The sequence below is a fragment of the Erigeron canadensis genome, chromosome 3 (genome assembly GCF_010389155.1).
Source record: "Erigeron canadensis isolate Cc75 chromosome 3, C_canadensis_v1, whole genome shotgun sequence".
In the NCBI taxonomy this organism is placed as follows: domain Eukaryota; kingdom Viridiplantae; phylum Streptophyta; class Magnoliopsida; order Asterales; family Asteraceae; genus Erigeron; species Erigeron canadensis.
Genome location: NC_057763.1, coordinates 28,934,499 through 29,005,622, shown reverse-complemented (window position 1 = coordinate 29,005,622; position 71,124 = coordinate 28,934,499). Strand labels below are relative to the sequence as shown.

At 33.9% G+C, this 71,124-nt stretch overlaps 9 protein-coding genes across 9 annotated transcripts; 1 reads left to right on the top strand and 8 right to left on the bottom strand.

Annotated features, from left to right (window-relative positions):
• Positions 1–12,368: 12,368 nt before the first annotated feature.
• On the bottom strand, positions 12,369–14,474 carry LOC122591858. Its single transcript, XM_043764087.1, has 2 exons — positions 13,854–14,474; positions 12,369–12,476 (listed from the first exon to the last, which is right to left on the bottom strand). Exons 1-2 carry the CDS (start codon positions 14,472–14,474, stop codon positions 12,369–12,371), a joined length of 729 nt encoding a protein of 242 aa, XP_043620022.1.
• Positions 14,475–19,572: 5,098 nt separating this feature from the next.
• LOC122591857 (extensin-like) lies at positions 19,573–22,013 on the bottom strand. Its single transcript, XM_043764086.1, has 2 exons — positions 20,591–22,013; positions 19,573–20,371 (listed from the first exon to the last, which is right to left on the bottom strand). Exons 1-2 carry the CDS (start codon positions 22,011–22,013, stop codon positions 19,611–19,613), a joined length of 2,184 nt encoding a protein of 727 aa, XP_043620021.1. The 3' UTR covers positions 19,573–19,610.
• Positions 22,014–25,359: 3,346 nt separating this feature from the next.
• LOC122591856 lies at positions 25,360–26,884 on the bottom strand. Its single transcript, XM_043764085.1, has 2 exons — positions 26,332–26,884; positions 25,360–26,167 (listed from the first exon to the last, which is right to left on the bottom strand). Exons 1-2 carry the CDS (start codon positions 26,882–26,884, stop codon positions 25,404–25,406), a joined length of 1,317 nt encoding a protein of 438 aa, XP_043620020.1. The 3' UTR covers positions 25,360–25,403.
• Positions 26,885–29,123: 2,239 nt separating this feature from the next.
• Positions 29,124–35,118, top strand: LOC122592704 (sodium/proton antiporter 1). The gene is made up of 10 exons (XM_043764996.1): positions 29,124–29,490; positions 30,505–30,678; positions 30,764–30,892; positions 31,058–31,234; positions 31,332–31,438; positions 31,920–32,040; positions 32,139–32,200; positions 32,975–33,277; positions 33,593–33,887; positions 34,595–35,118. The coding sequence occupies exons 1-10, from the start codon at positions 29,245–29,247 to the stop codon at positions 34,712–34,714; spliced, it is 1,734 nt and encodes a 577-aa protein (XP_043620931.1). The 5' UTR covers positions 29,124–29,244; the 3' UTR covers positions 34,715–35,118.
• Positions 35,119–35,967: 849 nt separating this feature from the next.
• LOC122591855 (repetitive proline-rich cell wall protein 1-like) lies at positions 35,968–36,579 on the bottom strand. The gene has a single exon (XM_043764084.1). It carries the CDS (start codon positions 36,577–36,579, stop codon positions 35,968–35,970), a length of 612 nt encoding a protein of 203 aa, XP_043620019.1.
• A 1,316-nt stretch (positions 36,580–37,895) lies between these two features.
• Positions 37,896–41,175, bottom strand: LOC122592994 (D-3-phosphoglycerate dehydrogenase 3, chloroplastic-like). Its single transcript, XM_043765324.1, has 5 exons — positions 40,627–41,175; positions 39,816–40,192; positions 39,630–39,740; positions 39,456–39,551; positions 37,896–39,014 (listed from the first exon to the last, which is right to left on the bottom strand). The coding sequence occupies exons 1-5, from the start codon at positions 41,150–41,152 to the stop codon at positions 38,343–38,345; spliced, it is 1,782 nt and encodes a 593-aa protein (XP_043621259.1). The 5' UTR covers positions 41,153–41,175; the 3' UTR covers positions 37,896–38,342.
• A 713-nt stretch (positions 41,176–41,888) lies between these two features.
• Positions 41,889–45,149, bottom strand: LOC122594486 (receptor protein kinase-like protein At4g34220). Its single transcript, XM_043766933.1, has 3 exons — positions 44,059–45,149; positions 43,272–43,718; positions 41,889–42,772 (listed from the first exon to the last, which is right to left on the bottom strand). Exons 1-3 carry the CDS (start codon positions 45,137–45,139, stop codon positions 42,117–42,119), a joined length of 2,184 nt encoding a protein of 727 aa, XP_043622868.1. The 5' UTR covers positions 45,140–45,149; the 3' UTR covers positions 41,889–42,116.
• A 7,900-nt stretch (positions 45,150–53,049) lies between these two features.
• On the bottom strand, positions 53,050–58,675 carry LOC122593343 (reticulon-like protein B11). Its single transcript, XM_043765738.1, has 6 exons — positions 58,550–58,675; positions 58,167–58,347; positions 56,876–57,017; positions 56,705–56,774; positions 56,428–56,610; positions 53,050–53,420 (listed from the first exon to the last, which is right to left on the bottom strand). The coding sequence occupies exons 1-5, from the start codon at positions 58,599–58,601 to the stop codon at positions 56,450–56,452; spliced, it is 606 nt and encodes a 201-aa protein (XP_043621673.1). The 5' UTR covers positions 58,602–58,675; the 3' UTR covers positions 53,050–53,420; positions 56,428–56,449.
• A 4,411-nt stretch (positions 58,676–63,086) lies between these two features.
• LOC122591854 (protein NRT1/ PTR FAMILY 5.5-like) lies at positions 63,087–66,647 on the bottom strand. The gene is made up of 4 exons (XM_043764082.1): positions 66,593–66,647; positions 64,770–64,987; positions 64,140–64,663; positions 63,087–64,047 (listed from the first exon to the last, which is right to left on the bottom strand). The coding sequence occupies exons 1-4, from the start codon at positions 66,645–66,647 to the stop codon at positions 63,087–63,089; spliced, it is 1,758 nt and encodes a 585-aa protein (XP_043620017.1).
• Positions 66,648–71,124: the final 4,477 nt, after the last annotated feature.

Here is a 71,124-nt window from a genome sequence, read left to right as displayed (position 1 = left end):
TTATTACATTTTCTAATAAGTTAGTTAAGCCTTACAATAAAAATAATATAAAATATAATATTGATATACTATATAGTATTCATTTAAAATTTTAACTTTTATGTATACTAGCTAAGTACCCCGCGTATTACGCGGGCAAACCAAAGAAATAATTATTGAGGACAATTATATAATGTAAAATTTACTTAAAATTATATAATGAAAATATATTTAACATTCAACCCATTGATATATAACACAAAATTTAATAAAATTCAAGAAAAACTTCAAGATATTGTACAAAATGTGATTTTTTTTATAAACACATATACAGTCTATATTAGAATTAAAATGTGTAAGACCTTTCATATTCATTTATAATACTCTATGAACATTTAAGTTATAACCATTACCACACAAAAATCTTTAAAACTAAAGATATTTTCTAATATGGGAATTAAAAATTAAAGTTTAGTTATTTATAAATAAATCAATTAAATAAAAAAAGAAAGTATTATTATATAAATGTCTAATAGAGTAATAGTGCCACAAAATCTTTAAAAGTAATGATATTTCCTAATATAGAATTATCAAATTCTATTTATTTATATTGATGTCATAAATCAATTAAATAAAAAAAGAAATAATTAATATGTGAATGTCTAATGATGCCAAGTAGATTTTTTTCTAATAAATATGATGTCATCACAATTTCCTTTTATTTATATAATAGATTTTGTTATTTGATAGATATTATGCAATAAAGTATTAACTATTTTTGACATTGTGTTAAAGTATAAATTGATGATGGAAAACAAAAACGTAAGTTAATCTAGACGTGTTGATTTTATTAATTTGAAAAATCGAAAAATGTGAAGATCAATATCTATTAGGCCAGTTATCTTTTAGTTTATACTAGATTTTGACCTGCGCTAAATACACGGATTGTTTATAATATATTAAAGATAAAATTAAATATATGTAATAAAAAATTTGGATTAGAGTATATTTGTACCATGTCGCCAACCGAGCAATTCAATTAAGTGAAATAGTTGAGAAATAAGAAAAATATAATGATCGATTTAATTCACCATATATCATGCAGTTGCTCTAAAAAGGAACATTAAAAAGGGTCCCCAAACACCACTATAAATATTAAGATTTTAATTTAAATATTTGTTGAAAAGTAAAACTATAAAAGTATATAATAACGATGTCTCAAGATATTCTGGCAAACTTAAAAGGACAGGTGGAGCAAAAGGGCTTTTAAACGTGTCACACGAAATCAATTTCGGTGGGAAAATAATTGAACATTACACGGAGGTTTTTTGTTTGAAAAAAAAAAGTAAAGTAACTCTCAATGCCGTCTTCTACGGATTTTGGGTCTCAATACCGTCTTCGACGGTATATGGTGGAGGTTAATATGTAGACAGCCTTACCCCTACCAAAGGTAGAGAGGCTGCTTCTAGGTTCTACCATAAATAGAAAAGGATCTCCAGCCTTACTGAAGGCACGGAGGTTTTTTGTTTCTTTTTGTTTTTTAGTCCTAAGTACTTTTTTTGTTCATGTGGTTTTTCGAATAAACAATTTACATATTCGCCGTTAATTTTTGGCTAAAATCGTCCTTATGGTTTACATTTCGTCCTTGAATCTGTTAACCCCCCCCCCCCTCACCTGCCTTGCACGTGAGGGGCATATATGTCTTTTCACTCATTTGTCCTTATGGTTAAGTGCAAAATTCGTCCTTATGGTTTGTCGTTTTTGTATTTTTCATCATGTATTCAATAAACCTCCAAACAAAAATTTAATCAAAAACCAATACAAACTCAAATCAAAAACCTATATATACACATACATATGAGGATCTAATTTAATAATGGCCAGTACAACTAATTTAATTTATTTTATTTTTTTAAAAAATGTTATAAAACTTATTATAATTTAATGAAAATAGTCAAAATATAATTACAACTCACTAAAAAAACCCAAATAGGTACTTTATAACAAAATACAAGAAAGTTCACAAATTACAAAAAATAACATTAAATTATTATAAAAATAATTTTTAAAAAAATTCAAAAAATAAAAAATGTGAATATCGGAACGGTAATACCGAAAATATCAAAAACAGTTGTACCGAGGTACCCTCCGATACCGGTATTGCGGATAATACTGCCGGTATTTAAAACATTGTATGTACGTGTTTGCATTTGAAAGTGATTGAGCAGATATCAAATGTAGGTATATAGGTTTTTGTTTTGTTTGGATTAAATTGGTACCGGTAATTTTTGTTTGTTTCGTCTTTTTTTCAAAAAAATTTTTTCCTGAATTTGTTAACGACGAGGATGAAAAATGCAAAAACGATAAACCACATGGACGATTTTTGCACTTAACTCTATGAAAAGACGAAAATACCCCTCACGTGACTTGTATTTGAGGAGGGTGTTAACGGCAAAGTTATAACGGTAGGGACGAAATGCAATCCACATAGACGATTTTAGCCAAAAGTTAACGGCAATGATGTAAAATGTTTATTCGAAACCACAGGGATGAAAAAGTACTTTGGCCTTTTTTTATAGGAAAAATACATAAAAAGGTAACATTTTTACATGAAATTCCTAATATAGGTAACCTATTTAGTTTTCATATATTAAAAGGATCTCATTTTCAAAAATTTCTCAACAAAGGTAATATCGTTAATTTTTAACGTCAGGCATTCGTCAAATGTCAGTTGCGCTTGCCACGTCATTAATAAAGCTAACGTTGACCTTCATCAGTATATGTGAATCCATAATTCCATATCCATATATCATACTCGTAGTTCATAGTTATATATTTACCTGGAAACAACAGTATCAATCTGCGATAATACAAAATCAATATAATACACACTGAATCAATGATACGCATCAAACATTACATATCATATTTTAAAATCATCCTTTGATTTTCATTAATTTAATAGTATTGCCTCTAAACTTGAATCCCGATTTTCTAAACGATTTTCCAAACGACAAAGCTTCATATCACATTTCAAAATCATCCTAAATCTTCAACTGGACATCTTACCACCACCCCCCCTCATGACCAGCCATTGGTCAACATCCATCCCAAACGAAAATATCAAGATCTCGACACAAATTAATACATTATCAAAACTGCATCTACAAAACTGCATCCGGCGACTTCCCCGATATGGCAAGGTATCTAGAATGTAGCAAAATGATGGTGTGTGTCAAATAGAAAATAACAAATCGCAAATGGGTCTTGGTACGTTGGTTCTCTACCATTATCAGATGAAAATAAAAACATTAATAAGATGTGAGCTCTAATATCCAAAATAAAAATATTGGATGTTTGTGCCTTTCCCAGCCTATCGAATAGAATATTTGATAAATGATGAAAGATAGTCTCGACTCTTGTATTTAGCGCGTTTGGAGACAATTGATATTATGGTTTGTGTTTGATCTATTTGTGTGTATGGATCTTGGTTCATGTTTTTTATTTTATCAATCTACATATATATGTGTGTGTGGACATGGATATGGAATTCTCGATTGACATATATATAAAAACATGTATTCAGACCACGACAGTTTTTTTAACGACGTGGCAAGACAAGAAGGCATTTAACGGAAGTTAAAGTTAAAAACTAACGATATTACCTTTTTTGAGAAATTTTTATAAATGTAATCATTTTAATAGATGAAAACTAAATAGGTTACCTAAATTATGAATTTTGTATAAAAAAGTTACCTTATTATGGATTTTTCCCTAAAAAAACACTATACGGAGTATTTAACCAATCATTTAAATTTAAACTTGAAATAATTTGAGATCTTAAGTTTTTGTGTTGAAAACTGTGAGCAAAATCGGTCACTAAGAGCCGGGAATTTTATATAATAAACTAGTTTTCAGTCCCGTGCGATAGACAATAGTCTTAAAATAGGGTAGAGATCCAGAGAAAAAGTTCTTATAAGAGAAGGGAGAGAAGGTTCGTTTTTGTTTTTTTTTTAGCTTGTTTTTTTTTTATTTGTTTTGATTTTTTCACTTTTTTTATTCTTTTTTTTAAATTAACTCAGTCCATAAAAAAAATTTTAAAAAAAAATCTAACTCGAGTTAGTGACTTATACATGTAAGTGTACGGTATGGGTTTTACCTTTAAGGATATTAATAGAGGGTAGCTGGTGAGGGTGATTTACCCAACGGGTTTCGCCCTTAGCTATCATGGCTCCGTCATAAATTGAGAGTCTTTGCCTATAGCTTACAGGCTACGCCCTTTGAAAAAAAAAAATTTTTAAATGGAATTAGTTAATTAAATAGAGAATGAAAAAAGTGAAAAAAAAAATGTTCAAAAAAACAAGCTAAAAAAAATCAAAAACGAACTTTCTCTCCTTTCTCTCCTTAAGGTACCTTCTCATTTGATCTCTATTATCTTAAAATATATACTAGCACGTTACCCGCGCAATGCGGCGTTGGTCGTGATGGCGACGATGTGATGGTAGGGTCGACTTTTGGTGGTAGATTAAGCGTCGATTGGTGTAGATTTTTGATATAAAGGGTTAATGGAGATATTTTCAAAGATAAAATATTGATAGTGTAATTTAATCATTAATGTTAAAAAGTTAAGCGTAAGTGAAAATATTAAATATTTTAAGGGTGGTAGATGAAAATATTACATGGAAAAGTATCTTAGACATTTCTCCCCATGTAACTTTCAGCATGGGAGGTATTTTCTTTAACAAGTAGTATAGATGTATCAAAGGTAGATATCAAAATAATAAATAACAAAACAGGTGAAAAACAACAAAACATGAACAAAACAAATTTAAAAGAATAAACCTTTTTTTAGTAGAAGAAGAAGTTATAATTTACAATTGACAGCAAACTAAATTAAAACAAATGAAAAATAACAATAATATAGCAATTCAATATATCAAATAGTAAGCAAACACGAACAAAATAACAAAATTAAAATTAAAGTGATATAAAAAATTGTATACTTTTTTTTTGTTGAGAAGTTTATCGAACTTGATTTGTTTATTAAAGTTAAGAAGGAGAGGTATAATATGAATGAAAATGATTTATAAAAATTTAGGTTGTATATATAATAATTTATTATGAGAGTTTTAAGGAAATTATATATATACCTTTAAACTTTAAAAAGATTTGTTTTGATAGGAAAAAAGGAGAGAGGTCTATAGTTTTTAAGAGAAAGTTTTAGGCTTAGAAAAAGTTTTAAGGGGTGCCAAGTGTACCCTAACTTCCTCTTTTAGTTATATTATAAATAGATTTCTTCAAGAAAAAAATTAAAGTTAAATATATAAAAAATAATGTCCTTAAATCCAAATTTACTTAATAAATTGAAAAAGTAAATAAAAAGTAGATAATTTAACTACAATTTTTATCCATCTATAATAATCTTTGCGGGATATAGCCATTGTCGTACATATATAATAAAGATATATATTAATTTTAAATGGTTAATTTCATTGTAAATTTATCACTATCAAAATAAAATATAAAGTATTTATAGATTAGCTAATAATTTCTTTCTTCTATTAAGTGATATGTTTTCAACTTTAACAGTATTTTTCTGTTTTTTACCCATTAATATATACTAGATAGATATTTGCGCGATAGGGCGACGATGGCGGCAGTGGCGGTGATAATGTGCAGCGGTGGTGGTGGCGTGGTAGTTAATGTAAATTAATTGATGTAAGATGAGTTAATATGGTTATTTAAGGGTTGGAGGATCTATGTTATAAGTTATTTCATTAAGGGTATTATAGGTATATAGGTGAAGATATTTAAATTAGTGAATAATGAAGAGGGATAATATGGTCATTTCAAAGTCTTAATTACTTAAAAAAAAGACAATTTGTTTTATATAGTAGTATAGATATAGATAAGAGGGATTAATATGGTTATTTAAAGGTTGGAGTATCTATGTTGTAAGTTATTTCATTAAGGGTATTAGACTATCTCCAATGAGGATGTTTTTGGGAGCCCTTGGGTGCCCTTGGATATCCTTTGCGGTTAAAGCTTGTTCAAAACTAAAGATTTTTTTATGCATGCCTTACCCAAGGGCATGCCCTTAGGTGCCCTTACTTATATTTTTTTTTGTTTTTAGTGGAGTTAAAGGATATGTAAGTATATATAAGGATTTTTGTATGGTTGGAGATAAATTTATAGGATTTTAAGGATTTATAAGGATGTGTAAGGATGTGATGTGGCAGCTCAAGGACGCCTAAGGGCGTCCTACATTTGTAGGAGTGAATTATTAGGGGTTTTCGATAGTCCCGAGTTTCATTTCAAATATGCATGATTCGAGATCCACATACTGTCCAGTTAGATATAACTATGATGCCTTGAATGCAAACTACTAACTATTAAATTTTAACTCGCTCTTCAAAAGAATAAAAAATATCTATATATACAAGTGTATAATATGCGTGATGGTAAATGATTTTTTCCATAATATTTAGATTATAATATACATAAAGTTCTTTGATTTCATTAACTATATGTGTTGAAAAGTGATGGTGGCTGAGAGCGAGCTTCGATAGCTGTTGGTTTTAGATTGTCCAACGCACGAGTATATAAAAGCTATGATGCACCGAAAACAGGTAGGCGTAATCATTTCGGAAACTCCATGGGAACAGAAACTCGTAGGTAACTTGTACGAAACTCGTATGAAACGTTTCCTTGAAGTTTCCGTGTATACCGAAACGGTTTCCTTTAAGTTTCCGTATATAACGAAACGTTTCTGTGAAACTTCCATACCGTATCTAATTAATATTAAAGTTTCAATGAGCTTTTTCTATTCTAAAAACGACTGTCATCTTGCGACCATGCATACCCCCAAACACAAACCAACTACATTATACAATTGAGATCACCATCAGACTTTTTCAATTCCAAAATTGATTAATAAAAATTTAATCCGTGATCATTGGTCACAATCAAGCATATGTTATAAATTATACATATATAATTATACGTAATCTCTCAAGTTTCAACTCTCTCTATATAAAATCAGTATATTTTAATTTTTTTTATTGCCGTATCTTTGTCGTACTCGTATCATAATTTTGTTAGTTTTGCCGTTCCCCATTCCCATATCGTTCCTGTTCCCTTTTGCTGTATCCGTTTCGGTGCTACATAGTATAAAAGTGTGTTTAATATTATCGCTTACTATTTAGAAAAAACTAGGTATGTAAATTAATATAGAAATAATAATATCAACATAAATCAATATAGAAATAACTTGACAATCTACCGATAAACTAAAAGAGGATTGAGATATTCTTGAAACTACACGTGACGTAATCCTTGATTAACACGTGTCTTTTTAATTTATTTATTTTATTAAATTAGTTTTTTTAAACTGTATATAATTTCTGTTTTTTTATTAGACTTAGAATTAAACTCTTAATACAAAAAATATTATAATGTTATTTGATGGATCGTTTTCTCATTAATAAATTGTTTTTTTTTTTTCAATTTTTCAACTCCTATTACTTAAATATTATTTATAATAAGTTATTAATATGAAGACTTAAAAGTTTGAGTTTACGATCCGAAATCACAAGGCTATTTTCCATCATCCACTATGCTTATAAGTTCCGATTTTGATGTAAATCTAAATATTTAAGGTAAATCCAAAACTTTAACTAAACATATATTATATTTGTCATTACTGTTTGTAATAATTTAGTTTCGATCATCGGTTTACTTTAATTACAATTTATTTCATACTGACGAATCATGTATGAGACATATTAGAATTTCTTTATGATACAATATATATAACTATCGTACATCGTATAGATATTAGGTTTAGTAACAAAATCAACATAAAATAGCATTGCGGTTTTTGTAATTATTGCAACATTGCTATTTCGAATATCATTGCAAATTCTAAAATCGCGTTAAGATTTTCAAAATAAAAACTTCAACTCATTAAAAAACAAACACTACTTCAATGCAATTTCGAAAATTGCAACGTAATTTTTGAAACTGAATTATTACAATTTCGGTTTCATGTCACAATTTTGTTGGTTAGTTTTGCCCGACTATTTCTTTTTTATATGAACAATTAAGGAGGTATTAGATATTTATGTTTCTCTTAAGGTTGTGAAATTCTCACCAATGATAAAAGGTCTAAATATATATTATCGTAACCGAGTCTGTACTAGAAACCCCTTTGCATAATAGATTTTCAAACCATCTGACGAGAAATCCCTATCACCCAAAATTCACTCAGGGTCACCATAGGTGAAAATTATATACCCCTCAAAAAAAAAAAAATTTGGTCTATTATTCCTAGTTTTTCAATTTTTTTTGATAACTTTTCCCAAAACAAGATCATATATAATAACATCAAAAGCTGAATAACAAGTGACCTTCTAGGATTTGTGGGTAATTTACAACTTTCCAAAATAAAAAATAAAAGAAGTGGGATAACAAAGGGAAATTATAGAATAATACGTGCATTGACAGATTTATATCAAAATTTAGCAATCTATAACAGATGTAAATATTATATTGCATAATATATAACCGTATAAATTATGCATTGGGATGACTAAAACGTGTTGTAGATTTATCACTACTGATTACAAAAAAAATGGTTGAGTATTATAAAACAAGTATTAAAGTAAACCAAATAGGACACTATATTGACTTTTAGATCAAAATTGGTACACGAAGATTCACAAATAGGACACGATGATTTTCATGATTCACTATGATATTCAATGAACAAAAACATACGAGTATTATTTTATTTGTTATACTTAATAATTGTTTTATTTTAGCTAAACCTATAAAAAAGTTATTAAAACGTATACTGGAAAGGTTTATCATTTCTTTTATTAAGCCAAACACATCCTATGAGAGGAGATCGATGTAGAGGAAAAGGTGTTTGACAAATGGCAATATAGTGACAAAGAAATTATATTAAAATGAAGCGTTGGTCCAACGTTTTGTTTTTATGTTTCCAAGTCAAGTATATCGATATTAATCATTTTATAGGTTTTTCTGAATTTAAATCGGAAACAGCTATCCTCCAAAAGACCAAAACACTGTAAATTATTTTTTCTGTCTCAAATAATAAAAAGAAAATCATAAAGAGGCATGATATGCCCCCACATCAATAATTGTAAAATTATGTGATTTTATGTCTGTGATTTCAATAAATTCCTTTTGACTTGGTCATTGCTTCACCAAATTGTTACATTAAAATTGTTACCAACTATTTATGAACCTATGTTTGTTCAGAGTTCATTATTATAATTTTGTAAACAAGTGTATGTTATAACTTATAAGTATCGGTATTGGGTTCTTCTCATTACATATGTTAATTTAGGGTTGTTCAAAACTATCTGTATTCGAATCCGTTATCTGAATATCCGATCCGATTTTATCCGAAAAATTGGATATCCGAAATTTCGGATATCCTTCTAGATATCCGAAGTTCGGATATCCGATATTTTGGATTTGGATTTGCATTCGGATAGTGATTTTCGAAAATTTCGGATATCCGAAATATCCTAAAACCTTATTTTTCAGTAAAATTCAATATTTTATTATTTAATATCCAAAAATATCCGATCATATCTGAAAATATCCGATCATATCTGAAAATATCCGAAACTATCCGATAGATTTATAGTCAATATCCGAAAATATCCGAAAAATTTATATATTTTTTAAAATTCGGATATTTTGGATAGTTCAAAAATCCGATTTCGAATATCCAAAATTTCACATATATGTTAGGATATATATATTTGCACAATTGCACGCAATTAAAAGCATAGCTTGTTGCTCGTTTATTTATTTTTTAACAATGTAAGATGTTATTAAAGTACATGAATGTATTACTATTTGATTTTAGTTTTTATCAATGAGGAAAATAAAATTTTCTATTGAATAATAATATCTCCTGTCGTTATTGAAAAACCAATATTACCACCGATCTTTTTGCATAACTTCTTGTCCTAGCGTACCCTTATATGAAGACGGGCATGCTTGGTTTCGTTAACGTGTATTGGTATGTCTAACAACAACTTATGAAAGTACCAACATATTGATAACTCAAAGTAGGTCAAAGGTCACCAATGGTATGATGCATGGTATAGTAAGACCAATGAAATATAATGTGTATATGACATCACACTAGTGTTTAACTATGCTATTGCAATTTATCTAGTAACCAAAACATTTTAGGTATTACTTATTAGAATGCATAAAAAACAAGCTAGTTGTTTTTTAAAATGGGTTAATTGAATTAAATTTGACTTAATGTACTTTGATAAAACACTAGTTAATTATTTCCATAAGTTTTGAACATATGAAGAAATACATTTTAATTAATTGATTATCAATTCTTGAGCTTTAGCTTAATGATTGCAAGACCATCTCCCTTTATAAAAGAAATTAAGTCCATTTATGAAGGTTTGACTTAAGTATATCTAGGTTCAAATCTAAGGGGCAGAGTCTATCCCTATTAATTGTTGTGTCTTTGAGCGGATTAATAGGGGATTTTCCCTACATCGGGTATTTGAAATAAACATTTATACTTCGAATGAGCTATCTAGCGCGGACCCGATTAAGAGAATCGTGACACAAAATTTCTAACGAAATTCACTTTTCAAAAATTAAAAATAAAAAATGATGATCATGACTTTACATTAATATCTAATAACATTTTAAAAGTCTAGATGGTGTAACGGTCAGTTAACTAGAAGATCTTAAAAGAGATATGAAATAAAAAAAAATGGGTAAATGGCCAGGACTAGTCCCGTTATATCATAATTGAATACTCATTGAATAATTTTGTATGACCCATATGTTTCTATACAATAAGTGGCGGCTCAAAGTTTTTAGTGGCCTTAAACGAGATCAGAATTTGGGTTCTAGTTCATTATTAAATTAAAAAAAAGTACCCTAACTTATGTTGTTAAATTACTAGTAAAAATGGTGTAAAGGTTGATGCATAAACCGATAAGAATGTTACTGCATTGAAAATTATGTAATGATACTTGTCTCCATGTTCAAACACTAAGCCTATTATATGCAGTATAAAAAAAAAATTGAGGTCTTAGATTTTTGGAGGTCTAAAACGATTGTTTGGTCCTTAATTACTATAGAGCCGACTATGGGTACAATGCCTTATGTCTCAATCCTAATCCTACATGATCTGGGCATTTTGAATGATCGAACCTACGTCTTTATAACTTCACATGTAGATCTAGCGTCTTTAAATTTGGAATTGACGTTGGGATGTTTAGGAAGAATCCGAAACGACCATAATTAAGATATGTTATGTTGTGTACATTTAAGCCAAAAAATTTGACTTATGTTTTGTATTTAAACATAGATCGCTCTCTATTTAGTTTTTTTATTTTAATACATCATCATTTTAAGTGCATCAAGATACAAAAATCTTATGGGTAGCACAACATTTCAAGAGATAAATAGTTGGACCAATAACACAAATAAGAGGTGATGATGCGATGTAACAATTTTGATGGGATTTGACCAGGTAATAAAGCTGTCATATGCATTTCATAATTTCGAAGGGATTTGTAAATCTGAAAGGTCAAAGGACAACCCCACAAATGTAGAACATATATTGCAAGGGCCCTCCCCTTCCTCAATAACAACCAACCCCTTAACTGGAATGACCGTCCCATACAAACATTTTACTTACACTGATACACACATATCATGTAACAAGTAAAATTTTTTTTTTTTTTTTTGAAGGACTAGTTGAAAAGACAACATTGAGTATATATATATATATATATATATTTACATAAATGTATCTTGTAATAATTGTTGTTTAGTATTATTTGATGTTTATCATGTCATGTTATAGTCTGATTATGTTAACAACATAATCATCATATGATTATCTCAAGAATCTCTTCTCTTATATAAATAAAACAAAATTGTATCTAGAATTTTTTTTTTTATGTGGCATGCTAACATTTTTTCTTAAGCTATTTTCTACAAATTTATAATGTCATAATTACTTTTTCTTTATTTTCAAAAAACTATTTTTCATATTAGGTTCTATGTTATCTCTTTTGTTAAATATTATTTTTGTAACCTTATTAATATGAAAAATAATCGATTGTATTCTAGCTCTTTATTTTTAATTCTATATCTACCATTGATTTATGGTAGTTAGTTTTTGTTTTTGTTTTTTTTTATCACCTAATCGATTTTATATATTAATGTTCATCTTTACAAATACATTGTTATCTCCATATCAAAAATTATAATGTATCGACAACAAATTACATACAACAACGGTACCCAATCCTGCCGGGATTGGGGAAGTTATAAATGTAGACAACCGTACACGGTTACACCTACATGAAGGTAGAGAGATTGCTTCCAGAAGAATCTCCGACCAAAAAGAGGCAAAAGATTGAGAGGGTAAAAAGTTTAGTGACCATACTGTCGGTTGAGTCAACTGACTACATTACAATTAAAAAAAGAACAGCAAATACTGCATAACACACTTTAACGTAAAATGGATAATACATAGTAAAAATGACATTTAAACCTATTAAACATCAACCAACTAATGTAATAAACATGTTCATGTGCACAACCAAGCAGAGATCCAACAATTACGAGCGATATGTGTATCCCTTAAATCCCCTCACAACAAGGCAAAGAAGCAAATATGGTTGAACCAGACACACATAGAACTCTCCAAAATTAAATACATATTTCTATATACTTTTTTGTTTTAACATTTATAATTATACGGCTCGGGTTGATTAGATAGTCTATATATTAATAAAATTTTTAAAAATATGTATACTCGTCATTCTAAAAATTTTGAGAAAAAAAATCCAATATACGAGAACCTAAATCTATCAAATTATAGAGTTAATCACTACACGTACATATACACATTAAAGTCGAATATGTTATAAAAACACTATGATTAATATATTTTTAATTGTCAAAGTATTACAAAGATAATTTTGTATTTTACCCTATAAATTATAAATTAAATTTATATATATAGTTGGTTATATTAACCGTTAATTACAGTACTTTATGAGAAGAACCTCACGTGCACGGGTTCCTTCCAAATTTATCTTTCCCTCCATTATGCAATACACAATTATTGTAGTGTGTTCCTATCCTATATGTGCTTTAATATAACACCATCAATTCCGAGGCTTAATTCGTTCAAAGGGATAATGAAGAGATTGATTTAAGATCACAGATTCTAAGCTCAAATCTGATTTAATGATTTTATTTGCGGGAGAGCTTTTGGGTGAAAGGGTTTCCTCACTTCTGATTTTGGTAAGCTTTGATTACCTAACGCTGTCTGCTGAGACGAGCCAGAAATCTTTTTACGACGGGACAATTTTAAAAGTTGTTTATCATATTTATTAGAGTCGTGTAAAAAATTGGGTCCTAATAGAAAATGGATCCTCAAAAGAATTTCGTTCCCACATCGGGTGTAACACTCATATTTTATAAGTACGAGTTTTTTTTAATTAAATAAAGACTAAACGTGTCGGACAAAGACTTATTAAATGAAAACGTATTCAATTGTATTTTATTAAATGAAAACGTATTCAATTATAATTAGTTGTTTGTGATAAAATATATAACAGTTTGAAACAAAATAATTTTAACTTTGCTCACATAGTCGTCTATCTCTTGATACAACACATCACCCATCCAAACCGTTGACCCGCACCCGACCCGAAACCGGTCCGAACCGATCCGCCCGAAGCCCCAACGGGCCGGGTCACGGGTCACGCGGGTCGGGTGAAGGCAAAAACCGAAAAAAAGTGAAGGAAACCCGTGAACCGCCCGACCCCGACCCGTAACTTCACGGGCCGGGTCACGGTTCCAATTTTCATGCATTCGCGGGTCGCGGGTCGGGCCGGTTTTTTGCGGGTCGGACCGGGTCGGGTCATTTGCACATCCCTACTTTCGCACTTCAAGCTTGGCAATTCCAAGTTCAAAGACGAAGCGCTTTGATCATGGTTTCCGGTAAACTTAGCGACAAAACAATCGGCCGCAAACAAATCGGAACTCTTGAACTTGTTATCCCCTCCCATGACCAGCATTAGCACCCCCATTTTAACTTTGCTCACATAGTCGCTCTTGTAAGTCTGTCCCAAAACCCCGTCCACTTCGTTACTCAAAGAGAAAAACTTGAACTTAAGATCAAGATGAGCAAAGCAATCGTCGTCTGTTATTTCATAATTGTGAGTTCTTGATTCTTCTTTTGTTATTGGAACCACTTTGGCTGTAATCTTGAAGAGGTTTTCAACTTCAACTACGATAATATTGTTGGTGTCACGAATCCTAGTGATTGAAGTAGTAGAAGATTTCCATTTGGCGCCTTCGGTTTCAGGGAGAAGGATGCTTTCCCCGTTGAATGCAATGGATACACGGTCAATAGAGTCGTCCCAAGTGGAAGTCTTTTGAGCACTCATTTGTAGTTTGTTGTTACCGAAGAGAACCCCAACGGACTGTACGTACCCAAGTGAAGTCCCTGCTCATGTTTATTTCGTTCTTCTTGCCAATGAAGTAACCGTTGATGTGGAGGTTGTTATCCGCAACAAGGACAATGAACGGAAATGTTTTAAAAACTGGTGTGGAGACGGTGTGGTGGAGTTGATACAAATAGGTTTGCATGAAGGACAATGAACGACAATGTTTTAAAAACCGGTATTTTATTTATACCGGTCGGTACGACTATTTTTAATTTATTATATTTTTTTGTGTAAAATTCTTACAAAACTTGTTACAATTTAACAAAAATAGTCAAAATGTAATTATAATTACTCAAAAATAATACCAAATATGTATTTTATAACAAAATATGGGTTTTAAAGTTCACAAATAACAAAAAATAACATTAAAGTATCATAAAAATAATTTTTTTAAAAAATCAAAATTTATTTTTTGAAAATACCGGAAATACCGGTATGGTAATACCGGAAAATATCGAGAATACCAGAAATACCAGCCGGTATTGAATAGTGAAAATACCGGAAAAATATCGGACTTAAAATACCGGCGTGGTCTCCGGTACCGGTAATACCGGCCGGTATTTACCGGTAATTAAAACATTGATGAACGGTGCAGCCATTGTCGCAAACTTGGGACAAACATGCACCTAAGTTGTAACATTGATCATGAAGGGAATATACATGTGAATTAATAATATATTAGCTTTGGGGGAGACTCCACGTACAGAAAGCACACGTACGTACTCTTCAATATACGTTGGTTCTTTGATCAAGTTTTTCAAATTAAGATGATCGTTGGTAGCAATTTGATAGGATAATACACTAATTTAAAACCCAAATTGAAATATACTGTATATGGTTAAATTTTATATGAGCTACCTTTTTGTTAACGCAAACAATTGTTAAACGTTAATACACTTGCGGTTTGTGTACACATATAGTACGTTGATGTTTATTTGCTAAAGAATTTGATAGACAAATTAAATGCAAGAATGTATCATATCATTTGGAAAAAAAAAGTCAGCTGGGTTCTCGATCATACGAAATTTAACCATGAAGCTAGTGTATGCTCACCATATGTATAAGCCAACTTTAAATTCACATGCTCATGAAAGTCAAAGTATATATATATATATATATATATCCTTCCACGGGAAAAAGTTAAATTAAAAACTCTTTATTTTAAGAACTGTTAGGGACTCCTTCTACCTCTTTCTCTGGCCACCACCACCATGATCATCTCTGACCACCACCACCACCACCACCATGATCATCTCCGACCACCACCATGATCCTCCGGCGACGACGACCATCTCCGGCGAGACTTACACATGTTTTAAGTACAACTTTTTTTAGGTAGATCACCCATCACCGGTCACCCCTATGATCTATCACCCTTCTATGACCTATCACACTATAACCTATCACCCTCAATGACCTATCACCCCCACCAGCTTTGGTTTATGAATATCCTTAAGGGCGAAGCCCGCTCTGAATCATAGTTTTTATTCAACTTACACATGTGTAAGTACTTACACATGTGTAAGTCTCGCCGGAGATGATTAGTGGTGATTAGATCTGATGAAAATGGACGGTCTAGATCGAGTTCCTAACAGTCTCTAAAATAAGGAGTCCCTAATCTAACCCACCCCTCCAAGCAAGAGATACTAACTGGAGTCTGTAATTTCTCATATAATTATACATTATTGCTAATTTCATAAGGTAATTAAGTTAGGTCAAAACCACCATTTAAAAAGTATAGATAAGACTGTAGTCAAGTTGCAGATGTATAATGTCACATGACAAACCTGTTGTCTGTTGACTGAGCCATTGCAGCCCAGGCAAGAAAAACTTCAAAGAAACTTGAGCTTATTTATTTGTAATATAGAGGTACTTTCTGTTGTTCTTTATGTATGGAATTGATTGATGCTTATTGCTAGCTTCCCTTCTTATAGGCAATTGAAATTACCTCCAGAATTAATCATGGAACAATTAAGTACCTTCAGTTTACGGTATCATGGATATTGCTTTTGATGTATTTTTGGTATCTCCCGGTCTGAAAGGTACTCGAAATACTCTCTACAACAGAAATCCACCTTGTGGGATACTCACTCAAATGCACCTATGGTGACACAGAAAGCATGATCATAGCGGGCAAATTATATGACACCTATTCGTAATGCATCATAAGTTGCAATATATAACAGTGAAATAAATAGTAGTATTTGCAATAACAACTGACCTTTAAAACAAGTTCTAAATAGATCACGACAAATGAAAAAACACCAAGGAAAAGACCCGTTCAGTTGTATCTGTCTTAAGAACCAATATTTTTGGAAATACAGAACACATGAAGAACATCGAAGCCATATTCCTAATCTAGACTTGCAAACTTAACATAATTAAGCATTGTTAGCTTGGACAAATTAACAAGTCATTATTTGCAATAACAACTCACCTTTTAAATAAGTCTTGTCTTAAGGACCAATATTTTGGGAAATACAGAACACATGATGAACATCGAAGCCATAATCCTAATCTAAACTTGACTCAACCCCGTTTTGACATTTTTACTGCCCATAAAGAAAAAATCAATGTAAACTAGCTTGTTCATCTTGTCCCTTCTTGTTGACATTATTACATGTTTAGGACTTAAAATCTACCCTACTTGTGTTTTGTTTTTCCATAGGCTCATCTTTTTCTTAGCAGGTAACCAGCCTGGGTCAACCCTCTCTAACACTTTACCTGTTTTGGGTCAAACCTATACATTTTGCCATGTATAATACCATACATCAAATGAAGGAAACAACTATCACATTAACATGTAGAAAGTAGCAACACAACATGTAACAATTCCGAAAAAACTATCAATAGTTTGAAGTATTAGGAATTAGAAAACTAATTTTCTTATACATTGACTTCATGCAGTGTCTCCAAAAACCAGTCATCTGATATTATATTCTATGATAAAGCTAGTAAGTTCACTATAAGTCATCTTTCATTCCACATGCTCATATAAGTCAAAGTCATGAACTCATTTCTTTTTCCTAATTAAGGATTCTGATTTCATATAAATTATTGCTACAACACATCTGGCATCGATCCCTTCATTACCAAGGGACTATATATGTGGAACACTTCCTATATTGCTGGTATATAACTTGTGGGATATTGTATAATAGGGGTGTAGGAAACAAGCCGACCCAAACCCATATATTTCATACTTGAATTGGTATTTAGATGGTTTGATTTGAACTGGTAACCCGAATAACCCAAATAAGTCTTTTGAGTTAAAATGTATTTTAGTTATAACTTTACCGCTAATAAAACTCCATTCCACAAGACACAGGAAGCTAAAACAAAATTCATAGCATTCTAAAGACTCTTTTGGTTTTGAAATTAACTTGTAGATCTGTAGGTCAACAAAGACCAACTTATACTGGTTCTACAAGTTGGTTTTCATAAACATCGCATTTCTCCAAAAAAATTTCCATTATAATAAAGCCAAGCTAAGCAAGCGCCCATGCAGTCCTCAACTCCTCGTACATAACATAACATTGAGCATTACCATAAGCTTCAATAAACCGATATAGTGGGTTAAGTATGATCAATCAATATTTCATTGCCACGAGAATCATCATGTGTTGATCTAGATATTTGGCACATTTCATACCGCTTTGATTCAATGTAGTCGCTTAAGAAAAAAACTTATTCTATGTTTTAATCTTTCTAGCTTTCTGATACTTATTATAGAATATTAATCCTGTCTACACCTTTTGGAGATATTAGGAATGATTGATCAAATGGAGATAACAGGAACTGTCTGTCTCTATATATTTGTGACCATGGAATTCTTCATTATTGATGATAGGTATCCAAATTCGCAATCTATATTGTAAGTTAGTAAGTTACTATTATCACGGCCTGTTTTCTAAAACTATCCGCTTTGATTCATACCAATCTGAACCAGTGACCCAACCTGAACTGATCTATCCATGTTGTCACCCCTAGTTACTACAGTACATAATTTAGGATGACTAAATTTTAGGACAACAAAAAATAATTTCCAAGTTACTATCTAGTTATGACAGACAGGAATTGGAGTCTCCATAGATGATCTGTTGGATATCCGAAACCGGTTAGGTGACGAATTCAATGACAACTGGTTTTGGATTTGGCCCCTTTTCAAAAAGCTGGCCGGGTTCTGGTTGAACCAGGTTGATCCGGACCCGTTTTAAACCTGTATTTCCCTTCTCTTTTTTTCTAGGAAAATATGACAATAGACATATTTTCATACCCCAAGTTTGACTTTCTAAGTCTCTTTCTTCGTAAGTATATTTGTTTGTGTTATATAACACTTAATATATAAAGTATATGAACGGATTAGGTTTTATATTTACTTTTCATTGATATAATTTTAAGCAACTATTATATAATACAAACAAAAATATTAACGGTCAAATTTAAAAGAACAAGACTTGAAATGCTAGACTAGAACATTTAAAATAGGACGGGGGAGGTACCAACTAACTTTTATTGTGGTTTATTTTTCTACTGATATATATAATATTTAGATATGATTTTATGTGAAATGTTCACTGGAATCTGAATCTAACACAATGTATTTTAAATGTGTTTTCTAAAAACACATGATATTTTTATTGTGTAATCTAAAAACACATTGTGTTAAGTTTTAAATCACAGTGTGTTTTTGATAGCGCATGAAAATCAGAAAATCATTCAAACACATTGTGATATGAACTTAGCAGAATGTGTTTTCTAAACAAAAATTGTAAACACATTGTGTTAAATTCAGATCACAGTGTGTTTTGGCAAGTTTTCACGAAAATTTTAGTTTTTAAATGATTACAACCCATGATTTTATATTATGTATGATATTTCTAAAAGTTGTTTTAAAAATAGCAGTTTGCCACAATAAACATTCAACAACTATATATACTTACAAGGAGATGAATGGAAACAGTTTATCCAATGTTCACTTGGAAGGTTCCTTATTCTATTATTCAATCTTCATCAAATGAATAAACACGACACGAATATAATAGCATACGCTGGAGTAACAAGAAGAGGAGCAATCTATCTCTTGCAAACGACACCTCGGCCATTTAAACCGCTTTGGCAACTCAAACTTGGCAATTGGATGTTCAAATGAGAACCTTCATTGTTTTCATTAAACTTAGCAACAGAACAATCAGCTGCAAATAAACTTGCACCCCTAAATTTCCTGTCTCCTCCCATGACCGGCATAAGCACCCCCATTTTCACCTTGCTCACATAGTCGCTCTTGTAAGTCTGTCCCAAAACCCCGTCCACTTCGTTACTTAAAGAGAAAAACTTGAACTTGAGATCAAGATGAGCAAAACAATCATCATCGGTTATATCATACTTATGGGTTCTAGATTCTTCTTTTGTTATTGGAACCACTTTGGCAGTGATCTTGAAAAGGTTTTCAACTTCAACAACGATATTGTTGGTGTCACGAATCCTAGTTATTGAAGTAGTAGAAGATTTCCATTTGGCACCTTCTGTTTCTGGGAGAAGTATGCTTTGCCCATCAAATTCAACAGAAATACGGTCATAGGCATCATCCCAAGATGAAGTTTTTTTAGCACTGATTTTTAGCTTGTGGTTGTAAAACATAACCCCAATGGATTGAACCCAAGTAAAGTCCCTGCCCATGTTTGTGTTCCTCTTGCCAATGAAATGACCGTTGATATGGAGGTTTTTATCGGCAACAAGGCAAAAATTTTTGTCCTTTTTACCGTGGAAGTAAAAAGTAATGCCGTCAGCACCAATAAAACGAGGATCTTGACACACTGCTCCGGGCATATCACAATCTGCAAATGTTTCATACATAAGTGTACAGAAAATTATGTGCTGGTTTATTTAAATAAGTGCGCGCCATACTTATACAAAACACATTGGTGATGAAGAAATTGAAGTAACTAGAATTAAATACTTGATATTAATCAGGACCATTACGTTGATCTTGATATACTTGAAAAGTATTGTTTATATATACTTGAAGTAAAGATAATATTGGGATGAAGACTTACTGCAAACTGGCTTGCATGTGACACAATCAACTTCACATTGGTCCGGACAAGAAACAGGACATGCTTGCTCATAGCCGTAACACTGGGGATAGTAGCTGTTTTTACACTTAACTCTCTTCGGTTTAGAAGGTGGAGTAGGGACCCATGTTGGAGGTGAAGGTGTAGATGGAGTAGGAGTCGATGGTGAAGCAGGTGTTGTGGGTGATGGTGTAGGAGTCGGAGGTGGTGTGTACTCTTCTGGAGGTGAAGGGGTAGTAAGGGGTGGTGGAGCAGGTGTGGTGGGTGATGGAGTAGAGGGTGTCGGTGGAGTAGACTCTATTGGTGGTGAGGCCGGTGTTGGTGGTGTGGAATCAACAGGTGGTGAAGGGGTGGTTGGAGGTGGTGATGGTGTTGGTGGTGTAGACTCTACTGGTGGTGATGGGGTGGGTGGAAGTGGTGAGGATGGTGTTGGCGGTGTAGACTCTACGGGTGGTGAAGGTGTGGTGGGAGGTGGTGAGGATGGTGTTGGTGGTGTTGGTGTTGGGGGAGGTGGTGGTGGGGTGGTTTGAGGTGGCGAGGACGGTGTTGGCGGTGTGGACTCTACGGGCGGTGAAGGTGTGGTGGGAGGTGGTGAGGATGGTGTGGGTGGTGTCGGGCTTGGGGGAGGTGGTGGTGGGGTGGTTGGAGGTGGCGAGGACGGTGTTGGCGGTGTGGACTCTACGGGCGGTGAAGGTGTGGGGGGAGGTGGTGAGGATGATGTGGGTGGTGTCGGGCTTGGGGAAGGTAGTGGTGGAGTGGCTGGAGGTGGTGAAGGAGGCGTTGGCGGTGTGGACTCTACGGGCGGTGAAGGTGTGGGGGGAGGTGGTGGTGGGGTGGTTGGAGGTGGTGAGGGCGGCGTTGGTGGTGTGGACTCTACAGGTGGTGAAGGTGTGGGGGGAGGTGGTGAGGATGGTGTGGGTGGTGTCGGGCTCGGGGGAGGTGGTGGTGGGTGGTTGGGAGGTGAGGGCGGTGTTGGCGGTGTGGACTCTACGGGTGGTGAAGGTGTGGGGGGAGCTGGTGAGGATGGTGTGGGTGGTGTCGGGCTTGGTGTTGGTGGAGAAGGGGGAGGGGAGGGCGTGGGAGGAGGTGGTGATGGTGTTGGTGTTACAGGTGAGGGAGGTTGTGGTTCCGGAGGAGGTGGTGGTGGGTATGGATCTACATGAATAGGTGGTGGGGGAGTCTCTCCGCTACAAATAGGTTTGCACGATTGACAATGAACGGTACAACTATCAGGACAAAATTTAGGGCAAACATGCACTAAATTATGGCATTCTTTGTACGACGGGTCTTTACAAGTTGCATGGCTAGGGTTGTTAGCAATTCCTGGTGGAGTTTTTGCACCAATCGCCAAAACCAGCATAAACATCACGAATAACCTAACATGACAAAGTGTTGACTGAGCCATTGTAGCAAAGACTGGGTTAACCTCTAAAAGCTTGAGCTTATTTCTGATACAAAAGGAAATGAAGTTGTTCTCTATGTATGGAATTGATGCTTATTGCCACTCAAAGATTCACTACTTATAGGCAAATGAAATGAATAGATGAAGCTCCAGAATTAATCATGTAACAATTAAGTACCTTCAGTTTATGGTATCATGGAGTCCCTTTTGTATTGCTTTTGGTGTAACTTTGGTATCCCTTGGTTAGAAAGGTATATGAGACACTTTCTACAACAGGAATTCAGCATGCAGGATTCTCCAACGAGTGCACCAATGGTGACACATTAAACATACATTATCAAAACTAGCAAATACTATGATACCTGTTCTCAATGTGCATGTGGCGGCAAAATATATCAGTGAAGCCAATGGTGGTATTAGCCATGAAAATTGACATTTTCAAATATGTTTTGGAGGGATCACAAATGGAAGAACGGCCACAAAAGGCCCAACAATTATCTGTCTTAGAACCTATCTGATGATGCTCCCTATCTATAATAAACGTTAAAGACAGAATTAGCATAGGAAATCAACGCTCTCAAACACATTTTAAGGTCATATATTAGATTATAAACTCTATGGTAATTTCATGAATTGGTTTGGCTATTTCGACCTATACATGTAAAGATGAGTTAAAGATGGTTACAGTGTTTCTTTGTAACGGGTCGAATGGACAATTCTATATAAGATATTTGTTGAAAGTTAATGAACCCATATAGTATGGTCTAAAATTTTTATTATTTTTTGACCAGCTAAAAGGTATGGTTTAAAGACTAAATGACATAACTCCTATCCTGGTTCAATTCGACCCTCACTTTTCCTATGTTGACCCGTTACCTAACCCGTCTAGTTTGCCCCATATACCATACATCAAACAGAAGAGACTCGGCCCTAATATAAATTGCATATAATTCACATGTTGAGAAATAACATTTAAGTCACCAAACTAAACTATATGTATCAACCTTCACCAGAAAGAACCCAACGAATAACATCTCTTTTTTCCCCCCAAAAACCATCATTAGTTTGAAGTAACTTGTAATACAAAACAATAGCTTTTTTTTGTTATACATTGACTTACTCCAGAAAACTGGCATCTCATATTATATTTAATGATAAAGCAAGTTCACTAGAAGTCACCTTTTCATTTCACATGCACATAAAAGTCAAAGGTAATGTCTTTCTCCTAAATAACTGCTATTTCTGAATAGGCATCTCTTCACTACCAAGGGATGATATATATAGAACAGGTCTTATATAGTCATATGGCCGGTTTATATTAATTATGTCTTGAATACTCGATATGTCCTGGTGGTATACAATATGATTCTATTCTAGCTAAAATATAACCATTGAATACAAATATTTACATGATTATATCCTAAAAAAAAAGAAATTAAAAAACCATAAGAAGTTAGATAATCAGATTTAGAAAAGTTTGGATTTGGTAAATAGCAGATTTTGTAACCGATTAATTGGTATTACCAGGTAACAAGACTTAACATGTCTTGAGATAAATGTTGGACGTATTTGACACAACTTTGACTGAACGTAGCGGTTTCATATCAATTCATTGTTTCTTTTAATGTTTATAGCTTTCTGATACTTGTTACAGAATATAAAACAGTCAGTTATATTAATTTGGCCGACTCATCATAAGCAAATTCCCGCTACACCTTTGGATGATATCTCTATGTGGAATGAGCAGTGGATCAAATGGCGAGAACAATGAAAAATATCATGAATTTTTCATTATTGGCATATCCTAGATTCCGTTAATAAATAACAGGATAAAAATTTGTGATCTATTGTATACTTGTATGTTAAAAGTTAGGACCTGCGACTAGCTATCATAAACTTACAAATAATAACTTGCAGGATGTGTAGTGTCTGTACCCCAAAATAGCAAGGAAGAAACTCAAGTTAGTGGTGTGTGAAAAGTTCATCCATGGAGTGCTGATTTTGAAAGAAAGTGTTTTCTTGGCCTAAGCCCCCACTTATGGTTCATTGTCATATGAGTTCATAACCATTATTTTTGGGTGAGTATGGGTTGATTTTGGCTCAAAATAAAAAAAATTAAACCCAAATGCATTGTGATATAGCATTTGATAGATTTCGTTAATGCACAATCATTTTCTGGTTAGCAACTGCTAGATATTTTATTGTAATTGGATTAATTTGATTGACCAATATTGTTATAATAAAACATCAGAAAAATGTTCATGTGAGAACCATTTGAATTGGAAGAACCATGAGAACATCCAAATTATAACTTGATGTTCGTGTGTGAATTGTATATGTGAACAAATTCGTGCACATATGAACAGATCAAGTTATACTTAATATCACTATGTTCACATGTGAACGGTTCTCACATGAACCTTACCCTAAAACATCATATTAGTTTGGAGGTGCGGAGTGCATGCTTATTTGAATTTATTGTAATCTTAGGGGAAAAACCCCTAGATAACGAGGGTCCGGGGGTAGCGCCCTCGGTAGCGGGGTCCAGCGAGCGGCACAATGGCAGAGGGGGGCAGAGGTGAAGTTGGGGTTTGGGAAACTTGATTATGTGATCCGTGAACTTTGTGTCTGTCAATATTTAATGAATGAGGTGCAGCTGGACGTGGGGCTTAGTCCGGGTTTGTGAACCCCGGGTTTCAATTTCAGGTATAGTCCAGATTTATTGAAGCCTGGGTATACTGGTTCCAAGTTGCTCACGAACGGTCCATCGAACATTCAGTTCGTTTACAACCCTATTTATAACCACCTCCTTTAGGTATTCTCTCCGATTTCATGTCACTTTTGGTTCAAGGTATGGATCTGTTTATTTGTTTCTTTAATATGCGTTTAATAGTTCAAATGCTAAATGGTGGGCATGTGGAAGATTAAACGGTTTAATTTTTATATATCTGAACATTTTATAATTAGCTTGGTTAATATCATTAATGGTTGTTAAATTTTGGTTGCTAACGGGCTGGTATGCAGTGTGCCCATTGCCTTGGGTTAGTAATGCATGGATTTAATATTAATTCTTAATGATCTCAAGACGTACTTGCCTTGAGTCAAGACGAGATTGAGTTAAATTTCAAGACGAGATTGAGTTAAATTTCAAGACGAGATTGAGTTAAATTTCGAACCCAATATATAGAGGCTTAATAACATCAATTGTGTAGCATTTTGCTGTAACAAACATTTAATAACTAGAAATACCTACAAGGATATGAAAGGAAACATTACATTCAACATTCACTTGGAAGGTTCCTTATTCTATTATTCATTCTTTATTAAATGAATAAATTACACGACGTAATAATATAAGTATATATAGTCCAGGGTAACAAGAGGATGAGCAATCTATCTCTTGCAAATGACACCTCGGCCATTCAAACCGCTTTGGCAGCTCAAACTTGGCAATTGCATTTTCAAAACTGAACCTTCTTCATTGTTTCCATTAAACTTAGCCACAGAACAATCAGCTGCAAATAAACTTCCACTTCTGAATTTCCTGTCTCCTCCCATAACCGGCATTAGCACCCCCATTTTCACCTGGCTCACATAGTCGCTCTTGTAAGTCTGTCCCAAAACCCCGTCCACTTCGTTACTCAAAGAGAAAAACTTGAACTTGAGATCAAGATGAGCAAAGCAATCATCATCGGTTATATCATAGTTATGGATTCTCGATTCTTCTTTTGTTATTGGAACCACTTTGGCAGTGATCTTGAAGAGGTTTTCAACTTCAACTACGACATTGTTGGTGTCACTAATCCTAGTGATGGAAGTAGTAGAAGATTTCCATTTGGAGCCTTCGGTTTCTGGAAGAAGGATGCTTTCCCCATTGAATGCAATGGATACACGGTCGATGGAGTCGTCCCAAGTGGAAGTCTTTTGAGCACTGATTTGTAGTTTGTTGTTGCCGAAGAGAACCCCAATGGATTGCACCCAAGTGAAGTCCCTACCCATGTTTGTGTTCCTCTTGCCAATGAAGTGACCGTTGATATGGAGGTTGTTATCAGCAACAAGGCAAAAATCTTTGTCCTTTTTACCATGGAAGTAGAAAGTGATGCCATCGGCACCAATAAAACGAGGATCTTGGCACACTGCTCCAGGCATATCACAATCTGCAATATGTCATACATACAGATAAGTAGTTTGTTCAGCTAGAATTAAAGGTTAGCACTGAACTTCAAATCTGTTAGGACCATCAGGTTGGTCTTGATATACTTGAAAAGTTTAATTTTTATATATACGTAAAGTAAAGAAAATAGAATGATGAAAAACTTACTGCAAACTGGCTTGCAGGAGACACAATCCACTTCACATTCATCCGGACAAGAAGCAGGACATACATGCTCATAGCCGTAACACTGGGGATAGTTTCTGTTTTTGCACCTAGCTTTAGAAGGTGCGATGGGAGGAGTGTATGGGGTGGGTGGAGATGGGGTTGGGGGAGGTGGTGGTGGGGTGGTTGGAGGTGGAGCAGAAGGTGTTGGTGTCGGTGGGGAAGGGAGAGGGGAGGGTGTGGGAGGAGTTGGTGACGGTGGTGTTAGAGGTGCGGGAGGTTGTGGTTCTGGAGGAGGTGGTGGTGGATATGGATCTACATGAATAGGTGGGTATGCATTACAAACAGGTTTGCACGATTGACAATTAACGGTGCAACTATCAGGGCAAAACTTAGGGCAAACATGCACTAAATTGTGGCATTCTTTGTATGACGGGTCTTTACAAGTTGCTTGGCTAGGATTTTTAGCAATTCCTGGTGGAGTTGCTGCACCAATAGCCGCAACCAACATAAACAGTAGGAGTAACCTTACATGACAAACTGTTGACTGAGCCATTGCAGCCCAGACGAGAAAAACTTCAAAGAAACTTGAGCTTATTTGTAGTACAGAGATACTTTTGGTTGTTCTATATGTAAAGAATTGATTGATGCTTATTGCCACTCATAGCTTCCCTACTTATAGGCACATGAAATGAATACATGAACCTCCAAAATTAATCATGTAACAATTAAGTACCTTCAGTTTATGGTATCTTGGAGCCCCCTTTATATTGCTTTTGGTTTAAATTTGGTATCCCTTAATTTGAAAGGTATATGAGACACTTTCTACAACAGGAATTCAGCATACGGGATACTCTACCGAATGCACCGACTGTGACACATTAAACATATATTGTCAAAACTAGCTAGCGAGTACTATGATACCTGTTCATTATCCGCATGTGGCTGCAAGATGTATGTATCAGTGATGCCAATGGTGTTATTAGCTAAGAAACTTGACATTTTTAAATATGTTTTGAATGGATCACGAGTGGAAGAACAACCACGAAAGATCATTCAGTTATCTGACTTATGAGTCTATTTTCAGAAACGCAGATGATGTAAAGAAGGTCGACAAGTGATATTATATCTGATGATGTTCCCTATCTATACTAAATGTTAAAGACAGAATTAACATTAGGAAATTTCATGAATAAGTGGGGCAATTTCAACCTATACATGTAAGGATGAGTTAAAGATGGTTATAGTATTTCTTTGTAACGGAGTCGAATGGGCAATTTTAAATGAAATATTAGTTAAAGTACACGAAGCCGTATGGTATGGTCTAAAAATGACTCAAGTCCTAGCCAGGTTCAATTCGACCCTCACTTTACCTATTTTGACCCATTAATTAACCCGCTTATTTTTCCCATATAACCATATATCTAACAAAGGAAACTTGGCCCTAGAACACACGAATAACATCCATATTTTTTTTTCCAGAAAGTATAGTTTTGAAGTACTTGGTAATACAAAACTATAGATTTTTTTATACATTGACTCTCCCAAAACCAGTCATCTCATATTATATATGTTGATAAAGCAAGTTTACTATAAGTCATCTCTAATTTCACATGCTCATAAAAGTCAAAGGTCATAAACTCAGTTTCTTTTTCCTAAATAACTCTGACTTCATATGCATTATTGCTATTTCTCTATAGGCATCCCTTCACTACCAAGAGATCATATAAATAGATTAGTCTTATATAGGCATATGGCCGGTTTCTGTTACTTGTGGGATACTCGATATGTCCTGGTGGTAGAATATGATTTTAGCTAAAATTTAACCATTGTTATGCCTATATGGCTGTATTTGCATCATCAAAATCCATAAAAAAGCAATAAGTTAGACGTTATTTTAAAAAGCTTGGTTTTGGTCAATAGCAGATTCTATAAGCCATTAAGTAGTATTACCCGGGAACAAGACTTAACATGTCTTGAGATAAATGATGGGCATATCTGACACAACTATGACCGGTTTCTATATACGTATCATCTTCATATCTGCCGAGTCAATAAAGATGTTTCCATTATGACCATGTTAGCTCTTAAGTTTTCTTTGAAGAAACTTGGTTCATTGAGTTATTTTTGCATACAAGCATCATTAGACTTTTGTTTATAAAAAACATTTGATTGATCCAAACAAATGTTTTTTAATACAAAACATGTAAACGGGGAGAGATACTTGCTGAGGCCACTTGGAGAAAGTCAAATCTTAACGAATTAGTATTTTCATGGTCGTGGGCTCGTTTCCTATACATTTTCCCTTGCCATCTTAATTATGATGTTTATCTAGTGAGGTTCAACTTTTAACCTTTCCAGAGACCTTTATGACATGTTATCATCTTACAGCTATTTCTTTGTAAACGGGTAAACGAGCCGAAGTAAGCATTTGTTTTGACACGGAGCGCCTAAACGATTTTCTCAGTATTTTTTTCTAGACTTTTTATTTCGTCACTCAAAATGTCAATTTTTTTTGAAATAAACTAAACCGAAGATGTTAACTAATAAGATACTAATGAACCATTACGAGATGTCTTGCCACTAATCAATCTTGAAAATGTTTTATCTTTTTTTTAAGAAATTCTCAATAGGCCGATTTTTTCAACCTTGATCTACACTTTCAATTTCTCATAGTTCTAGTGTGCTTGTAACTTGTAAGTACCTTTTTGTGCTCAAAACATTTTCAAAGAGTCATACAATATGCATTGACACTTGTACATTATACTTACAAAAGATACATTACAAACAAGATTTTTGTGTCTTAAATCTTCACTATCCGATCATCCCAAAGCCCAAGCCCAACCCACCTCCCCAACCACCACATTCCGCCACCGTCCACCGCCATATCCGCCGGCTAATATATAGCCATTTTAGATGTCTACAACACTTCTACCATTTAGAACTCACCACTTGTCACTATCTCTTGATCCTCAATTCAAGAAACACTCCCCCATCATATCCTTACCTTCATCTTCACTTCTTTTAACACCCAAAGCTTCAAACTTTTTGCGCAGAAATGGAGTTTTGGCACGTGCAGAAGACAAGGCACGTGGTGGAACAGGAAACCCATCTTCAGTTCAACCTCCACCTCCAAAACCCAATTCAGATAACCAATTTCAGGTCTCATTTTTCTTTAAATTTTTTGTACTTGATCTATTTTATTGTTAATTTAATGAATTTTTCTATTTGGGTTTGTTATTTAGTAGCTTAAAATGAAGGGATTAGTGCATAAATTTTACCCGTTTTGCTATCGGATGTATCGACACTAAAAACCTCTATCGTGTGTATTTTTTTTAACAACGAGTTAGTACTTAGTAGTTAGCATTAGAGACACCACAGGGACATCCAATTGGGCAGTAGGTGTGTATTTAACTTTTGTTTTTTCATGCTAGATGTACTTACTTACCTGGGTAGCAAGTAACCAGTCATTTTTTAAAAAAAGAGACACACAATAGCAAAACCGGCAAAGTTGGATACCTACAATAGAGATTGGGAATAAGGGTTTTTAGAGTTTGATACACAATCTCATAGTGGGCATAGTTTAGTACACTTTATGCATTAGTTTCAAATATAAGTGCTTGACGTTATAATTTGATATAATGTGGCGGTTGTATTAAAACAATTGTGGGCATGATTGTTTATTGTAACATATGGATGAGATAGTACTTATATTATAATTTTCCGCACTGCGGTTTATCTTTTAGTAGCTAAAAAATGGATGCTTAGCATTAGAATTTGATTTTAGTATGAAGCTTGTACTTAACTTTTGCGGGAAATTAGTTGTTTGTTGATACATATTGATGATATAATACTATTTTAAAAACGTTTTTACCATATAGTAGCTTAAAAATGGATGCTTGATATTAGAATTTGGATTTATTTGAAATTTGTATTAAAATACATGTGGGAATGATTGTTTGGTACTACATATCGATAAAAATGGATGGTTGACACTATAATTTGATTTTTCTCCTCTTCGGAAGGCGCCACTATAACCCTTGTGGGGACTAGTTTCATTGTTAAAATCCGTTCAAGAATACCTATGCTGTTTGCTGTGACATATCAATGAATTCTTGATGAATATGGAATCTTGTTTTTAGCAATATCCTTAAGATTGTTAATTTTCAACATTAGGATGTTACATCATCTGGATCTTGTGATCCTTTATGTTCAGTGGATGAAACAAGTTCACAAGATTATGAAGATACTTACCAACCAAAAACTGATATATTGAAAGCTTTGGCAATTTTTGGAGCAGCAGCAACAGGGGCAGTTGCAATTAATCATTCTTGGGTGGCTGAAAACCAGGTTTTTACTGTTTCATAAATATGATGATTGGCATAAACCTATGGTTAGTATTAATTGGTTAGCTCAATTATGCATATTGGTGCAGGATCTTGCAATGGCATTGTTGTTTGGTTTAGGATATGCTGGTATAATATTTGAAGAGTCACTTGCCTTCAATAAAAGTGGAGTTGGTTTACTAATGGCAGTGAGCTTGTGGGTTATTCGTAGCATTGGGGTATGACGATAACTCTCTCAGTTAAAAATTTTATTATTGTCATTGATTATAACATTCAATGTAGTTTATAAAATTTTTTCTTTTTTAAATCTAGCTCTTACATAAATATATTGTTGCAAGAAAATATATTTGCTGTCCAACAATCGCCGATATTTTTTTTTGCAGGCCCCCTCAACAGACATAGCTGTAGCAGAGTTAACACATGCATCAGCAGAAGTCAGTGAAATTGTGTTCTTTTTGCTTGGTGCGATGACTATAGTGGAAATAGTTGATGCGCATCAAGGATTTAAGCTGGTTACTGATAATATTACAACTCGCAAGCCACGCTCTCTTCTTTGGGTGGTTAGTGACCAAGTTGGATATTTATACAGTTACAAAAGTCATAGGACTCATAATAGACTATTAATTTCTTTTCTTATGGTATTGATGATTATTTCAGGTTGGTTTTGTGACATTCTTCCTGAGCTCTGTGCTTGACAACCTCACATCTACAATAGTCATGGTTTCATTATTGAGGAAACTGGTTCCGCCATCAGAATACCGAAAGTATGTAGTTGTAACAAAACAATAAGTATTTCACTTTGTGTTACCAAAGTAAACTACTGCACAAGTTCAAGTCGTCATTTTGATAAAAACAAGTTTTGTATTTCATTCTTCTATTAGTGTAAGAACATGTAGATTATAACCACAAGAGTGGTGGTCTAGTGATGAAAGCTTGCTCTTTGAGGGCAAAAATACTTAGAGGTCTCAAGTTTGAATCCTATGAGCTAAAAAATCGACCCCCTTGTGGCCATGTTGGTTCACCTGCGATGACTCTAGGCTACCCACAAAGCGAGTGGTCGCCTGTGATGGCCCATGGGATTAGTCTGCATGCAAAGCGGGTCGGATACCTAGGTCAACCGAATAGAACCATGTAGGTCATTATGTGGTCCTTAATTAGTCCAAATACCATCTATAATTGAGGTTTACATTCTATGATACTTTTGGATGATTTTGTGCACAATCTAATAATTGTAGCATTTGATAGGTTACTTGGTGCGGTAGTTGTAATAGCAGCAAATGCTGGTGGAGCATGGACTCCTATTGGTGATGTAACGACTACTATGCTTTGGATACATGGCCAAATATCCACATTGCCAACCATGACGGTATTGTTTGCTTGATTTCCTCATTATTCTGTAAAATGTGCAGTTAATTGGCTGTCATACACAAAGAACTAATGTTGATGCTATTTCTGTTGTTACAGAGCTTATTTGTGCCTAGTGTGGTTTCCCTTGCAGTTCCGTTGGCCCTCATGTCCTTCTCAAGGTACCTAAGATTATGTGTTGTTAGGATATTGGTTTACAAAGGAACCCTCTGCTTCATAAACTGCAATATATTTTCAAATTCGAATATAATTTAGAAGTTGCAATATTTTCTTTTATGGAAAGCTTGCAAGTTAATTTACCTTCTTACCTGTTCCTATGACTCAAAAGTTTGATGATGGTATATTTTTGGGTGTACAAGATTCCTTCAATGGGGACTTAAGACATTTCGTCAAATCGCAAAATAATGTTTTATATTCATACATGACTTTAGGTTCATAATATTTAGCAAAACTGCAAAATAAAGCGCCATAGATTGCAATAATTAGTGATTCTTGAAAATACTGTCGAAGATAGAAATGCAAAAGAACCATCGCCATATGGAAAGTATGTATAACATAATATTTTCTTCTTTTCACGAGAATAGCAGTCTGTTTGTTTGCTACAAAAGTCAAATATCATGTAATTTTCCCATAAACTATGTCCCGAGGCAATCATTGTAATTTTCTTGTATAGGGGAACTCAGACATGAAGAAAAGGAAACCAAAACTAAAAAAGACAGGTCTTTTTGGTTTATGGGAATGAAATTGATACCCTTGAAACCCACCAAAAGCATTAAATCTAGATATATCTAGAGATCCACATCCAATCCCTATCCACGTTGTGGTCACAACCATGCCCAAAACGATTCATGACTGGAAATCAAACACCACCGAAGTGATAGATTATAACTTATGCACATAGATTGAACAATTTCTTTTGTTATATATTCATTCAGTGAACTTGATGCTAAAGGACGGAATACAGATGATGTTTTGGCTTCCGAACAAATGGCTCCACGTGGGCAACTTGTATTTGGAGTGGGACTAGGGGCATTGGTGTTTGTTCCAGTGTTTAAGGCTTTAACCGGTTTGCCTCCTTATTTGGGTATGCTATTTGGGCTTGGAGTTCTTTGGATCTTAACTGATGCTATCCACTATGGCGAATCAGAGAGACAACGGTTAAAAGTACCTCAGGCTTTATCCCGTATTGATACTCAAGGAGCACTCTTCTTTCTGGGGATCCTATTATCTGTCAGCAGGTATGCATCAATATCACAATTTATTTTTTGTAGAAAAAAAGGAAAATTGTTTGACATTTTTCTATTTTACTACTCGAACCAAATTTTTTGGTCAGTAATTAATGGATCACTTTTTACACAATAATTCTCCATTTCTGCTGAAAACCGACATTTCTATACATAATTTCTCTGATGAGCCTTAGTAGTAAGGGCTGTCGAAATTTGGTTACTGTTATAGTAAATAACTCAAAGCCTAGTTGCTTCTAGTGAATTTTAACAGAAAATATTGGACTTTTCACTAACACTCTATTCTTGATCGAAATCTTTACACCTTAGCTTGGAGGCAGCAGGGATTCTTCGAGAAATAGCAAATTATCTAGATTCTCATATCCCCAGTAGCGAGCTGATTGCAAGTGCAATAGGGGTAGTTTCTGCAATTATAGATAATGTTCCACTCGTGGCTGCAGCAATGGGAATGTATGACCTTTCGTCTTATCCTCAAGACTCCCAGTTTTGGCAGTTGGTAGCATTTTGTGCAGGCACAGGTGGTTCCATGCTTGTCATTGGTTCTGCTGCTGGTGTTGCTTTAATGGGAATGGAGAAAATTGACTTTTTCTGGTATTTCCGGAAGGTATGTTCTTTCCACTTTAAAGTTTCCTTAATAAATAAGCTATGGCAATCCCAATCTGTTTACACACGAATAGGTCAAATAGGGTTGTATTATTTTAAACGTATCAGATTGGTTGGAAAAAAAACTAAAGCATACAGGCTAACAAGGAAATGGGTAAAACATGCTGAAAATACTGTTTTGGTGTATACATCATTACAACCTCCTAAAGAGTTTCATTCACAATTTCACATAGATTTAGATGATTGCTTTAACATTAGTGGTTTTGTGATGGCAATTTTATGTATTCATAATTTTAGTAATAGTTAAAAAAAGGTTGGACAATCGACTGTTGGTAAGTTAAACTTGGCCTTGCGCCCTTGCCTGTTCAATTGTGTCTTTACTAGACCTGGAGCTTGTTGGTTCGAGTCTCATTGAGGACAAATATCTGTATAGTGTGTGGTGTGTGAATATCATCTTAAAAGAAAAGCCAGCTATCTGACCCACCCATGTTGACACCTCCAGCATATAACTTCTGATACCAATATTCGAACTTCTGTTCTAGCTCAAGTATGGTACGTGCCATATTGTCACGATACATGAGGCCCAGGGGTTTTGTTCTAAGATGATACAATCTTTAATATGCTATTATTGTTTTTTGTAACTAGGGACCGCTTTTGAACTCTAAAACTAATATAAATTTGTAATATCACAATTTTTACTCGGTTCAGGCTAGTGGTTTCGCTTTTGCTGGCTATGCTGCAGGGATCGCAACATATTTAGCAACTCAGAACCTACATTTCTCTCCCACAACCGTAGCTGCCAGTCTTCCGTTCATCTCAGGGTCATAAAGTGTTATGATACGGATATGGACTAAAAAGTCGGCTTCAAGGGACCATTTGAAAATGTAAAGCTGGTAGGGTGAGATAGTTGCCTACACCACAGAATCAAGTGGTGCTAAAAGATGTTAATAGAATTTAAATGTTGTAATAATGGCTCGGGTGTTGTATAAGTTCTGTTGAATTCGCCGAAATGTAGTTTCGCTAAAATATTGAGAGGATAAGCAGGAAGATGAGTGTGTAAGAGCAGAATTTTATGTAAATTTCAGAATCTGTAGTAGAAAAGATGCTTCAAGCATAAGGCGTCGTTTCATGTAATTGCAGGCAAACTGGCTTGTGTAGAGAGACCTATAAATGTTGAAATTTCAACCCATATATTTATGTATTCGTCAATCTGGGTTATGTTTTATCTCAAACCTATCTGTCAATTTCCTCTATAGACGAGCTCTCACAACAATTTGAGGTTGCCTTGAAGCAATACAATGAAAATAAACAACCCATACAAGTTGTAGTTTTGAGTTGAATCAGGGATATCTCAAAAGGTAAAGCTATAGAAATGAACTAAGGCTATAGATGGGATTGTATAGATGGGATTTAAAGCACATAAACCAATAATGTATGGAAATAACCCAATAATGTGTCACAACATTAGTCGAGTATATAACTGGGTTAGATCAGTGGTTGGAGCTCATGCCTCTGGAAACAGAGGTCATGGGTTCGATCCTCATGCCCAGCAAGGCTGGAGGTCCTTTTCTACCTATGGTAGAACCTGGAAGCAGTCTCTCTACCTTTGGTAGGGGTAAGACTGTCTACATATCAACCTCCCCCATACACCGTCAAAGACGGTATTGGGACCCAAAACCCGTGGAAGACGGCATTGGGAGTTACTTACTTTCTATGTTATATAAATTTTTTAGGTCTCATTTCGCTTTAGGTTCTCAAAGTGATTGAGACGCTCCTAGTTTAAATTCTTTACATTTCAAGCAAATAGAATCCATAACCTGAACTATATATGTAGATAACAAATGCAATATGTAATAGAAGTTTAACAACCAAAGATACCAGAAGAAATGAACTTATTGATAAGGAAATGCAAAGAAACATTTTATTCAACTATTGGAAGGATCTTTATTCATTAGTATCATTACACAAAAACACATAATAAAACTTCAAATAGTGTATGCATGTAGCATGTTATCAGTGCTGGGAGTTGGTGAGTAAGTTTCTTGTTAATATGAACCAGGTGGCGCATAAGGGGGTGGGTATCAGTAGTCAGGTGGTGAGTATGAGTAGTCAGGGGGCGAGTAGTCAGGAGGTGAGTAGTCTGGTGGCGAGTATGTAGGGGGCGAGTAGTCAGGTGGTGAGTATGTAGGGGGCGAGTAGTCAGGTGGTGAGTAATCAGGTGGTGTGTAGTTAGGTGGTGAGTAGTCAGGTGGTGAGTATGTAGGGGGTGAGTAGTCAGGTGGCGAGTAGTCTGGTGGTGAGTAATCAGGTGGTGTGTAGTTAGGGGGCGAGTAGTCAGGTGGCGAGTATGTAGGGGGTGAGTATGTAGGGGGCGAGTATCTAGGAGGTGAGTATGGTGTTGGAGGTGGTGAGTATGTTGGTGGTGGTGGTGATAGTGACGGAGGTGATGGCCATGGTGTAGTGGAGCCGAGACAAATTGGTTTGCATGAGGCACAATTAACAGTGCAGCCATCAGGACAAGACTTGGGACAAACATGCACCGTGTTATAACATTTTTTGTATACCTTGTCTTTGCAAGTAACTTCCTTAGGCTTGTTAGTGTTTAAACGTGCAGTCGCCTCACCAAATGCCATTAGCATAAATAATACGAGCATCGCAAGTAACATACCACGACAAACCATTGATCGAGCCATTGCAGCCCAGACTTAAGAAACCTATTAAAATTTTGAACTTTTGTAATGCAGAGGTATACTCAATTGTTATCTATTTAGAATGGTGCTTATTGCAACTGTTAGCTTCTCTATTTATAGGCAAATAAACTGATGGAATGCATGAACCTAGAATAAAACATGTTACAAATAAGTACTTTCAGTTGAAGTTATCTTGGAGTCCTCTTTATATTGCTTTTGGTGTAATTAAATTTGGTGTCCCTTGATTAGAAAGATAAGAAAAACACTTTCAATAAAGGGAATCCACTTGAACATATATACTTAACACGATGATTAAACCACATCGAAAACTTGCAAAAGGAATGACACATCGATTTGCATGGCATCTGCAAAATCGTGGTTTAAGCTATGTGAATTAAGCAAATCGATTTGAAGGTATAACAAATGGCAGAACCACACAGAAGAGCTTAATTATCTGTATGAAAACCTATATTTACTGACATACATAACATGTAAATGAAGAATGTGGACTTAATGTGATATCTTCTGCAGATGTTCCCTATCTGTAGTTAACGATATGCGAACGTATCGTTAAACACAGTTTTTTTTTTTGTTGATTTTGCTTCTTTTTTTTTTCTGAACCATCTTGGTACATATTATTACTTTAATTTTAAATCTTAATATAAGACATATATATATATATATATATCTAATTAACATGTAGTTTAATTTAAACAGCAACTTGCAATATGAACACATAATCATGTAAATAAAGCAAGAGTTCCAAAAACTTAAAAACAATCTGAAGTAAAGGGAATGCATTGCATTCCCTTTCCATTCCTTTTGTTTCACACATTGACTTTCATTAGTACTCCAAAACCCAGCATTCTCATATATATTGTGCACTTTATTGAATCCTAAAGATCACTATAAGTTATCTTTTCATTCACATTCTCATCATGAAAGTCAAGGCCATTAAGTTGACCAAAATATTTTGACTTATTCCCATATAATTCCTTCATATGCATCAAAGTCATGGCCTTCCCTTTCTGCCAAGGGACATATGTAATTGTTAGTAGTCCCTGTTTTTACGTAGATTTTGCGTCTAACAACAATATATGCAAGTAATGTCAAAAGTAAAAAAAGTAGAACAAGGGTGATGATTATTAATGTTTGGTTAACTATATATTGATTGAATCAAAAAGAGGATTAGTTAGAATAAAAAAATGAGTAATATGTATATGTATTTATCATAAAATAAAATAAAACATTACAAAAAAAATTTGCTTAGGTTGGTCAATTGATAGTAAGTCAAAGGCTTCAGAGGAACAAATTGGTAGTAAGTCAAAACTAAAGTGGATTTCAATTTAAAGTATACAATACATTCTTCTAAAAATGTTCTGTTCAAATTGTTGTGATAAGATAGCTCTGTAATCATATCCGACGTAGTAAATATTTATGAATATGAAGCAGGGAAAATCATACTAAAATTTACCTTTGTCATGTACTCATGTTAACCAACCTGACTAAAGCTCAAAAAAAAAAAAAAAAAAGAGAAAAACTGATCAAATATCTGTTTGTGTTTTGAATGCATCTCATTTTACCCAAACTCCATATAACGCAATAAGCTGCATCATGACCATTCTGCAATGGGCGAAAGCCTGACAAAGCAATGCTGAATGGATGCAGAATGGCCGCCCTCGACCCATGACCAATATGAGCTTGAAGCTTCCTCAATGCAAAATAAAACAATATTTAGGCCAAATCGAGCTTATCCATCACCCACACTACAAAGCAAGAAAGACAAACTCTTCGACAGCCGGAATCTCTCCAATCCTCTTCAACGAATCTTTACTCGGTTTCTGATCAACACCAATTGTCATAATAGCTTGTTTTCTTGGTGCAATCCTTCCTACACTCATGAAGCTCACATTTACATTCTCTTCTCCCAATATTGTTCCTACACTTCCAACCATACCTGGTTGATCAACCTGCCTGCAAAGTATAATACTTCCTTCCAAACTCACATCCACATCAAAACCTCCAACTTTTGTCAAATGTGGAACCCCGTCTTTTACCCGCCCCTCCACTTTAATATCTCCAGCCTCGGAGATTGCACTGGCAAATCTTGACTCTACATTAGCAATTTGGACCTGGATGAGCTCAAGTGGCTTCTCGGGTGACCCATCTAAGATGACCCATTCTTCATTGATTTGGAGTCCTCTTTGTTTAGCTGTAAAATCTGCATTCACTATGTTGACAAAGACACTGGAGATAGGCTCGAGGAGACCTTTTGTGATCATGGCACGGAGTAGTCTAGTGTCCAGATCATCAGGAGCTCTGGCAGATGAGTATGTGACCTTTACGGATTTTATACCACTTCCCCCTGCTACTAGTTGGACAGCCAACCTTCCAAGTTTTTCAGAAAGTGTAACATATGGCTTGAGTTCTTTAAGTACCTGCGGCAGAAACCCAGAATAATATGGCATGGCATTTTTCAAACAGATCACCAATCAGATATATACAGAAGACATATGGCAAACTGGGTAAACCGGGCAAGTTGGGTAAAGAGTCAAAACGTTTAATGTTTTGTGCAGATTAAAACAGGTCATTTGGGGTTCACCTGAAAGACTATCTTTTTGCCAAAAAAATATGTAAGAATATAACTAAAAAAAGTCATAAATTTTAAAGAGGTCTAATTTTTTTCAAAAGTGAACTAGGATATTTTACACATAAAAAAATAGGCTTCGGATAGCTTTCTACTCCTATAGACCATTAACAAACTTTTTTTTTTTGACCCTCTAGATTAAAGCCATAACATGAATGACCTGTTTATAGCTAATGGGTCGAAATCATCTCTCCCCAAGGCTACAGATTAGAAACGTAGCTATGAGTAGTACCTCAGGAGGAACCATGGGCGCATTTACTGCAGTAGCAGCAAGCTCACCTCTTAAGGCTCCAACAACAGCTTCCGCGATTTCAATTGCTACTCCTTCCTGCAAAAAGCTTGAATAAGACCCTGTGACAATAGGTGAAATTGAATTAAAAGTACAATGCTTTCAATTATCACAAACCTGAGCTTCCATAGTACGAGCACCAAGATGAGGAGTAGCAATGACTTTTTCATGATTAACCAACTTGTTATTCTTTGGTGGTGGTTCTTCAGTGAAAACATCAAGTGCAGCCTGCAAGTACAAAACACATTAACTAAAATCTATGCACAGACAACCAAAAGAGGGAGACGAGAAACGAATAAGTACCTGTGCTACTATGCCGGCATCCAATGCTCTCACCAACGCATCTTCGTCTATCACTCCCCCACGAGCAATATTGATCAGTCTAACTCCTTTCTTCATCTTTGCAAAGTTTTCGTCATTAAAGAGTTTAGATGTAACAGGAGTGAGAGGCATGTGAAGTGAGATGAAGTCAGCTGTTGAAATGGCTTCATCAAAACTCACTAAATCCACGCCAATTGCATGAGCACGTTGCGGTGGAGCATAAGGATCATGTGCAAATATATGCATACCGAGGCCCTTAGCACGTCTAGCAACTTCTGTCCCAACCTTCCCAAAACCCATCACTGCCAGAGTCTTCCCAACAAGCGATACACCCATATATTTGTTTCTCTCCCACTTTCCTGCAGTGCTTTACCATGTCATGCATATAATATAATAAATTCCAAAAGAGACAAGAATGCAAGGATTCACTTGTCAGATATGATAAACAGACAAGAATCAACAACCTTTTTGACAAGAAAAACAACTAAACAATAGTGCTTATAAATCATATAAGCTTCATGAACCACAATATTTCACAAAAGTTGGATTCAATATGAATATGGACATAACATTAAAAACTATAAGTGTAATTAAGTATAATAAAAGGCAAGCATTTCAACAAGTTCTGCTTTAATACAATCAGCAAACCAACAACACTCTGTTAGCTTATATTTTAAGCATATTATTGGGTCAATTTTCGGTACCATCAATTAACAACAAAAAGTCCTCCTTCAAGCTAAACTATGAAATGCTTAAAACTTACAATCTACATTATAATCAAATCTTGACTAACCAGATTTAATAGAAGCATTAGCCTGAGCTACATTCCTTGCCATACAAGTCAACAAAGCAATCCCATGTTCAGCAGCTGCAACCGTATTAGCATTAGGTGCATTAACAACAAGACACCCATGTTCTGTTGCAGCTGCCAAATCGACATTATCAATTCCAACACCAGCCCGTCCAACAACTTTAAGTCTACCTAAAGATGACTCGAAAACTTCACGTGTCACTTTTGTCCCACTTCTAACAACCAAAGCATCACAAAGTGAAATCTTGGTACACAAGTCTTCATGTGTTAGATTATATGAACAATCAACGTTTGCAAATGTTTTTAAAAGACTTATTCCTGCTTCTCCAAGTTCTTCGGAGACCAAGATTGTTGGTTTTGTGTTCATTGATGATGATGATAGGACTGTGAAAGAATGACGGCGGTTGTGGTGACGTGGCGTGGAATGGTGGGTCCATAATGATGGGTTTTTGTGTTTGATGAATGGTTGGAAATTTGATGATGATGATGATAAAAATAAAGCTGCCATTGTACGCTGTTTTAACTTTGGATGTTTTGATAACATGCGCTGTTTTAAAATTGGATATATATTTGTGGTGTGGATTTATTATAAAGGCTATATGTATTCCTCTGCTTATTCCTCTGTTTCTTCGATTAATGGTGATCAAAAAATGGATTTAAGTGCATTAGCTAAAACGAAATTACGTGATTTAATCATATATAACTTTGCTATAGAATTTGAAAAATAAATGGTTTGACTAAGTTGGGTTCGATTAGGTTCGGTTGTGACTAAAATGTTAGATGATCAATTGAATGAAACTGACTCAAATATATTGCAAAGCAACGTGGTTTGCATTAGTGGTAAACACACTGACCTCTGGAGTTCAATCCTCATCCCATGCAAAAGGTCGGAGGTCCTTTTTTACCTTTTAGGTATAACCTGGAAGTAGCCTAGCTATCTACCTTGGCAGGGGTAAGGTGTGCCTACATCATAACATCTCCAATACATTGTCGAGGTATTGGGGCTCAAAACCCGCGAAAGACGGCAGTGAGCAGTTTCTTTCTTTGACTCAAATATATTGCACCAACTTGACCTAATTGTCAAAAGTCTTGTATTTTTACATGAACTCAGTTTTGATGCTGCTTCAGGTAAACTGTCTTGAGGGTGGCTAATAAAATGGTTGAACCGACTACGCGCAGAAAAAAAAATGATTTCACCACTATGTATCTCTAATCGTTCCTTTGATATGCTTTGGTCCATGAAATAAATTTAAAGCCAAAGTGCTAACACAATTTTTTTTATTACAAAACTCACTAATTAAGAGCTACATTTAGCTAGCTGATCAATTAATAGATCAGACATACAATACTTTTGGTCTTAAACTTCACACATCCATCTTACAAAATCTACAACAAATAATATCATTGTCAGAAGACACAAAATGGTGACCTTTGACATCTTTTCCATCCTATTTATCTGATCATGCTTGACCTCATGAAGGGCTTGGGATTTTTTCAAGTACTTGTAATGCCTCTTTCATTGAAGGTCTCTTTTGTGGAGCCGATGATGCGCAGTTGAAACCTAACTTGAAGCACATCAACAAACAATCTTTATGTTTATGCACATCAACAGTAGTAAACGCATCAATTATTTCTAAAATCTTGGTCTCATTGTTAGAAATTGATAAGTCTGTGTTCCAATGAGCCAATTCTCTAGTGGATAACATCTTCCCAGAGAAAAGCTCGATCAGAATAACCCCAAACGAGTAAACGTCCCATTTGGGGTTGGGTTTAAGGGTCTTTGTAGACTCGGGTGCTTGATAAGGTGAGGTCCATTTATGTAAGCTTGTAGATGGAGTTACATAAGTAGTGTTGTCGTTATTTATAGAGGAAGTTATTGCACTTTTGCTGCCAAAGTTTCGAGTCGACTTGTCTGTTATGTCACTTTTTTGCCCTGATACGAGCCACTCTAACCCAAAATCACTAATAAGAGCATCCATTTCAGATGTCAAGAGGATGTTGCTTGGCTTTATGTTGCCATGGACATGTTTCTTCTCGTGAATGTACAATAGCCCCTTGGCAATCCCTTTTGCTATCTTGAGTCGGACCTCAAAAGAAAAGTGACACGACGACGTCGAGCTAGCCTTCTCTATAAATTCATAAGATACCAAACATAATTAGTGGATTAAAATCAGATTTATATATATTAAGGTTTAACTTAATAATTAGTAGTTTACTAGTTTAGCTAGATTAGTGCTTTTGCCTGTAAATATACTAAAGTATACACGCATCTAATAGAATTTATATAATGAATTTGTAAATGGGATGTGCGCATGTGAGTGAGTTAGTGACCACGGGAGATTGTGGGGTTACAAATATTTGGCATATTATGTGTTTTTTTGTGTATGGAGATAAGGTGAAATTGCCTATTCCTTTCAATTGGGAATCACAAACAAATGTAACATATCATTTTATTTAATTGATATGAAACTAAAAGTCTAAAATTTGAGCAAGTGATATGTCATATTCCTAAAAGGCTAAAATAATAGTATCTCTAATGACCCTTGTATCTCACGGTCACTAACCTAGTCCGTGAGATACTAACATATGTTAAAAAGAACAAAGGGAATGAGAGAAAGGTGGCGTACTATAAGCTGCAGAGCCAGCCAAGCTTCCGCCCGAGACATAATCGCAAATCAAAAGTTTCTCTTCTTCGCCCCAATAAAACCCACGAACCTTCACCAAATTCGGATGTCGAATCTTACCCAAAACCCTCACTATTTTCTCAAACTCTACCATCTTCTCCACTCCTCCACACTTTGACATCCTCCGAACAGCAAATGCCACCCCTCCATCGCCGCCACTTTTCACCACCGCCTTATACACAATGCTCCCACTACTTGAACCCAATATATACGCTGACGCCTTCAATAATGTCTCCATTTCTAACTCGGTCTCCCCGTCCACCAGAACCAAACATTTGTTATTATTATTGTTGTCGTAAATATTACCAACGGATTCATATTCTGTTGATGCTTCCGATGTTTCTTCTTCAATTCCACCGATGAAACAACAACGAGAATGGACTGGTGAATCTAGTAAACAAAATTTCACAAGAAACATAATAGAGTTATCATAAATATAAATCAATCAAAATAAAACTTTGAGATAAGTGTTTTGACTTTTTGTAGTCTTTCTTTTTCAAATTCAAAATTTTATACTCGTATTAAATATTATTGTTTGTGTTACATAATACTATGTAGTACTTTACGCATTAAAACCTAATTCATTGAGATAATTTTCATCAAGTATTATACGGAGTAGAACACAAACACAAATATATAAACTCAAAATTAAAAAAGATAGACTTCAAAAAGTCAAAATAGAAGTATATGTTTCTCTGAAAAAACAAATTTAATTACACTAGTAGCTTACATGTCGAAGTGGATTCGCCGATTTTGACAGGCATAGATTCTTTCATGTTTTGATTCATTTTCTTCTTACGAATTCGGTATGCATAGAAGATAAGAACCACGAAAAGCGCCACAGCAGCTGCATCTCCAACCACAATGGCCACAACTTTCCCTATATCAACTTTTCCATGACCGCGGTCATTTGATTTCTCCGAGGTTTTAGGAATCGCTGCAATGGCCGCAGTTGAAGGATACTCTAAGGAAACATTAGGTGGGAGTGAATGTGATGAAGGAACTGTGCACATTTTCTTAAGTGGTTTCCCACATAAGTTCAAGTTTCCATCAAAATACTCGGATTTCATATTAGACAATGTTTGTGGAATTTGTCCTGAAAAGTTATTATACGAGAGATCAACGATAGCTATCTCCGGAATTTTACTGGCGAATTCCGGAGATAGAGAACCTATAACTTTGTTATGTGAAAGATTTAAGTAGTTTAAAGAAAAGCCTCCAAAATCAAGAGGTAATTTTTGGTTAAAAAAATTGTAAGATAAATCTAATACTTCAATAGTATCAAAGCCGCTAGACACACGACCAGATAAATAGTTATGTGAAAGGTTAAGAACCCGAATATTATGAAACATGTTATTAAACATTTCGGGCAACTCACCCGAAATAAAGTTATAAGACAATGCAAGTGTTTCAAGGTTTGAAATGTTGAAAAGTGAAATAGGAAGAGTTCCATTTATTGAATTATTTGATAAATCAAGAACACGAAGATGTTCAAGACGACTAATAATGTCGTTTGAGATGGAACCGGTAAGGCGAGAATTTGGGAGGTCTAAACGGATGACTGAACCGGTTTGTGGTGCACAAGTGACACCAGACCATGAACATGGTGTGGGTTGAGTGTGGTTCCAAGTTTGGAAAACTGAAGGTGGGTATGAAAGAAGATTTTGTTTGAAAGAAAGGAGTGTGGTTCCATCTTGGTTAAGTGCATATATTGAAGAAATTAGGATGGAAATTGAGAAGATGAAATGAAGAAACAGAGAAGTTGTAATCATGATGAGATGATTGCTATTGGTGTCAATTTTGTGCCTCATAAATGAACCACCAAGGATAATAAAATGCATATATAGAGAGAGATAGATAGTTAGGCATACATCTACTGTTTCACTATTTTCAGATAAAAATAGTACAAGTATTTTGTTGTATATGACACTGTTTTGTTTTACATTGTAAGTTGCTTTTCGTAAGCAGTATAGTTGTATACAACTATGGATATTATTCCCTTCTTCCCATTTCGGTAAAAGCTAATAAAAACTCTTATTAGGTTTCTATTTACCAAAAAACGATAAAGACTTTTGGTTCGGGTTGGGTCGATTTTTGACTAAAACCGAAAATAGAACCGTTATAACTCGGTTTTTAAAAACTAAACCATTGGGTTTCCGTTTTTTTGATTTGGGTTTATTTTGGTTCGGTTTTTCGGTTTTAGTCAGTTCTTAACCACTTTTGGTTTGGGTCAAATTGAGCTTAAAAAGTTTATAAGTTTATACACTATAATTACACCATAATTAATTTCAACAAGTTTTCAAAAAAATATTTATAACAATAACACTACAACAATGACAACAAATCCATAAAAGCAAATCAATAACACTATAACAAATTTTATAAATAACTATTTATATGTTTTACGCATTGTTTACTTACACAATTATTAAAGCAAATCAATCTTGTTGTGTATTTTCAATTAAAACATATAAATGATATTTTTATATACACCTAAAAATACAAATATATTAACATATTTACCAAAAATTAATAATAAAATGGTTGATGTGCATTTTTTTTTATTAAACTACCTAAGTTTTAAATTTATAATTCAAGGTTTTACTTAATCTATCTTATAACACAACTAAGAGCAGTGTACTCTGTCTAGTAGTAATATAGTCTAAGTAAGTCCAAGTTCGTTCGCATGGAACTTAAACTAAGGAAATTAAAATACTTAAAATTAAGAAAGAAGGTGGGTAAGAAAGAAGATTTTGTTTGAAAGAAAGGAGTGTGGTTCCATCTTGGTTAAGTGCATAAATTGAAGAAATTAGGATGGAAATTGAGAAGATGAAGTGAAGAAACAGAGAAGTTGTAATCATGATGAGATGATTGCTATTGGTGTCTATTTTGTTCCTCATAAATGAACCACCAAGTAGAGGTGCACGGAAAAACCGGTTAACCGAACCGATTCGAAAATTAACCTTTAATCGTAACCGGTTAGTAACCGATATCATACTAATCGATTATAGGTTTTTAAAAACCGACAGTTATTAGTCGATTAGGATTTTCGAAATCAATAACCGATTAATAATCGGTTAACCACAAACCGATTAATTTTTTGGGATTAAACCGGTTAACCGGTTAACTGGGGTACACAAATTATATTGAATAACCAGGCGTCCAGGCTCCCAGTCCCACACTCCCACCGATCGATCAGTATACAAATTACAAACCCTAACAAATCGAATCCCCAATCAATCGAATCCCCAATCGATCGAAATCCCCAATCATATAAATACTTATAAACCCTAACAAATCGAAATCTTCACTAACTTGATCGAAATCCCCAATCATACAATTATATTGAATAATCAGTCGATCCTTTTTATACTACTGTAGATATAGTCAATTGCAACACTAGTGCTCACGATTATAAACTCTTATTTTACAATACACATGGCTACCACTAGTGCTCACGATTCTAGTGAGTTTGGTGCTTCCACAACAAGTGAATTAACTGTGGTTAATATCCTAGCAACCACAAGGAAACAAAAAACATGGGTAAATTTTGATTTATGCGAGATGTTGAATGGAAAGCAGAAGGCCAGATGCAAACATTGTAAAACTTTTTTGGCAGCAGGTGCCAATTCTACTTTAAATACCCATATTAAGGACCATTGCAAGGTATTAAAAGGCACTGCAAAACCCGGTCAATCACAGATGTCGAAAGAGGGGGGTATTTTTAGTTATAGTGTGGAAAAGGTTCGTAAGAGGATGGCTCAGTTTGTTATTCAACAGGGTTTGTCATTCAATCACTTTGACAACCAACGGTTGACTTCGTTGATTCGTGACACGCTTCAACCTTCCTATACTCATGTAAGTCGTAATACCCTTAGAAAGCATTGTATAAACATGTGGAAAGAAGTTAAGGAACAATTAATTTTGTGTTTTGAAAACTTACAAACCGGTGTTAATTTAACCACTGATGTTTGGTCTGCCCCCCATGGTTTACCGGATTCGTACCTTTGTGTTACAGTACTTTGGGTCGATCCAAAGACTTGGCAATTGATGAAAAGCACAATTGCGTTTGAGATGTTTGGATATCCACATACGGGAGATGCGTTATTTGAAATTTTAGATGAAGTGATACAAACTTATAAGTTGGAAAAAAAGATTTTGTCAATTTCTTTTGATAATGCTTCAAATAATACTAGTGCGGTTCAAAAGTTGAAGATAAAGTATGAACCTATCTGTAAGGGTGTGTTTTTTCATAGTAGATGTGTTGCACACATCATTAATTTGGTTGTGCAACATGGACTAGAAGTTCCCGCGATTAAGAAGGTAAAAGATGTTTTTAAAGAAATGTTACAAGATGTTTTTTCAAGTTCTAAAAGAAGACGTAAGGAGTATGAGAAATTATGCAAAGACTTAAATAAACCGTGTCTTGGTCCTAATTGGGATGTACCGACTAGGTGGAATTCTACTTGGAAAATGTTTGATAGTGCTATCCAACAAAGACCTACTTTAGAATTGTTCCATGACGGTCTTGTTTCAAAAGATTTGGCACCTCAATTTCCTACTGTGGGTTGGGATAGTATTGTAAAATTAACCGAGTTACTTGAAGTTTTTAAAACTTCAACCACTATTTTGTCCGGAGTTTATTATCCCACTAGTAGTTTGGTACTAAAACAACTATATTTGATGTGTGGAAAGATAAATGACTTTCAATTTGGGGGTAACGTTTATGAAACAATGATAGCTCCAATGAAAGCGAAGTTTAAAAAATATTTTGAAGAAATGCCGCCCGTAATTACTTGTGCCGCCGCATTAAACCCGTGTTTAAATGTTGCGGGTGTGGAGTTGTTAATAGAAAACATATGTTTCGATTTGGATTTGAACGATAATGACTCCAATTTCTCGGATAATGCAATTAAACATTTTAAAAAATGTTTAGAAGATATGTTTGATGTGTATTTGGTTAAATATGGTTCGACATCAAACATACGCCAACAAATGGCTTCGGAGTCGTCAAGCTCACGGGCGAACCCCGAGCTAAATTTGTATAACACTTTGAGAAATGTTAGTAGTAAGCGGTCTCGGGGTAGCACCCAATGTAGTGAGCTCGGAAGATATATAGGAACCGACTTTTTGGCAACAATGCTTCCTGAAGAATTTTCAAACTTTGATATTTTAGCTTGGTGGAAAGAAAAGGAAGCCCACTTTCCCGTTCTAGCTGCCATGGCACGTGATTTATTAAGTGTCCAAGCTTCCACGGTAGCTTCGAAGTCGGTTTTTTCTCTTAGTGGAAGGGTTTTATCAGTTAGAAGAACAAGGCTCACTCCAACTTCTCTTGAAACGTGCATTTGCTTGAAAGACTACTTGGACGCCGCTGAACGTATACAAGATGTGACTAGTCTTGAAGATCAACTTGCCATAGAAGAACCCATACATCTCTATGAAGTATCACAAGGAAAGGCCACTCCACTTTCTGACGATGAACTTGACGAGTAAGTTTTGTTTTGCTATTTAGTTTATACTTTAGATGTTTTCTGTTTTCTGTTTCTCTTTTGGATATTACGCATCTGTTTTCTGTTTCTGTTTTGAGTTGGTTTTCGTTTGTGATGCAGCTGATGTTGCTCCTGTTGCTGTTTGTGTTGCTGCTTTCCTGTTTTCTGTTCTGTTCAGTTCTGTTGATCTGTTCTGTTCTGTTTCGGTTTCTGCTTAATTTTCTGGTTCTGCTTAATGTTGTGGTTCTGTTTGTGTTCTGTTCTGTTCTGTTTGGTTCTGTACTTCTGTTCTGTTCTGTTCTGTTTGTGTTCCTGTTTCGGTTTCTGTTCTGTTTTCTGGTTCTGTTCTATTAGTTTCTGGTTCTGCTTAATGTTTCGGTTTCTGTTCTGTTTTCTGGTTCTGTACTTCTGTTCTGTTCTGTTTATGCCATGAAAAATCTGCTATGAATATGCTATGAAGAAATCCATAGCAGTTTATTAGTTCTGTTTATTAGTTCTGCTATGAAGAAATCTGCTATGAATATGCTATGAATCTGTTCTGTTCTGTTCTTTTCTGTTTATTAGTTTCTCTTGAATATGCTATGAAAAATCTGCAGGTTTAACATAGCCAAAATCTGCAGGTTTAAAATCTGCAGGTTCTGTTCTGTTCTGTTTGTACTACTGAAAAATCTGTTCTGTTTATTAGTTTCTCTTGAATCTGCAGGTTTAACATAGCCAAAAGCTTCTGTTCTGTTTATTAGTTTATCTTGAATCTGCTATGAATATGCTATGAATCTGTTCTGTACTACTGCAAGTTTCTGTTTGTTCAAGAAAAACGGTTAACTGGAATAGGTTAACCATTTCGGTTAACCGGTTTATATAAACCGAAATCGGTTCCATCAGTTTGGTATTTTTCATGGATTAACCGGTTATTAACCGGTACCGGTTAACCGGAACCGTTTAATTTTTTTAAAAAAAAAAACGATTACGGTTAGTAAATTAAATAACTGAAACCGGTTAACTGGTTTTGACACCTCTACCACCAAGGATAATAAAATGCATATATAAAGATAGATAGTTAGGCATACATCTACTCTTTCACTATTTTCAGATAAAAAATAGTACAAGTATTTTGTTGTATATGAAACTGTTTTGTTTTACATTGCAAGTTGCTTTTCGTAAGCAGTATAGTTGTATACATATTATTCCCTTCTTCCCATTTCGGTAAAAACAAATTAAAACCCTTGTTAGCTTTCTATCTATATCTATATCTATACTCCCAGCAAATCCTCCCTATTAATTATTTCTGTATTTGAAATACCTTATTTGCTTTTGGACATTTTTTATTCTCATAATACCCTCTCCTCACTAAAATCAGGTACGCTCCAACCACTGTCCCTCTTTTGTAACCCGCAATTTTGTTAACGCTGATATGAAAATTACTACCATCAATCGCTGTCACTTCCGCTCACCGCCGCAGTATACCGCCGTTGCATCGCGCGGGTATCCATCTAGTATACCAAAAAACAATGATGTTCTTGTATACTAACCGAGTGTTAGTATGACAAATTACAACTGATGCTAAAAGCTAAATTGTCCATTTTGACTTTTTAAGTTTTTTTAAACTTTAACTATAAATATCTTAGTTTGTTTTATTGAATGCTTGATATAAAGTATAAATGGATTGAGTATAAATGGATTGAATTTTGAATGTATTTTCTATTGATCAACTGTTATATGTATATAATATAAACAAAGATAATTTATTGTTAAAAGTTAAACTTGAAAAGTCAAGCTTAGACATTTGATTAAATGGGACGGAGTATTATCTATCATCTATAACAAAAATATCGAGAATGGCCTGTGCATTTTGTATGGCAACATTAATCGGACTACTGTATATATGAAGTTTAAGAGTTTGCTGCATTAGGCTACTTTTACATGCTACCTTGATTTGCTTTCATGCTTGGGAGTTTGGGTTTCTCAAGTATTTTGTAGGAGGCTTATCTTTTTATAGGGAATGATTAATCCTTTGACCTAAAAATTTTCATAATTTATAGGATGGTGATATGTGAAATTCAATAAGTAAGATTAAGAAATTAAATGGAATCCACTTGTCACATTCATATATTGGACGGTCATCTTATTTACGAGGTGTTTCTCTTTTTAGGAATGGAGGTGATTGGACGCAATAATGACCCATCAGCAATTTTGTTTTGCAGTTCAAAAATAAGTAACATTCTACTCTACCCGCGGACCATGTGCTAAGAAAGCCGATATGAATTTTAGATCATTAAAATTCTTGAACCCGCTACAATGCTTCTTAGAGACCCGAAAAAATGATACGACGTTGTCAAGAGTACATTCTAGTTTAATCAATTTACTTATCGAGAATATTAGTGAATTTAACCAATATAGATATATAAAATTATAAATAGTTTGGAATAAAACAGAAGTGTCTAAAAGTCTACTTGTGTTTAATAAAATGTAGTTTTCTCCGGTATGATGTTTTAGTAAACATATATATACAGAAAAGTTTCGATTACAATTCTTAGTTCTTATTGATCTTTTCTTGTAAAAAAATGCTTGAAGTTGAATTATTTAGTAATAAAAATACTTACATCTTACAAATAACTTCCTGTGTGTTGTATTATGTTTTACATTGACCCATTAGAATTTTAAAATCTAAGAAACATTTTGACATATTGTCAACGGAAAAGTTTCTTGAAGTAAAAGCCATAAAAAAGTCTCGTTAGAATGTTTTGTTGGGCTGCTTTTGGTTGTTTGTGGAGGTTCAAATGGGCTACAAAATTCCCTTTTGATATGTGTTTGTTGTTTGTGATGATTACAAGCTTATAAAACTTAACAAATTATTTCAACTATTTTATATTACTTGATTAAAGACAAATTAGTATCATCAAAGTATTTTGTATCTTCATTATCTGCTTAACCATGTCATCAGTATAGTATAATTGAGATAGCCATTTTATTAAGGAATCTATTTTATTTATTTTTTTGTTTTGTTTTCAATCACTTGTATTTTTTCAATTTCAAATGTCAAACAATATATTCTAGCTATAGATTAAAGGGAGTGGTCACACCACACCATATAAGTCATGGAAAAATGATTCTTTTTGCAGACATTATCTATCTTAAAAACTATCATGAAAAAAAAGTTACAAATTAAACTTTTAAATTTGATAAACATAAATAACCGACTTTTGAATTTTACATTATTTCCATCTAAAATACACATGTTTTACTTAAGATAGATACTGCATATTTTACCTAAATTTTCCCCATAAGTTATTAATACATCAAAGTCATTGATTTTCAATATGTTAAAACTGTAACTTCTTTTTAAATGGCAAACTTACTCTAAAGTAGCCCAAGTGTCAAAAATTGAACTTTGGTTTTCTCTTCAAGAAAAAACTATATATTATAATGTGTAGAATAATTTATAATGAACATATTACCTTTCACTTGAAAAAGGATTGTGATATAAGATAAGTTTTCAAAATATTGTATTTGGTTAATGCAATTTTATTCAACTTTAATCAAATGTATGTACACTTTTTTACACTTAAATAGCGTAAAAGTATTTCAAAAACATAAGTTGTCCTAGTAATTATATAATACAATATTAACATTGAAAACTATTTTTTTTTTATAAAATTGTATATACTCCCAAGACATTCTGAAAATCAATACTTTTGAAGAGGTATTATATTTTTGAATTTTCAAATTTAGAATGAAGCTCCGTAAATTCAAATGAAGCATATGGTAACGGTAAAATTCATAATTTAATGTTTTTTAACCTTTGGTTTGTCTTATTAGTAAGTTTATATTACATGTCTTATTACTAAGTGTATCTAGCTATAAAGTTGTATGATAAAAGTAATCTATCTAGTGGTTCACTAGAAAACATGTAATCATGAAATCCATATCCCACGTTGCTTTAAATTGTGTTTGTGCTGTATTTTTATTTCAAAATTATTAGCGAGTACAACACATGAAACACGTGTACAAAGACGCATTAACTATCGACATTGACACATTAGATATCCAAATACAGTTTTATTATGTTAATCACAATCTGTTAAAACTATTTTTCTTGTTCACTTTTGTTTCCAGTTTCAGTGTTACTTGCCAAAAATAAAGAATAAAAAGATTTTTACTTGCCAAAAATAAAGAATAAAAAGATTTGCAACAAGTAATATAGGTGATTGAGTGATTCCATGCAAGCAGTTCGGTGATTGAATAAAAGTGTATATTAATCTTTTCATGATGTTGTTAGATCTTATAATGATGAGCAACTAAATCATCATACCCCAAAAACTCAATTTGTTAACAAATGCAAGCCAAAACAAAATTACTAAAAAGTATTTCAACCAAAAACTGAAGGTATCTTCGATGCTTCTGACACCCACAAAAAAGATCATGATATGTTGAATTCACAAATTTTTCACACCCTCGATAACTAGCACCACTACAAACCGCTCGAGATTGCAGCAACCAAAACATATCAAGTAGTTGGGGCAAGAGCACTCAAATTAACAGCAATTCTGCTAGACGTGTTTACCATGATATTAGGCATAGATCTCAAGCAGCTATAGCAACAAACCTGTAAATGTATTATGTTAAAGAATTTGTTAGTAAAATATTTCAAAGAACCAACTCACCAAGCACTGTTTACCGTGGTTATGACTAAAGGAAGCAAGCAAACTGAACACAAATGAAAATCGCATCTCATGAAACGCATATGTTGTATGATCCTATCAATGCAATGATCATAAAGACCGGTAGAAAACACCGCAAATAGAAAATTTTGGTGTTTAAAATGTAAAAATATTCATATTTGTTTCAGATTTGGAAAGGTATATGGATTGACATTCAAAAGTCAAAACTGAAAACTTAACAGACTTGGTTGCAAATATTCCAAAGTCAAACCAAATGTTATGTATAAATTAACCATAGCTTTGCCAAGATAATAGAAAGATGGTTAGTGTTTACTTATGCAGTGCTATAACAAGGTTCTGTATCATAGTTCAACTTCCTACTATTATCTTAACGAACATTGGCTGTGTGGCTTATAAAACCAAAATATGATTATTGTTGTCCGTCTAACTGTATGGGTCCATGAAACTGGAGCAGATAACAATAATAGAGGTGAAATACATTAACGGTTGCAATTTAGCCATTTACTTATGGATGGATCGATCTGGTCAGAGTTTTATCTCTAGCAAATCATATAAGCAAAATCAAAGAAAATGGGTTGAAATGAAAGTCGCCCAAAGTGATTTTTAATGCTTAGGACTTCCCAAGTCACTTTATTCAAATATTAGATTACCAGTTTACCACTGTGATAGTATAGATTCGTGCCCATAGCTTCTTTTGAACAAACAGAAAAGTGCTGGTAGGTCAACCTGACCCACCCACTTTGCTATACTTTTTACACATTACGATGGTTAACAATGCAAATTTTAGAGGTGCCAAGTATGCAAAGATTGAAACTTCATATATGGCAAAACAGAAGGATGGACATGAAGTGCCACCGACAAAACTGCAATTTCACCCGAGTACATACAATAATAGAGAAGCTATGGTACCTACCATCATGAACTATTTTACACATTATAAGCAATAAAAACAACAATAGAGAAACTAAAAGACACGAACAATCTAGTTATAGTATCCACTGGTCCCAACTAGTCTGGCTTTTAAGGATCTTTGGATTACTGCGGTAACTATCGCAAGTACGCCAAGGCTGAGAACATTATGCCAAAACTTATTTCAACCAACTGGTAGACTTGGTACATATGATAGTGGCGTGACGCCGTGACCATATTGGTTAAAATACCAGAGTTGATAGGTTTAGTAAAAAGAGTACTAGGATACACTACCCACTTTGACACAACTAACATTTATACAAAAACAATGCATGTGCTACAGGACTCTAAACCACTGACAACTCAACTCCATAGAAATGTTAATCCCTTAAATGGTGGCCCAGCTAAATTGGGCCAATATGATGCAAATTAATAATATGACGTTTTCTTTTGCTACATACAGTCTTCTAAACGAGCAACATTCATACTACAAGTCTACAAGCATTTAGTATCTCTCTATCCATTTATAAGATCTTAATTAAATATCCACCATATCTTCATCGGAACCAGGAAGTAGGTATCTATCTAAGCAGTTAATTAATCTGATAGCCAAACGTGTTTTATAACCACAGGAAGACTGCTTTATTTTTTCAGCGTATGCTTATAAACCAAAGCACATAAGTAGCTGTAAAGAATAAGAATGCAAGAGAAGGTGTTTAGAAGTTTAGATTCGCTTATACAGCATAAATATGTAATAATCAGACAAACAGTTTGGGCGTTCAATAATTCTGATTAGTCAATGATTAATAAGTAACTTGACCATACAGGATATTCTTGCAAAGACTGGTAACTTCGAATTTATAAATTATGATGGTTTTGTTCGTTCTCACTTAAGGTAAATATTGGTCCACAAAATATTATTTATAACAGTTTAAAATATGCCAAAGATAATCCCAACAACTATATTCTTATCTTAAAAAAAAATTTATATAACTTATACTATCTTAAGCTATAAAACACAGCCTTAAAACCACCAAACACAATTATTTTAAAATAATTAGATTGATAGATCATGGTCACACACTTATGGAGACAACTAAAGTTCTAAACCTTACTAATGTCTGTTTGTATATGTGTTGTAGTGGCTTTTACCAAACCGCTTGCTCACAAACTTTGGTGTATCACTTTCTGTTTACATAAAAAGTCAGGCAGTCAGCTGATATTGTCCTGTGAACAGATTAAAATAGGTATTGGATCTACCCTAGTTTATTCTTGCTTTTAAGTTTTAACTTTTGGATTTGTATTTTATTTTTTGATTTGGTTTTTATGTTGCTGTGAGATCCAAAACTACCAGAAGAAAACTGAACTTTGATCAGAAAGCTTAATAACCTGAGAGGCTTTGTGCCCTTGCGCAAGACTTTATAGACGGTTCAAGAACCACTCATAATATATGTGAGTTTCTAGCAGCAAAAACGATTTACATGCTGTGTGAGTTTCTAGCAGCAAAAACGATTTACATGCTTTAAAACCTTTTCTTTCTTTTAAACTCAACTACTTTGTATAAGTTTGGAGTCTCTCATGAGTCATGAATACTTGACTAAGAACTGTCTAATATTATGCAATGTGGTTCTTAATATCTATTTTCTTAGAGTCAGTCTTGGCATTAAACAGTGAGGTGGACCTTGTGGGGTTGTTTGAACTTTGAAGCACCAACATATATGCAATTCGTTATATGGCATGGAAGGCTTGATTGATGATGTGGTTTGTTCATAAACTGTTGATGGTAATAGTGGTCTAGTGAAATTGACAGCTCAGTTAACTTCAATTGATTAGTTTAGTTTGAATGGGTATCCGATGTCATATCATATATGTTGTTGTTCGTACAAATTACCCTAGTTTAATTTTCATATAAATTCAACAGATTAATATTGTGAACTAATAAAGGGTAAGGACAAGTATGCACATTCAGAAACATGTTTATCATGGAACATCCCTGGTGTGGATAGCACAAAGGGATCTTACCTTGTTAAAATGTACACATTGGCTACTGAGTCTTCGGCTTGTGTAGTGATGGGATCATTCGTAAAATGGCATCAGCTTGCTTGGATACTGAATGGGTGATCTTGTGTAGTACAGTTAACTTTTCATCCACTTGTGTCTGGAACTTGTCGTACAAGAATGGTAATGATAAACTCAGAAGTACCCCTGAATTGAAATCAAGAATTACGAAATGTCATATAAAGTATTACACTTCAATAACATTTTTCGAGAATAAAAGGAAAAATAGTATTAAGCTCACCAATATATAGCAACGTAAGGAAGTTAAAGAAGCTACCAATATAAGAAATCAGCCATAAGCTTGAGACAACCTGATGGATCAATAACGTATTAGGTAATTCTATGTATAATCAAATCTTTGCAAGCGGGAAACAAAACTGTTAAGAAACAAGATAAAGTTATGAGGTCATACGGAAATCAAAGCTTTGACGTTTCCATTAACTGCAATTTCATGTGCAAGTGAAAAAGCATGGTTTATCCAAACTTGCATCTCTTCAGCAGCGATAAGAACTGATTCCTCCGAAATGTCCAATTCAGGAATTGGAGGCAGAGGTCTACATTCAGGTACACGTACTTGTATATATTATTTCTAATGTACATCTAATTTACTTAAACAAACAATACCCAAACACATAACTTCTGCCAAAAAGACCCTGGTAATTCTAGAATGAAAGGGATACCGTAGCCACTACTCAAATAGTCAAATAGATACCATTTTGCTGAATCAGTACGAGCTCATTTAGTGTAAGATCACAGGGTTTTCCAAGTTTATACTCCGAAATACATATATGCAAAAAGTTATAAAGATGGGATTTATCAATACAAGTCTTAGCAACCAACCTCCAGTACAAATAACAAAATATGAACAACAACTAATTAAAGCATTGATTTATGTGAACCTTTGATATAGGGAAGTGATATTCATACCACATAATTTGATAAATTTACCACTGTTATGCATTACATACTTGTATAGTATGCTATAAAACATGTACAGTGTGGTAAATGCATCAAAACTTGTGGTACGATTATCACTTCCCTTTGATATATATACAGAGTTATAGACATTAGGGGCCTTATTTTGAGAACCAATTTCATTACAAGAACCATGAAAAGTCTTAAAAGATGTATTTGATCACATGTTTTTAAAGTTCATTCACATGTCAAACTTTATAAAAATGTATGATGCAGAAGAAATGTTTTTCCAAAACCTTATATATAGCCATTTTTATAACTTTTCACATGTGAATAAACTTTTAAAACATATGATCCAATACAAAATTTAGGTATTCTCACGGTTCTTGAAAAAAAAAGGTTCATAAAATAAGAAAAGTCTACTTATATATAGATACATATCATAGCAACATAATTTCACAAGCGTTTAGTTTTTTCAATGTGCTCATAAACATTCTCCAACTCTGGTAATTTAGTTCTATACTACTCCATACAAAGCATTTATCTCGTACACCATCCCAATTTTAACATTGTATAGATCTCATCCCTCCATTGTGTATCCTTCTAACCGAACACCCTCTTACTTCATTGAGCTGCTACAATGCTAGTCATTTCAAATACATTTTTAAAAGTACTTCGCTTTACATTACAAACGAACCCGATTTTCAACACTACAAATACCTTAATCCTAAAATGCCGATCTATGATTAATATTGAAATTCAATTAATGATGAAAGGAGAAGCTTTACCTATTAAGAAGGGAAGCAGATTTAGCCCAAAAGAAGAGAATAGTGACCAAAAGCAGAAGATTATTGGCAACGAAAGCCAAAATATTATAACCGCCTCTTTCGAATAAAAACCAAAAAATGGTGCTACTAATTAACACAACTCCACCTCCATATACATTCTTCCATAACAATATATCAGCCACTGCATTCACACATATAAATATAATTGTCACGATCTCAATCTAGTTGTTGTATCACAATAATAATAATATTAAATTTTTATCGGATTAAGATGGATTACAATTTTGGATAAATATATATGTGAAATGTATAGAGATAGACAGATATATACAGATATAGATATATATTGATGTAGATGTATATATAGATATAGAGAGAGAGACCTGGACCGCCACCGAGAGCGTCATGTACACAAATCCGGCCAAAATCGCCCATTGAGATTTTGATATTTCGATAGATTTGCAGAGAAGAAGAAAAAAATTAAAACCAGAGAATGTGGGAGAGAGATACTAGAGGGGGGTAATTTGTAAATACGTCAACAAACTAACCTAACCCAAATACCCTACACAAAACGGGTACCGCTGCACCCGAACTTGAAATCCAAAAATGAAAAAGCTTGAGAAAGTCGAACTATCAAAACCAAAAAAAAAAAAAAAAAAAACCATTGCTTTGATTTTTGTAGTCTAAACCAAAAACAGATCCGTTTGGGTTTCAATTTCTTAAAAAAAAAATCGATTAAAACAGAATCGAAACGAACTAAATATATTTTAATTTTATTCTTATTTATAGAAGTAGGTAAGTAACGCCCAATGTCGTCTTCTATGGGTTTTGGGTCCCAATACCTCCACAGTGTATGGAGAGGTTAAGATGTAGACAGTCTTACTCCTACCATGACGGTATAGAGAGACTGCTTCCAGGTTCTATCTAAAGATATAAAAGGACCTCCGGTCTTGCAAGGGGTGAGGATAAAACCCATGACCTCTGTCTCCAGAGGCAAGTGTGTTAACCACTTGATCCAACCTTGCTGCTTTTTATTCTTATTTATATCATATAATATTTACATTTACATTTATCTATACAATTGTTATTTTAAAATCTCTATGCATTTATTCTTTTTAATTTTTTCAACTAAAATAATTGATAAAACCAAAATACTCATTTTTTTTGTTAAGAAGATCTCAACGTTTTATTTAAAATCAAAAGTCAAGATTTAATTATTAAATTTGAACTTTAACCTTTAATTTTATAATTTAAGGGTCAAGCTCGTCTAAACTTATCCCTCAAGGGGAACTCTACCACTTTTTTTTTTTTTCGGATTTGAAGTAATTTAGGGCATTTAGTAAAGGTGTCGTGCGGCTAGCTAAGCAACGACATTTTGCCAATTAATTATCTATGGGAAATAGTGAAGTGATCATGCTTGTTTAAAAAAATATATATATACTAGATATTTTACCTCGTCCAATGCCCGGCTAGTTAAAAAGGTTATTTTATGCATTAATAAATAGCTATTCTATATGCTTATTATGTTGAAATTGATTATGTTATAGTTAATGGTTAATTCATGGATTACTCTGGTCATCTTTTGTCTTTTCTGACATGTCGATATCACAGTCACTAAACCTACTATAGCGATTACACACCAACATTTAACCTAAGATATTTTGATATCATCAACAAATCAAACGTAAATCGATAATGTAACATGATATCTATATATTCATCAAACGAAATAATATATACAAAGTAAAAAAACTAAACATGACAAAAATTTAGTCATATAAAATACACATAAATACAATACGAATAAGTAAAAAACTAATAAGATAAATAAGAGAAAGTCATTATAGTTTTTGCTTTCAGTTATGCTGAAAAGATGGAGAAAAAACCTTATGTAGTGACGGGAAAAAATAATCTTAAACACAATTAGGAAATAAAGTATTTTATCTCCAACAATCAAAAAATTCATTCGTAAAACTCAAAATAACTACTATTATCATTATAAAATAGACATTTTTTGTGGCTAGAATAACCAATTTTGGTTAAGGTTTCGGCCAAGAGAACGAAGGAAAAACAACAAAATTGTTTGGTTGTGTATAACTTAATAATATTTTTAAATAAATTTTAAAATTTGATATAGTCTTCAAAGTTGTATATATTTTAATAAATAATATTATTTATGTCAAATATCATTGCCAAATTAATAGATGTATTGGACGTCTTGTTATATCTTAATATGGCTTTTGAGTTTTTTTTTTTTCTAATTTTGTGTATATAGTTTTGATTTAATATTTTATGTTATATTTAATAAATTAATTTACATGGTTTGAGAATAAATAGAGGTTATAAAATAAATATTGTAAAAAAAGTATGGAGATACCACGTAGGATACAATCCTATGTGGCAATATTTAAAGTTTAGCTTTAGGTTGAAAGAAGGGCTTAAAATGCTAGGATTTTTACTGTGTTAATATATATATATATATATATATATATAGATTGGTATACGGTAGAAGAATAACTTTATAAATTAAAAACCAATTGAAAAATACTTCATGATTATGATAAATTAACAACGAAGAAAACTGTGAAACATAATATATGTATAGATAGATTATTATAAAGGGCTATGTAATTTGAGGTGTACGTGTTAAACGTAATATATATAATTTGATTATGAAGTGTATATAGTAATAGAAAATGAAAAAAAAAAAAAAGGTAATAAAATATCATGGATTATGAGTCATGAATTATGACGTATTTATAGTTAAAATAAAAAAATTTAAAAAATGTCATGCAATGTTAGTCGTGATTTTTTATATATGTTTGATTTATATAAATATAAATTATAAATTATATATATATATGCTTTTTCTATATGCCATATTTAAAATATATGTATAATTATATTATATTATTTAATGAAAATCTATTAGTGTGAAAAAAATATGGAGGTGCCACGTAGGATAAATCCTATGTGGCATGTTTAGATATAATTTTAATTTGAGATGGATGACTTTAAAAAGTCAGGATAACTATTGTTTTATTATGTATATAGATATAGATATAGATATAATTTTGATTTCACCCAATAGTCCTACATTTCATACACAATTAACCCGCTTTTAGTATAAATGTAAAATATCATAGAAAGAAATCCATTTTTTTTCAGAACATGAATCGACTATATATATTTAGTTTTGATATCGTAATAAACGACATTACAAGTACAAATTATATATTGGTAGATGTTTAAAGAAATTCTCCCATCATCATGCATCGTCAACAGTTCAACACCAATATCGGCACCGGCACCGACTCCGGCTTCAGATTCATTACTCTCCATTTAAACTACTTCATCTTCATCGTCACTCTTGTACTTGTAGAAAATTAGAAATTATGTGGTTCATATGCGATTTTTTAGGGTAATGGGGGAACCTAGCCCCGGTATCATAATTGGATACCCATCGACTCACCCCGTATGAGTCATATGATGCCGGTAAAATACCTTTATCCTAATCCCCACATGATATGGGCACTTCGAATGATCAAACCCACGTATTTAAACATCACATATATGTTTAGGCTTCATTGGTAACATGATACCTTAAAAGAATTATTTTTGTGCCCAACGGAGATCGAACGACCTTAAGGTCACGATTTTTTTTAAATAATTATTAAGGAAAACAGAAAATCTTGTTATCTAACTTATACAGTATACAACTTATTCGCATAGTTTTCCAAATACTTTTGAGTTTAGATATGGAAAAGTACTTAATTGATATGTTCTCATGTTCTTCAAAAATAAAAACGGAAAATTAGAAAAGGTTTCCGATGAACTAAACACACCGAGCTTTTGAGCTAGCATTTTTAGAAAACCTCCCATCCGTTGTAATATAATTTTGATTTCAACCATTAGTCTTACATTTTATTAGATAATTAGTGAAATGTTGAAAAATTAAATTTTCGTGAAAACTAGAAAATTGACCAAAATTGATCTGAATCTAACATAATGTGTTTTAAGTGTATTTTGTAATCTAAAAACACATAGTGTTAAGTTTAAAATCATAGTGTGAATTTGATAACGCGTGCAAATCAAAAATTGTTCAAGCACTATGATATGAACGTAACACAATGTATTTTTTATAAAAGAAATTAAAAACACGTTGTGTTAAATTCAGATCACAATAATTTGGCCAGTTTTATAGTTTTTACGACAATTATAGTTTTAAATGATCACAACCCTAGATAATTAACCCACTGTTTCTACATAGAATATCATGTCATATACTGTACAATACTTTTGTACAATACTTTCGAGACATCCACTTTTTTCAACAGAAATCAACTAAAAAATATATTAACCGGATATTTAATTTAATATTGTGCTGGTAAAAAAAATTACAAATAGTATGTTCAAATTGCTTCAAGCATCTCGACTCGGGTCTTTCCTACGGTTCAGACTAAACATGTTGGACGATACTAACTATGGAGCACAACGCCCGTCCGCGGAGGCATTCTGGTAGGAAGGACGACCACCACTCTACATAAGAGGTCCGACAGATAAAGCTCAAAATCCGTTTGGTTGTAAAAGATATTTTCTAATTTTCCTTTTTAATTTTTTAGAAAATGAAAGAGGTTTTTATTTTTTAGAAAACAAATAAAAATTTTGAAACACATTCTAATTAGAAAACTAAAAAACATGTTAGAGATGTGAGGGGATAGGGAGGGGTGAAATGGAAAATGGAAAACATAAAAAATATGTTTTCAAGTTTTCTATGAAAAAATGGAAAACATTTTTTTTTCTTGGAAAACATTTTTAGAAAACAATTAGTAGAACGCGTTTTCTGTTTTTCATGTTTTCTTAAAAAACAAAAATGAAAAACAAGGGTGTTTTCTACAACCAAATGTGCTCTTAGCTTCCTTAGCCTTTTTTCTGCTGTCCCATCATGTCATCATCAATTTGAATACCAGCAACCACTTCGGCTTGGGGTTTGGCTTCGGCTTCGGGTGCTACCCCGGCCCCGGCCTCGGGTTCATCCCCCACCCCGGCCTCTGGTTCATCCCCGGCCCCGGCCTCGGGTTCAGCTTCAGGAAGAGGACTCTCGTGATTGTTAAAACAGGCAACAACGACGTAGAGAACAAGATTAACTGCACTGATTGCCGCCAATGTCCAATAATATCGATCCAAGCGGCTTTTATTTAAAGAATGTTGAAACCAGTTGGGATTGTTGTTCCTCTCACTCACCTTCCCAACAACATAGACCAATAATACACTAGCAATGGTTCCTAATCCCATCACAGAATCTTTGAAATAAATCATATATCGGAGAAACTCAGGAAGTTGATACTGAACGAAAAATGTAAAACTGAAATCTGTGATCGCATCAGCACCTGCAAGAAGAGCAAACTGTGGAAGCAGAGAAAATACACTCATTGGAATTTTGTCGTTCGGCTTGTCTAGTAACCCATGATCCTTAACAGCATGTAGCCTTTGGGTTTCCACTATTGCAGCAGTAATGCAACATAATACAGACAATATAATACCCACGCCAATCCCAATCGGCGGTGCATAACGTTTTGAGAAACATAATGCGAAGCAAAAAGTATATATCATTCGAAATATATCGCCAAAGATTGTATAGAAGAGAAGAAAGATTGGAATCCGGACCTCTATGCTTCCAAGTTTAAGGTCCATGTGATTAGCTTGCTGGATAAAATAAGTGGCTTTTAACGATGAAACTATTCCAATCACAATGAATGTCAGACACACTGGAACCAGACTAATAGCAATCTTGGTGTCTTCTACTTCACGCACGGTACAAAGCGTCCAACTTCTTGACATTGCCTGATCAGGATACTTAGTAGCAGCCTTGTCTAAGAACCTGTATATATACTAGTATAACAAATCCGATCGGTGTGTTGTTGAATATTGCATGAGCTAATTTAATTAAAGATAAAAAATGATATAATTAACCTGAGGCTGCTGGTGGGAGAAGTATCATCTTCATTGTAGGTCTCTGTAAAGTTTTTACTTTGAACTTGTTGAAGATATTTACTGGCAGTAGCTACGAATACTCTAAGAGCAGTCTTAAAAGGGTTCCCCCCTGGCTTATTACGTTTGTATGATCCAATCAAGAAGAACCCAGTTACTGCCAAGGAACATATAGCTGGAATCCCAAATTGTTTTGACCACGGTTTTACATATATGAGTGCAACAAGTCCGACTAAAACTGCTAATGAAATTGTTTGCATATACAGAAACATAAATTTCACTCCATGGAAGTACTTAAATCCTGCTGTTTCATTATCGTTGTCGTCACTTCTTTTTTGTGCATCTACAAAGAGTGGTAACGAGGCTTCATGACCAGCCAGTCCAACTGATATCAATGATAAGGCAGTAAAGAACAGGACTTTTTGTGTGTGGCCAATGCAGTCCTCCTTGTATTCGTTACATGAACCAAAGAAAACTGGCGTTGACAAGGCCAGTAATCCTAATCCCTGCACAAAAATTTACATTTGAATTTACTATTTTTTCTACATTGTAGATCGAAAGAAATTGTTATACACAAGAACCAAACAACAGATGGAACCACTATATACTTACAATACTGTAGGCGATGTTAGAGAGCATAAGCATATAGTAGTAAGAGCCAGTGAAGGTATCAGCAAAGCAGGCAAAGACAACGGTCAAAGTTGGCGTGATTCCATTCCATATGTTTATGATACCAGCAGCATGTGTTACGCTTAAATTCCACACATTATTTAAGTAGATGATTATCACAAACAACGTATATGATGCTGGAATTTTTATAAACATCAGTGCTGCATTTTAAAAAAGGATAACTGTCAAAAAAAAAAAAAATCCATTATACATAAGAATAGAAGGTAAATAGCTAGCAATGGCGGAGCAAAAAAGTTTAGACGTACCTCAGGTAGCGGAACAGTTTATAAGATATTAACGAGTGTATAAAATAAGCCAGTAACTTTAAACTGAGCTAAGGTGAGTGTTTGGATATAAGTGTATGTTTTGTTGGTTGACCAATTAACTTTGAACTGAACTGATAAAAAAGAAATCCATTATACATAAGAATAGAAGGTAAATAGCTAGCAATGGCGGAGCAAAAAAGTTTAGACGTACCTCAGGTAGCCGAACAGTTTACAAGATATTAACGAGTATATAAAATAAGCCAGTAACTTTAAATTGAGCTAAGGTGAGTGTTTGGCTATCTCCAATGCTAAGGACGCCCTTAGGCGTCCTTAAGCTGCTACATCATATCCTTACAAATCCTTATACATTCTTATAAATCCTTCAAATCCTATAATTTTATCTCCAACCATACAAACATCCTTACATATCCTTACATAACCTTTTTACCTCCCACTAAAACCAAAAATATATTAGGTAAGGACAAGTAAGGGCATCCTTCAAAATATCCTTAGTTTTGGACAAGCTTCAACGGCAAAGAGGATATCCAAGGGCACCTACGGACACCCCATTGGAGATAGCCTAAGAACACTACTCGTACTAGAATTACAAAGTTGTATAGACATTATTATGGTTTCAGTATGCACGTGTTTGACGAATACATAAAAATTAATACTACCAAATATAACATACGCAGTAAGTACTGTCAGCAGGTAGTTGACAAATCCAGGTAAAAATCGTTGAGAGGCGGTGAAGTGGATTTTGAGATACTTGAAGTTAATTAATTACTACTGAGGTGGGTCTAGTGTATGTTGGAGATCAAGGAAAAGTGGGAAACACGTACGTGGATGTGATTGGTTATGTGGATTCAGACTATGCAAAAGACCTTTATAAAGTTAAGTCAATAACCGGGTACATGTTCACACTACAACACATAGTGATCGTCATTGTCAACAACGGAATCTTAGTATGTTGCACTTACTGAATCCATATATAAAAGAAAGTTTGTGGCTGAAAGGACTCGTATTGAAGTTGGGGGTGGAGTTGAGATGAGTAGCAATAAATTGTAATAATCAAGGGGCAATTCAACTATCAAAGAACCACGTATTTTATGAGAAGACGAAGCATATCAATGTAAGACTACATTTCATTAGAGAGATCATGAAGTCTAAGGAAGTGGGGGTAGTGAAAGTTGGTACTGAAGATAATGCTACGAACTATTTGACAAAGATGGCGCCGGGGTCAAAGTTTTTGTATTGTTTGAAGATGTTTGGTATTGGAGTCGGCTAAAGCTGCATGGAATTTGTTAATAAGGCAGAGATGGTTGGAATTATTATTTAACAAATTGAGTTAGAACAAGGATTTTTAGTTTTTTTATATATATTGGTAAGTCACTATCCTAGCCTATATATATAAATAGAGGTAGACTTAGTTGTTTATTGATCCCAAAGTTCATACGAATTATACTTGTTCAGCAAAGAGTTATGGTTGTAACCAATCACCTGTCACTCTAATAAACGTTAACGGGCCTGCTTTCATGAGTACACCTGCACACATATGTTTAAATCCAATAAGTATCTTTACATTGCTATACTATAGATAAGGAAAAACATGGGGACGGCACAATGAATGGAAAAAAAAAAACATTCAAATAGCTGCTACCATTATGTCATCCCCTTATAGATAAAGGAAATTAAATTAATAATTGATTTAGCAATTATAAGGAAGAAAAACCATCTACAAACAAGCAAGGTCACGTATAGGCCCTATAACTATCTTTAAGAACTGCAGTGCTTATGAGGTGTTAAAGAGCAAATGGGCCGGAAGTATATGTTAGCTGTTATGTGGAATGAAAGCATTGTGTACATCAGTTTTTTTTTTCTAAGACACGCCCAAGAACTACCTGATACCCTCATCTTCACCTCATCCTTAACATTCATACACATACACCCATGTCCTAGCGACCTAGCCCCACTTACCTTCGTCCAACTCTTTCGAAATATAGAAAAGCAATGACACAACGAGAATGGTGATGAGGTTGTGCCAATCATGATGGGCATGATGAGATTTTAGACGAGCTAAGAAAAGCTCCTTAAGGAGGGGCCTTAGGCCTTTCTCAACCTTGGACCTCTTCCTCACTACTTCTTCCTCATTCACTACCAATCACACTTCTTACTCGTCTCTTCCTCAATTTTATTTTATATTAAGCGTTAGTTTAACTAAAAAAAAACTCGTCATCCCTCTCTGTCCCAGCGATGGGGACCGACGAAGAGCTCTTTGATGAGCATGCTGCCAACCCCTTCCACATAGATGAGGACTTGGATGAGGGTGTCGACGAGGGGTTTGGAATCTGAGCCTCATCCTCACCTCTTCCTCACTTCCACATCAGCCTTTCTCTTTCTTAATCACCTCTTTCTCAATTTTATTTTATTTCTAATTTATATTTACCCAAAAATAAATAAAACTAATATTTCAAAAACACATTTATATTCATAAAAACACACAATATAATACTTAAAAAAAAGACAATACATATAGATTAATACTAATAACGCCACCCAAGTTGCGAATCGCTATAGTCCACGTCATTGTCGCTATCATTGCGGTGAATGTATTCATGGTGTTCAGGGGAACCCGTCTTCTCGTCGGTGAGGATCGCGTATTCCTCCCCAAGGTCAGTCACGTAACCTGTTGGCCGTCACCATCATTACGCGGCTCGTTAATGCCTTGCCAAAACAACGCGTCTTGGAGAGTGGTCGTTAATGTGGTTTGAGTTGTATTGAATAAGTAGTGTTATATATGAGTGAGTTTTTGTTTAAAAACTAACGGTTAGTTTCATAGAAAAAAAAAACAAATTTTTTGCTCTTCCTCATCTTCGCTCTTCGACCGACTGATAGGTAGTGACGAAGAGGCTCACGAAGAGCTTGCTGTACAGGAACTGTGTGTGACTGTAGCTACCTGACCCCAAAGGAGGTACTTGCCAGTTGCCAACGGTGTCCTCATCGATGAGCGTGTGGACGAGACTCACGAAGTGTGACGTCCGTCACCCAAGCTGGTAATTTATTATAGTCTCTAACTTACATTTCAAATTTCTTGACTAGTCAATGTGCCTATATAGTATAGCCAGCATAGAAATATGGTGATTATTCCAATATGTGGCTACTATCATTATTTGGATTCCAATAGTTTAGGGTTGAGATATTTGATCTTCCTAAACGTAGATGACTATAACTATCCCCGTAATTTCTAGACTTGTAGTTGTTAGTCATATTTATTTCTAGACATTGATAAATTAGTATACGCTATTTAGTGGTGAACGAAATCAATAATTATAAAAATAATATATAATTAGTATAAGTAGTAAGATGATAATAGTAATAGTAAAATATCATATGTTTAGTAAAAAAAAAAAATTTTAGTCATATATATATTACAACAATTTATGGTGAGCAAAAGAATTTTAATTCCATTAGAATTCTTATGATGCATTAAGTCTAATCATAAACTAACTAAAACACTTATCTCCATATATATATATAATAACTATACCCTAAATAAAAAAAAAACTAAAACCCTTTTTGGTTTCTCTTTTTTCTGCCGATCAACAAACAAAACAATACAAGATCAAATATATTTTTTTTATGAACCATCTCATTGTCAAAGCAAACTTTGGTAAGTTTTAATAACTTTCTTTATTATTTTAAAGATCTTTTATATAAATTTATGGTTAAAGTTCTTATAGTATTATATTTTATTTATTTTATCAAGGTATTTAAGGAGGGATCATCAACTTTGGTGGTAAAATCTTAATCTCTATCTTTTGTTAAATTATATATATATGTATAATCTTTGTAATCTATTTGATGAGTGTATACGTATGGCCAAATCTCAAAGATAATATAAGATTTTTTTTATAAATTAAAAGTATGGTTAATAACTAAATAAATTTTGGAATCGGTGGAGCATGGTAGAATGCAAATGTTACAAAGCTATGCGTTGTTATAAATTTAAATATTGACAAAATCTTAAAGACAAATCTGAAAAGTTTATATAGCTATGTAAACGTGTTATTTACTGACCTACGTGAGTGTTGTAAAGATTTGGAAGTTTTTATATAAGTATTTAATTGTAGAAGTCTTTAAAACTTTAAGTTTGGGTTATTTCTGAATCTGGACAGATTCGGTTTGTTAACTTTGAAAGGTCGTATCTTGGTCATGGAAGATGGTTAAGTCATGTTTTTGGTGTCTAAAATTAAGTTCAGGAAGTTTACTTTCTGGTGGAAGTGGTTTCGTGTCAAAATATGAAGGTTAAGGTTGTCAAACGAATTTTATAACAAAACTGCGCAAAGCTGAGTTTTCCGAACAGATTTTGGTCGACTTCAAATAGTCATATCCTGGTCGATTTTATGAACTGGAAAATTATTTTTCTCCAGAAACGTTTTTGAGATGTTAAGATTGTACAGTAAAAAAATTGGATTTTTTTGAAGCTTCGAAGGCCCTTAACTTTTATAAAACTTTTCTGTGCGCAAACAGTGATTTTTCTAACTAGTCTGTAATCATTGAATTTTTAAAAATAGTTAACGTGCCAAATAAATTATGTAAAAATTCATGTAAGTATGTAACCCTCTAAGGTAACAGTATTTAAGATTTGGAATCTTGAATCGTTCGTTTCATCCTAATAAAAAATAGATAAAGTTACCAAAAATTTCAGTGAATATGAACTTGTAGAATTTAATCTTAAATCATTAAAACAAATACCATATATTAAGTTATGTAACTTGTAGCTTAATAATATATGACAAATCAGTTGTAAATATTTTGAAAGTAGCCATATGTGTATTACATCAAATACGGGTTACAATGGACGGTTCTTGACCATGTCCATAGTTGTAACTTGTTCATATTTATATGTTGTGTAGATTCTAGCGACCTTGTTGGATTTGCATAACTACTTGCTTGTTGAGGTGAGTTTCGTGGCCCCTTTTTATATTATTTCTTTGGGGGAAAATGATACTCAAAACATTTTTCATTTCTTTACTAGCTGTGTCAAAAACTTGTTTGTTTTCATGGACAAATACGTGTAATTATGAAATGTGTATGCTAGCTTGCTTGTATTGATTTCTTTGATGCAATAGATGTCTTTTGATATCTATTGAAGACTATTGGAAAACTATCGACCAACTTTATACTCCAGCTGGTAGTTGTTGGTATTTAAAGTATGATTGAGTTGTTGGCAGGAGTGATGGGGATTGTGTTGTTGGATAACTATGATGGCATTAATCAGTATTTAGTATACTACTACATGTTTATATTTACACTATTGTCCAAACTTGATATATCATGCACAGAAAACTCATTTGTATTCCTTTAAACCTACGAACTCACCAACATTATGTTGACATTTTCGAGCATTCATTTTCAGGTAATAACAATGCTTAAGAAGATTGAGCTTATGGACTTTAGGAAGACCAATAAAGAGATCCTTCATGGACTCCTAGATTGCATGTGAAACATTGAACACTATTTGCAATTGTTACTTCTTTGCTATTTGAGGCGTGTTGCCTAGACTTTCCGTTTGTGAAAATTACATTTATTTGAATTTCATTTAGTATGACTCTATTATAAAGTCCATGTGCTATTACTATATCTTTTCGTCATATCCTACGATTCCGCCTAAGGTTCATATCCTACGATTCCGCCTAAGGTGGGGTGTGACACGAAGAGCCGTTTGGAGAGGCCTTATAATACATCTTATCCCATCTTGGATAAGGGATCGAAATCCCTGTTATGGTCCTCTAAGTTGTTCATGATATTACCATTACCGTCCTAAACAGTAAACACCTACAACAAATCCATTATCCTTTTCTTTCCTTCCCATATGGCCATCTAATAATATTATTAGTTCAGACTTGAGACTAACATTGAAGAATCTATACTACTATATATAAATTAGAAAATGATTGATCTTTCTAAACATTAGCCTAAAAATCTTCTTAAAACCTTATAAATGTGATAAGTGGATTCCACTTGATTTC

What these genes read in the sequence shown, in the direction of transcription:
- LOC122593343 (XM_043765738.1), bottom strand. Translation starts at nt 58,601, where the DNA reads ATGGGCGATTTTGGCCGGATTTGTGTACATGACGCTCTCGGTGGCGGT. An exon ending in CGCTCTCGGTGGCGGTCCAG is followed by an intron (nt 58,348 to 58,549) that starts GTCTCTCTCTCT and finishes GTGTGAATGCAG; the next exon opens with TGGCTGATATATTGTTATGG. An exon ending in CCTTACGTTGCTATATATTG is followed by an intron (nt 56,611 to 56,704) that starts GTGAGCTTAATA and finishes ATTTCAATTCAG; the next exon opens with GGGTACTTCTGAGTTTATCA.
- LOC122591854 (XM_043764082.1), bottom strand. Translation starts at nt 66,647, where the DNA reads ATGTGTGCAGGTGTACTCATGAAAGCAGGCCCGTTAACGTTTATTAGA. An exon ending in CTAACATCGCCTACAGTATT is followed by an intron (nt 64,664 to 64,769) that starts GTAAGTATATAG and finishes ATTTTTGTGCAG; the next exon opens with GGATTAGGATTACTGGCCTT. An exon ending in TCTCCCACCAGCAGCCTCAG is followed by an intron (nt 64,048 to 64,139) that starts GTTAATTATATC and finishes GTATATATACAG; the next exon opens with GTTCTTAGACAAGGCTGCTA.
- LOC122591856 (XM_043764085.1), bottom strand. Translation starts at nt 26,884, where the DNA reads ATGGCTCAGTCAACAGTTTGTCATGTAAGGTTACTCCTACTGTTTATG. An exon ending in CTCCTGCAAGCCAGTTTGCA is followed by an intron (nt 26,168 to 26,331) that starts GTAAGTTTTTCA and finishes GACATATTGCAG; the next exon opens with ATTGTGATATGCCTGGAGCA.
- LOC122591858 (XM_043764087.1), bottom strand. Translation starts at nt 14,474, where the DNA reads ATGAGTGCTCAAAAGACTTCCACTTGGGACGACTCTATTGACCGTGTA. An exon ending in CCCGGCCCGTGAAGTTACGG is followed by an intron (nt 12,477 to 13,853) that starts GTCGGGGTCGGG and finishes ATTGTAATGTAG; the next exon opens with TCAGTTGACTCAACCGACAG.
- LOC122591855 (XM_043764084.1), bottom strand. Translation starts at nt 36,579, where the DNA reads ATGGCTCGATCAATGGTTTGTCGTGGTATGTTACTTGCGATGCTCGTA.
- LOC122594486 (XM_043766933.1), bottom strand. Translation starts at nt 45,139, where the DNA reads ATGAGGCACAAAATTGACACCAATAGCAATCATCTCATCATGATTACA. An exon ending in CGGCGAATCCACTTCGACAT is followed by an intron (nt 43,719 to 44,058) that starts GTAAGCTACTAG and finishes TTTGTTTACTAG; the next exon opens with ATTCACCAGTCCATTCTCGT. An exon ending in GGCTGGCTCTGCAGCTTATA is followed by an intron (nt 42,773 to 43,271) that starts GTACGCCACCTT and finishes ATGAATTTATAG; the next exon opens with AGAAGGCTAGCTCGACGTCG.
- LOC122592994 (XM_043765324.1), bottom strand. Translation starts at nt 41,152, where the DNA reads ATGGCAGCTTTATTTTTATCATCATCATCATCAAATTTCCAACCATTC. An exon ending in ATGCCGGCATAGTAGCACAG is followed by an intron (nt 39,741 to 39,815) that starts GTACTTATTCGT and finishes TTGTACTTGCAG; the next exon opens with GCTGCACTTGATGTTTTCAC. An exon ending in CGCCCATGGTTCCTCCTGAG is followed by an intron (nt 39,015 to 39,455) that starts GTACTACTCATA and finishes TTTCTGCCGCAG; the next exon opens with GTACTTAAAGAACTCAAGCC.
- LOC122592704 (XM_043764996.1), top strand. Translation starts at nt 29,245, where the DNA reads ATGTCTACAACACTTCTACCATTTAGAACTCACCACTTGTCACTATCT. An exon ending in ATTCAGATAACCAATTTCAG is followed by an intron (nt 29,491 to 30,504) that starts GTCTCATTTTTC and finishes TTTCAACATTAG; the next exon opens with GATGTTACATCATCTGGATC. An exon ending in CCGCCATCAGAATACCGAAA is followed by an intron (nt 31,439 to 31,919) that starts GTATGTAGTTGT and finishes AGCATTTGATAG; the next exon opens with GTTACTTGGTGCGGTAGTTG.
- LOC122591857 (XM_043764086.1), bottom strand. Translation starts at nt 22,013, where the DNA reads ATGGCTCAGTCAACACTTTGTCATGTTAGGTTATTCGTGATGTTTATG. An exon ending in CACATGCAAGCCAGTTTGCA is followed by an intron (nt 20,372 to 20,590) that starts GTAAGTCTTCAT and finishes AAACATTTGCAG; the next exon opens with ATTGTGATATGCCCGGAGCA.